Below are 71,347 nucleotides of genomic sequence, written 5' to 3'. Positions count from 1 at the left end.
AACCTTTTCAACCACAATAATTAATCGCAATACAACTGTATTTCACTGTAATGTTTGCACAATCGCACTTTAATTAATAAGAAGAATTAAAAAGAAGAAGAGAACTTTGAGTTCAGTGACAGACAAATAAAAATGCAGTGCGTTGGCTCCTCTGTCTGTATTTGTGAGCGTGGTTGTATTTTGAAACTTTGTTGTCTGACAACATTCCTGCACATAGGACGTGATCATTTTTACCTCAAGGCTGATGGAGCCAAGGAGAAAATACAGCTAGTAAAGCAAGACAAACATACAAAGAAGTGTCCACAAAAAGTTTCAAGAGTGAATTCTACTGCACAAAAAAAAACCTGAACGTTAAGCAATTTGATTGGTCAAAGTATTTTGGTTATTACTGTGAATTCTTTACATTGGTGGACAAAAGTCCTCGATCTTAAAATACAGTTTAGTAAAATGTATCGTATTGTGCTTTTCTGTGGATTGTGAAAGTCTGAAACACCTTCTCGTTGTAAGTAGGTCGAACTGCGATGGATGAGACGGATCACTTCTTTTTGATACTCGTCATGCACCTGTCACTCAGCTGCGTCTGTGGTTTCCTTAGGAATGTTCTGGTTCATGTTTTTATTTTTGCTATCTATAAATTATAGACCTGTCAATAGATAAAATAAACAAATTAATCTCACATTTTGAAATTCATTAATCTCGATTAGTAGAGAAAATCCACCCGAGAATGTCCTTAGAAACTCAGACATTCACATTTGTGATGAGAGGGAGAGAACAGTCACCCATGCAGGCTAGGTGTCCAAATAGAGGTCTCGGGGCAGCTGCCAGCGTATTACGGACACTATCTGTGCCTATGGTGGTTAGTTTGCCACTTGCGTTCCACTCGTTGGCGATGTGGCAGAATTCCACTGCGCAGGTCTCTGCAACTTCCAGTCATTGTCAATAAATTGTGCCGTGACACCAAGGCAACTTTTGTTTTATCGATGGTTACGTCGCTCAGCTTCTTAAAATGAAACCTTCCGCCCCAACAATCCCTCACCTCTCTCCATTCAGCTACTATTTCTGTCTCTCATATCTGACTGACTGCAGGCAAGTGACTGTTTCACGTGGATAATTCTGTCATGTCCGAGGTCAGTGCACACCAGAAGTAAACAAACTTTTTAACTGCGCTAAATTATTTTATCACGTTAAAATCGACTGTATTGATCACAAAGATTATCATGTTAATTTTGACAGGCCTAACAGGTTATATCTGATACAATCTACAATACAATCTGATCACTTTTAAACAAAACAACTTAGCTGTGTGTGTTGATGCATTTATCGCCAGTGCGACAGAGATATGAAACCTTCAGTCATGTTCTTGTGCTTTTCAGCACGTACTTAGTGAAGCACTGTCGTGTACAGAACGAGGGTCTGCTTCACTTTTAGAATTCCGCTTTCCCTCTTTTGTTTGTACTCTCTTGACCGAAACGAGCAGCCACCAACTGTTCTAGAACATGTTGTGCTGCAGGGAGCATGTGCAGTCTGTGTGGATTTAAATTGGAGGTGTATTCGAGTTCGATCTCCGCAGACAAGCAGACGTTAGAAGTTAGAAGTGACCCAGGTCTTACGGTATATACGCATCATATCTGTTTGAAAGGGGACATATAATGCAAAATCAACTTTTAATCATTTTAATACTTATATTTGGGACTCTGGAGGCCCTATTGGTCGGCAAAGTGTGAAAAAAGATGACTCACTCATGTTTTTATGGTCCGACTCGGTCTAAGTACAGCAGATAAAACACGCAATGTTGACTTCTGCACTCATTGCTACGTCACAATGAGACATTCCTGGAATTGTTGTCTTGTGGAGCTCCGCTTTGTCCCTAAAAAACACGAGAGTGCAGAAGAGGGCAATAGTATCCGGAAGAGCGGAAGTACGGGAAGTGTTCTATTCTTGGCTGCACAGTGCAGCACAGAGTTCTACACAAACTTCCAGCCTCAGAGGATTTACGTGTGCAGTGGATACATTTTATATTTGACGGCAATGTGGCTGGAGTCAGCAAATGAACGCTTTTCTAAATGCTAACTGCTGTTACCTGACGGAGCCTCAGTGACGCTGACGTAGTTTCCTGTGTCTCATTTGCATTTAAAGAGACAGGCACTCAAAACAGAGCGTTCTGAACAGGGCTGTTTTGGCAGGGTGACTGAACTGCTGTGGTTCATTAGGACACCAGGGAACTAGGTTAAAGGGATAGTTCGGAATTTTGAACATAAGACCTATTTTCCAACTCAGCCGGTGTGATGGAGACGTCTGGAGACGTTTTCAAGAAATTTCATTCAGTTCTTCTAGTTGCCGAGTTTGCTGATGCTATGGCTAGCGCAAGTCAATGATACATGTTAGCATGGCATTAAAAACACTCATACCGACTCCACAGTGCACCCGAGGCAAAAAGATTGTAACGGCAGACTATCGATGTACATATCTGTGTTGATAGAATATTTGAAACAAAACTAACGTCGCATCGCATGGATTTTTGAGGGACTACTTTCTCAGCAATATACTTCCGGCAGCGGAATCAGTCCGCCGCTGCCGGAACGTATGACGCGCTGCTGCTGCTGCTGAGACATAAATCCTTCAAATTGCAAGGTTGGTTTTATTTCAAACATTCTATTGTGACGGCCCAGGCCGGTCTAGGTGTTCTCCTTCTGTATTCTCCCTTCCCCCCCTGCAGTGGCTGATGGCGGGGCGGGGCCCTGATGGGAAACACCTGTGACCTGTGTCTATATTAGAGGGTTGCAGTCTGCTCGGTCTCTCTCTGCCTGCCGCCAGCGAAGCTCCGTCCGAGCCACCGTTTCCTTTTTTCGTTTGGTTTCTGTTTGGTCATGGTTATGTTGCACATTCTATTAGTTGTAAATAAATTATATCTTTAATTATCGTTCCTCCGTCCTCCCTTGGTCGTTTTTGTTGTGGTCTTGTGAGCCAGACCATAACAAATGGGGGCTCGTCCTATTGGTGTAAGTTGTTGCGTAATGTTGCTTCTGCGGAGATTGATGACTGATGTTTGCGAAGCGCTTTGTTTGATGTTCGCGCGTTGATTGCTGTGACGTCATTCTGGGGGTTCCGTGAGGGATTCCCCGTCGGAACGCTCGTAGGTGAGGATTGTACGAGAGGAATTGTTTTGGGCTAAGTATGTGGCTGTGATAGACGTGAGTGTGTTTGTGTAGGAGGATACAGGGAGAAGTTGCGTGTTGGCCTCGGTTTTCGCAATCAGTGTGGTGTCTCCCCGGCAGGATAAGCGCGTTTCCCCTTTGGGTTTCGTGGTGCCACTGTAGTGTGGGGTGAAAGTGGTTGGAGCGATTGTCTCGGGAGCACGTCCATAGTGCGGACGGGTTGCCAGCTTGCTGGTCGCTTGGTCACACTAGTGGTAGAGAGTGCGTAAGTACCCGCCATCAGTATCCCCTGAAGACTAGGGTTGAGTTTAGGTAGAAATGGATAGGCAGTTAGGGGGGGTTCATCCGCTGGGATTGAGGCCATAATCGTGTCTTCTTTTTCGTTTCCTTGGTGAGTTTGTCTTTGCACGTCTGTTATCATGGCAGGAGTAGAGGATTTTGTGAGGGCACCTTCAGAGGAATTTGTGGAGCAGTGCACAAAGGAGCAATTGCTGAAACTCGCTGAGGTTTATAAGATATATGTCTCTGATAAAAGGTTGAAAGACAATGTGAAGGCAATTGTGTTGGCGAATTTGTATGATCAGGGTGTGTTGGCGTGTGCGTCGGGGCCACCTGCGGAGGGAAAGGCTGCCGGTAGAGTCAGTGCACAGGTTGCAGATTCAAATTTAACGTTTGAGCAGCAGAAGGAGTTGCTTACGTTAAGGTTCCGGTTAGAGACAGAGAAGGAACTGGAATTGGAGCAGCTGAGGCAAAAGGCTGATTTGGAGAAGGCTGTGACCCTGGAAAAAGTAAAGCAGCAGGTTGAGTTGACTAAATTGGACTTGGAAACTCAGAGGTTGAATCTCATGAGCGACGGTAAATTTGTTGGGGGTCGAAGTGGTGACTCCGGTGATATTTTGAGTAGTTTAAGGTTAGTCCCGAAGTTTAATGAAAGAGACGTGGACACGTTTTTTGTCTTGTTTGAGCGTGTAGCCAATACGAGAGCTTGGAGCGACGCGGACAGGGTCGTGTTGTTACAGTGTGTGTTGACAGGGCGCGCACAGGAAGCATTTTCCTCGCTGCCGGCGTCTGACAGCGGTGACTACTCAAAGGTTAAAGCTGCGGTTTTGCAAAGTTATGAGCTCGTTCCGGAGGCGTATAGACAGCGGTTTCGGAGCTGGAGAAAAGGGGACAAGTCTCATTTGGAGTTCGCACGTGTGTTGGGAACGCATTTTCACCGCTGGTGTGCAGCTGCCGGTGTAACAGATTTTGGTGGGCTGGGTGACCTGATTGTGCTTGAGCAGTTTAAAAACTCAGTGTCTGAGAGGTTGGCAATATACATCAGTGAAAAGAAAGTGAGTACGGCGGCGGAGGCGGCCGCGCTTGCTGATGATTACTTGTTGACACATAAGAGAGGCAGAGGAGATTTCCCTGTCTGTGCTGATGGTCCAGTGGGGGGGGTGTCCTCCTGGGACAGGCCTCGAGCTGGGTTTTCACCGGCTAGGAGGAATGATCGGGGTCATAACAGTTGGCTGCCAGGTCGGGGCCGCGAGAATGAGGATTTTTGTCATTTCTGTCACGAAAAAGGACACTGGAAAAATGAGTGCCCTGTGCGTAAAACGCGCACTAAGTTTGGTGGCGGATTTGTGAAGCCAGCTGCCATGGCTGCGCCCGTTTCTGGTGCTGTGAGGCAGTGTGGAGATGTTCCGTCGTCAATTCAGTTGAATCCTGATTTGAAATCATTTTTGCCGTTTGTTTCAAAAGGTTACGTGTCTCTGGTGGGCAGCCAGGACAAAGTCCCGGTGATAATGTTGCGGGATACGGCGGCATTTGATTCGTTCATTGTGGGGTCTGCTCTGCCGTTTTCCGAGGAGTCGGATACGGGTTCTTTTGTTCCCATAAGAGGCATGGGGATGTCAGTTTTTCGTGTGCCATTACACAAACTGGTCCTACAGTCTGATCTGTTCAGTGGAGTAGTGAACATGGGTGTGCGTCCTGCTCTGCCTGTAGAAGGGATCCATGTCATTTTGGGGAACGATGTTGCAGGGGGCCGTGTCTGGCCGGATCAGCCGGCTCGTCCGCTGGTTGTCCCGGTACCGCTTGGTACTCGGGGGCCAGATGAAAACGAGAAGAGGTTCCCGGAGGTGTTTAAGGCATGCGCTGTGACCCGCGCAATGATGAGAGCTTGTCCGGACGCCGGTGGCGCGGATCAGGCTGACCAAAAACTCATTGTTGCTGAATCATTGTTGTCACGTGTGTCTAACTCTCCATTTTCTATATCTCGCAGTGAATTGGTGAAGGAACAGAAGGCCGACTCCACATTAGCAGAGCTGTTTGAGTCTGTGCGTCCTGTGGGTGAGGTAAAGGACCTGGCACAGGGTTATTTTGTGGAGAAAGGAGTGTTGCTGAGGAAGTGGGTGCCGCACGGAGAGGGTTTCATGGGGGAACCAGTGTATCAGGTTGTGGTACCGTCGAAATTCCGTGATGTGGTTCTCAGTGTTGCGCATGATGAGTCTGGTCATATGGGCGTAGCAAAAACTTATGACCGGATCTTGCGTCATTTTTTCTGGCCACGGGTTAAGAAAAGTGTTTCAGCATACATAAAAACGTGTCACACCTGTCAAATGACAGGGAAACCAAACCAGGTAATTAAAGTGGCTCCGTTGTGTCCCATTCCTGCAGTATGTGAACCTTTTGAACATCTGATAATTGATTGTGTTGGTCCTCTTCCCCCTTCTAAGTCTGGTTCAGTGTATTTGTTGACGGTGATGTGCCAAAGTACCAGGTACCCTGCTGCGTATCCGTTGCGCACGCTGTCAGCCAAGGCGGTGGTGCGTGCACTCAGCCAGTTCATCTCTATATTTGGTATTCCAAGGATCATTCAAAGTGACCAGGGGTCAAACTTTTCCTCACACCTGTTTGCTCAAGTGTTGAAACAGCTACACGTCACGCACAACCAGTCCTCAGCATATCACGCACAGAGCCAGGGAGCACTGGAGCGGTTCCATCAAACATTAAAATCTTTGTTGCGGGCTTATTGTGTGCAGTTGAATGCTGATTGGGAGGAAGGTTTGCCGTGGTTGTTGCTTACAGCAAGGGAGGTTACACAAGAGAGTACGGGGTTCAGTCCAAATGAGTTGGTTTTTGGTCACACGGTGAGAGGTCCACTGGCTGCGCTGAAGAGTGGCTGGGAGGAGGCAGAACCTCCGCAGAATCTCATTGATTATGTGAATGGGTTCAAACATCGTCTTTATGCCGCTACTGAATTGGCAAAAGAAAAATTGGCCTCAGCCCAAAAGAAAATGAAGCGCATTTATGACCGGCGAGCTGAGTGTCGCAATTTTTCTGAAGGTGACCAGGTTGTGGCGCTGTTGCCTTTGGTGACGTCACCGTTTCAAGCAAAGTTTATGGGTCCGTATACAGTGGTCAAGCAGCTGTCGGAACAGAACTACTTGATTTCCACGCCTGATCGTCGAAAAAAGAATCAACTTTGTCATGTAAATTTGTTGAAGCCGTACCATGTTCGGGAGAGTCCGTCGCAGGGTGAGTCAGCTGATGTTGTGCCAGATGTTGGTGCACATCCAGTTTGTGTTGGTAACACACTGAATGTTTCTGGTGACAGATTTTGTGAGGATGGTTTACCTCAGCTTGACTCTGCGGTGATGTCTGGTCGGTTGGAAAATTCCCAGATGTTGGCAAACTTGGATCTCGTTGTGGGGCATCTGTCGGAGGCACAGCGCACAGAGTTGGTTGGCCTCATTCAAAAATTTCCTTGTCTGTTTGGGGACACTCCGTCCTGCACCAGTGTGTTGGAGCACGATGTTGAGGTCGGTGAAGCCAAGCCGATAAAACAACGGTTTTATCGGGTAAGTGCAGAGAAGCGTGTGTTGATAGATGCAGAAATTGCTTACATGTTGTCAAATGGCATTGCGGAACCGTCGTCCTCCGCTTGGGCGTCACCGTGCGTACTTGTTCCAAAGCCGGATAATACGCAGCGGTTTTGCACAGATTATAGGAAAGTTAACAGTATAACCAAACCAGACTCCTATCCTTTGCCTCGGATGGACGATTGTGTAGATCAGGTGGGTTCTGCCAAGTTTATCAGCAAATTCGATCTCTTAAAAGGGTACTGGCAGGTCCCATTGTCCCAGAGAGCGCGGGAGATCTCTGCTTTTGTCACTCCGGCTGGGTTGTATTCTTACAAGGTCATGCCATTTGGTTTAAGAAACGCGCCTGCCACCTTCCAACGTTTGATGAATAAAGTCGTTGGTGATCTGGAAGGGTGTGCAGTGTATCTGGATGATGTTGTTGTTTTTTCTGATTCATGGTCTGTCCATATTGACCGTATCCAGAGGTTGTTTGTCCGTTTGTCCGAGGCGCAGCTTACTGTGAACTTGGCAAAGTGTGAATTTGCTCAGGCCACAGTGACTTACCTGGGTAAACAGGTTGGGCAGGGCCAGGTGCGCCCTCTGCTGGCGAAGGTTCAGGCTGTTGCTGGTTATCCTCCACCGCTGACAAAAAAGGAGTTGATGAGGTTTTTGGGTTTGGTTGGTTATTACAGATGTTTCTGTCGCAATTTTTCTACTGTTGTTGCGCCGTTGACTGACCTGTTGAAGGCAAAAGTTACGTTTACCTGGTCTCCTTTGTGTCAACAGGCGTTCGAGAATGTCAAGGCGATTTTGTGCGACTCTCCTGTTTTGGCTGCACCTCGGTTGGACAGTCCGTTTAAGTTGGAGGTTGATGCCAGTTTTGTCGGTGCTGGTGCAGTACTCTTACAGGAAGATGATGTTGCTGTTGACAAACCTGTGTGTTTTTTTTCCAGGAAGTTCAACAAACATCAACTGAACTACTCTGTGGTGGAGAAAGAGACCCTGGCTCTCATATGGGCCTTACAACAGTTTGAAGTGTATGTGGGCTCAGGTCCAGTGGTGATCTACACAGATCATAACCCTCTCACATTTTTGAACTCACTGCGGTGTGCAAATCAGAGGCTTATTCGTTGGTCGTTGTCTCTCCAGGCCTATACTTTAGATATAAGGCATATTAAAGGGAAGGACAACTTGGTGGCCGACGCTTTGTCTCGTGCTCCTGTTTGATTTTTTGCTTCTCTGTTGTGTATTCTCTCTCTCTCTTAAATTGCTTCCAGGTACCAGTTGCTGGGAGGGATGGGGGTCACGCAGGTGATGTTGGGAGTAGATGGTGTTTTCCTCACATGTTGAAAACTGGGTATTGGGTAATGTACTTTATATTATTGTTGTAATTGTCGTGGCTGGTTGGTCCACAGGGTTCCTGGTGGGACCCTGTTTTGATGGGGGGGGGTGTGACGGCCCAGGCCGGTCTAGGTGTTCTCCTTCTGTATTCTCCCTTCCCCCCCTGCAGTGGCTGATGGCGGGGCGGGGCCCTGATGGGAAACACCTGTGACCTGTGTCTATATTAGAGGGTTGCAGTCTGCTCGGTCTCTCTCTGCCTGCCGCCAGCGAAGCTCCGTCCGAGCCACCGTTTCCTTTTTTCGTTTGGTTTCTGTTTGGTCATGGTTATGTTGCACATTCTATTAGTTGTAAATAAATTATATCTTTAATTATCGTTCCTCCGTCCTCCCTTGGTCGTTTTTGTTGTGGTCTTGTGAGCCAGACCATAACACTATCAACACAGATATGTACATCGATAGTCTGTCCGCTGTTACAATAGATTTGCCTAGGGTGCACTGTTACAATGGATTTGCCTAGGGTGCACTGTGGAGTCGGTATGAATGTTTTTAATGCCATGCTAACTTGTATCATTGACTTGCACTAGCCATAGCATCAGCAAACTCGGCAACTAGAAGAACTGAATGAAATTTCTTGAAAACGTCTCCAGACGTCACCATCACACCGGCTGAGTTGGAAAATAGGTCTTATGTCCAAAATTCCGAACTATCACTTTAACTTGTAGAAATATGATATAATATGTCTGCTTTAATAAAAAATTGTTTTACATAGGTTGGCTCATCCCTACTTGTTGTGTCTTGTCCCTCTGCTCTGTCTCCTGTTTCAGGATGGAAGTTTATATAGACAGCCTCGACGTCCACGACGACCCTACCTGACAGAGAGCACAGGAAGTCTACCGTCCAGCCCCTACCGTCTCCCTGACGAAGAGGCCTACGAGACCACACAGGAGTACGCCTCATCAAGGGAACCCATACGGAGCAGGCGGCGCCCACGGCGCAACCGCCTCAACGGACACGTCTCGCAGAGGTCAGTGGGCCTACGGGACTACAGCTCACAGAGCTTCAGCCAGTCAGAAGAGGAAGAGGAGGAGGAGGAAGATGACGCTCAAGGGGAGAGCACACCTTTCCTTAGTATGCAGAACATGAATGTGGACCCACCTTTAACGGTCCCGGGTTACCGTTCATCAGCTGGTACGGACACACGGACTCACCGCGGGCTGAGTCGGCCAGGGACACGCAGCAACGGGCAGAGCCGCAGCTCTCAGTCGCAGCGCTACAAGGCCGACCACATGCCCCTTTAAGACTTAACCCCCTCCCCCAACACCCACTCATACACCCCTGCCACCCACCACCCTTCCACCTCACACGCCCTCCTCCCTCGTACACACAACCATTGGACTAGAGACCTGCACCTAGGAGAAATATTTTTATTTTGTATAACAGACAGATATTCTAAACAAATGAAATATTTATTTTCATTTCAGCAAAAATTGTCTACTAGCTAACAGCAAAGACTTTTTTTATAACGGGGGGAATATTTATATGTAAAGTTTTTTGATTTACAGCATTATGAGAGATGAAAAAATAAGAGAATTACGTGCCAATTTTTTCACAAGTTAGATAAATAGAATAATATTGTGGTGCCTTTTGCTGTATGCTGAAGTCGGAGGTCCCATTGAGTTTTTGTAGCCTTTCTTATAAAGACTCCTCGTTTTTATATAGAGAACAACAGTCTTTCTTCCTTTTGCTTTGTTTTTTTCTCTGATTTGGGATCTTCCTCCTTTTGAACTTTAATCTGATTATGTCATCATGCAATATTGATTCCTCCTGTGTAAAAGGTGTCTGTTTACATGAGTATGATCCATGCGACGCGCTCGTTTCACAGGGACATCTAGTCACTGACACAACCGGATGTGTAGGGTAGTTTTTCGCGGATGATTATTGGATGAATCTTTCCAGATGAACATACATCGGTCATTTATGTCCTTGTTCGCTGCCTGTCAGTCATTTGTTGTTCTGTTCTGTGGAAACAAGAGTGTTAGGAAGCTGGTGAGGGAAAGTGACACCAGATTCCTCTGTAGGTGTTCAGGGTGCTGCCATGACATTGTAGTGTTTGCTTTGTGTGTGTGTGTGTATGTGTGTCTGTGTGTGTGTGTGTGTGTGTGTGTGTGTGTGTGTGTGTGCACCTCATAAAGGCTCATTTAGTTGGCGTGACGGTTCACCTTGGAGAGTGTGGTCGTTTGTTTGACTGACATGCTCCTCCCACCAAACCTCACGCTGCCAGAAGCTCCATTGCACTGTAAGAACCTCCTTCATTGGCCAGGGAGCTGCCAATCCAAACCGAACTTAACCAATCCAGTTGTAATCCAGCCTGACTCTGGCCTCCTGTGGACTGCCCAGCCCGCCCGTTTCCTATGCCAGCAGCTTAGAGCCGCACTGTGTCTCAGGACTTCCCCATCACATCACAGCCAAAAGACTGAAAACAGAGAGAGCACGTCATCTCAGTTGCAGTTCAGTCCGCAGGCCAGATCCACATCCCCTCACTCTCCCCCCTGTCTGTCCGTCAGGTTTGTTGCTTTCACTCGTGGCCATGATGGAAGGAAGCATGGGTTAAAACTCTTGAAATTTAGAAGGGAAATTCAGTTGCTTTATTAAAAAGTAAAAAAAAGAAAAAAGGTTTTTACTTTAATAGTTTGTATGCATGTGTTAAAGTGGGCATGTGTGCACCTGTGTGTAGGTCACCATGATAATGAATGAAAACCTTGGAGACCACATCTGTTCCGCTCTGATTCTGGGGCATAGCTAGGAATTCTGGGGCCCCCCCGTGGAGGAGAATATCGCTCTGGGTTCCCCCTTGCTCCCCCCCCCCCCTCTCTTCTTTAAAAAAAAAAAAAACGAGATAATTTTTCTACTGGAAACTCTCTGGGCCTTCTTCAGCCGTGGGGCCCTTGAATTGCCACAATTTTTCACCCCACTGGCGATGCCACTGCTCTGATAGGGAAAATCTCTTGAGTGGCTTCGTGCAGGTTCACACCACTAGAGGGCGAGTTTCTGAGTCTGATTCTAATTCTTTATTTCACTCACAGCCAAATGGTGGCATATAATAATCCTGATTACTGCATCCTTGATTTGCATTCCTATACCTTTATTGATTGAACTTCTTCTTTTTCTTTTGCTTGGTCATATTGACTGAATAATCTGTTATTTGTCTGTCTTCGTCTGCCCCCTCCACCTCACGTCACTTGACCCCCCCCCCCACCCCCACCCCTACCCCCACCTTCATGTCTTTCTCACTTTGATATCAGTCTTCAGAAGCAACTAGCAGATGGATTTAGGCCTCATCTCCAGACGAGTACACTGAACAGCACACTAACAGCAGGCATGTCAGAAACTCTTCCACCTCAAACGTACATCAGGTTTAGAGACCCTTTTCAAGCTCGCTGAGGAGAATAATACTGTGTCAGATACAGTTTGTGTCCCTGTTCATTTCCAATGCGTAGAGTCCGTTTGGTTTGTTTGCTTTTGGTTTGTTTTCTGTTCTCACACAGACAATGCATGGATCACAGATATAGAAAGTATCTTAAAAATGTCAGAGCCCCTGCAGATTCAGGGGAATCATACTAGAAGTATATAAAAACATTATTTGGGTTCCTGACCCAAAGGTCTGGCTAGTTTTGTCTCTTACTATCACTGTAATCAATCTGGGATTTGCAATGTGGAAATACTGCAAGTGAGGGTAGTGTGCTTCTAGAGCTAGTTGAAATGTTAACACCCCCCCCCACCCTCTTTCTCTCTCTCTCTCTCTCTCCTCAACCTGCACTTCCTCTTTCTCTTTTCACACACACACACACACATAGACACACATACATTGTATACATGATGAATAATTTGCTGACACACATGCACACACACACAAACACACACACTCCCTTCATGTTTGTTTGTCAAGCTGTTTGCCTTTGTCTTTTTTTACCTACAAACCCTCTCTCCTCTCTCCTCTCACCTCTCCTCTTTCCTCACCCCCTGCATGTCCTAGTGGTACTGGTAGTTGGGTGCATGGAAAAAGCAGCAAGCAAATCGTTTTTCCACTCGGTGAAAAAAATAAAATAAAATAAAAAATGTGTCTTCATTTTAACATTCAGCAATAAATCCCCCTTTTCTTCATGTCCATCATTCTTGGAATATGCTAGAAGATTTTTTGCAAGTTTTATCAAAAACATACTACTTGTAAAAGAAGAAAAATCAAAAACCACCCCTTCATATGAAAAATAAAACCTTATTCCTACAACTGTGACACACTCCTGTCATCTTTGTAAAACGCGTTTTACCTCCCCCCCCTCTTTTTTTTTTTTTTTTTTAGATTTTGTCGTCACATGTGTTGGCTGCACTGCTAGACATAGATTCACACCTGACAAACGTAATGGTGAGATGTATAAGGATTCCACACCCTGCACGTTTTTTTATATGCATTTCATATGTTTGGGATTATGAGCTTTTGAATGGATGACTTGTGATGGATAAAAAAAACCCACCTGTCTGAATCAGCTTCTACACTCACTCTAAGTTTCACTCTATGTTTGGGATGAAGGTGACGTAATAAAGAAATACTGTGTATATGTAATAGCTTGGTAATGACAATTTTTATAGGCGGCCATCAAAGTAATACCTTCACATTAAAATGTTTGGTTATCAACATTATTAACACACGCACAGTATTTCACACATAAATTACGACCACCTTTTTATTTTTACACACAGTAGTTTTGAGGTTAAGGACACTTCGGCGTTGAAATGATATCTTAACATGAATTAATCTCACTCACACATGCAGTGGAATGCTGTGGCATTACCATCAAGATAACAAACAATGACTTAGTATTGGTCTCCGCCCCCCCTCATACCACTGTCATCCTTATGCGGTGGAGTAACAACATGCAATTCCTGTTTGTTCTCTTTCTCTCAGAGGGTGAGGTATCTGCTGTGTAAGTATCTTTCCTGTCCGTATTTTATGTGGTGCCGTGTCAGTCTCAACAGTCGCTTGATTTTAAGCTTTCAATTTTATTGTTTTCCTGCAGAGGGAAGAGAGAGAATCTTCTTTCACGGTGATGATGGAGCCCCTGGATTATTAACTCGGACCATCAGCGTTGGCTATTGAAACAGATGAGAAGTGAGCTCTCACTCAAAACAGGTAACAAAGACAAGTTTAAATCTAAGCCCTCGAAAAGATTCTCCCTAGAAATAATCCTAATACTAATTTGTGTCATACAACTTTTCAGCATTTAACTATAGAAAATGATCTGCATTTTTCGATGGACAGTTTGATATGTTATGTTTGATATACAGTACAGTACAGTTTCAGGCACCACCAGCTCTGTTGTTTTTTCTGTCTGTCAAATTCTGTGATCATGTGAATTTGGAATAAGGTGATGCGACTTAAAGCTGGTCTTGTATATTAGCGAGCTGTCAATGAGTTTAACTCATGCAACATGTGTACGAAATGCTCAAGCATGTCTTGAATAAACCTGAGACGTTTTTTACAGCAGATATTTCTTTAAATGAAATAGTAGGACAAACACAGGATTTACCAGTAACATTAATTAAGGTTCCACTCCAGTATTAACAGAGCTGTGTTATTGTATATGTAAGTGTAAGGGTAGATCACGTTAAATACTTGACACCTGTAGAGGATGTTTTTTTTAAACAACAAAAAACTGCATACATATTTTCTGGATGTGTTCCAGTAAAGTGAAATAGAAACAATTATCCTCTATTGTCGTTATAACAGCAGCTAAAACAACAACTCTAATTGTGGCCTAAGACTTCTGCACAGTACTGTATGGTGACCATTTTACGCAGATTTAAGATTTGTCCAAACTCACATGCTGCTTCTCTATTTGCAGTTGAATGGCGAGGTTCCACTGCCGCTGGCGGAGGGTGCTATTCTGCGTGTGCACGCTCTTCAGCAGTGTGATCATGCTCTTCCTCTCCGTTGGCGTCTTGTTGACTATGAGCATGAGGGACTTGACACAACCTCCTCTAGATAGAAAGCATTTTATTGCACCGGGAGCTTCGGGTAACGGCGGCTATGCCCAGGGGTCTAAAACTTTCTGGCAGAACAACCAGTATGGAGATGCCTTATGGAACAATCTCCAGCTGGTGGTTGACTACCGTTTTAACCCCATAATGAGCCTCAACAACAACAGCAGGGCATGTAACAAAAGCACATTTTATGAGTCAGTGCGGAGGCAAAGCTTTTCTAAAGTTAATGGTTCAGTAAACTCAGATGAGCTGCCAGAGATGCTGCAAGACTTTGTGAGCTCCATGCACAGGAGGGACTACTCAACCCTCATACGGCCAAATGGACTATGTGGAGCTGGGGCAACAGATGAGGAGGAGGCCCCTTTGCTTCTTCTGGCCATCAAGTCAACAGAGCTCAACTTCAAGAACAGACAAGCCATTCGAAAGACGTGGGGCCAGGCCGGCTGGGTGTCAGGGCAGAGCAGCAGAGGAGAAGAAGGAGGAGGATACGTGCGCAGGATCTTCCTGCTCGGCAGAGAAAACTATGAGGACTTGGGTGAAAATCCGTTAGATCTGTTGCAGAGAGAGAGTAAACTTTATGGCGACATTCTGCAGTGGGACTTTACGGACACGTTTTTCAACCTCACTTTGAAGGACGTGCTCTTCTGGAAGTGGTTCTCGCGTCACTGCAGCGAGACCCGCTTTGTCTTTAAAGGAGACGACGATGTCTTTGTCAACACAGTGAAAATGATGACTTATCTCCGGGACCAACTTAAGGAGCCACAAGCAGACAGAGAGATGGAAAACTTCATGGTTGGATATGTGATAGGTGGAGCATCGCCCAAACGAAACAACAGGTCCAAGTACTTCATCCCTGACAGTTTCTACAGAGGCCTCTATCCTGCATATGCAAGTGGGGGAGGGGTGATTTACTCAGGTGAGCTGACCAAACGTCTGCACACGATATCTGAAAGGGTTCACCTCTTCCCTATCGATGACACTTACGTAGGTATGTGTATGATTCGGCTGAACATCTTCCCGGTCCACCATCCTGCCTTCCTCATATTTGACTTTCCTGGAAAAGAGGAGGAGGAGGAATGCTCATACCACAAAATCCTGGTGGTGCACAAACGAAGTCCCAGTGAGATCATTGAAAGGTGGGCTCAGTTAAAGACACAGCCGCAGTGTTGGGACGCTCCTCTCAGGTAGCACACTCATCAGGAGCTTATTAGATTGTGGAAGGCTCTGGATGTGGTGAATATGAATTTTGATATTGACTTTTATACAAGCTTTGTGAGTATGTTTAATGTATAATGTGTAACCTACATATTGTAAAGTTGTTGAGCTGAGTATTGTAGAGTTGTCAGTCTTTTGTTGTGCAAAACAAAATAAAATCCAGTGAGATTATTATATAATAATCATATGCATGTTTTCATATGTTTTTTTGTTTTTTTTGCATCATTTAAAATCAGGAATCATTTAATTTTAGAATAAGCTCTTCAACAGGGTGTTCATGGGGTCTTAAAACTCAATTTTGGGAAAATGAAGGCCCTTAAAAAGTAATAAAAAGTATAAATTGTGATTTCATGAGGTATTCATTTTTGTCCATAGTTTGACTGCAAAAAGTTCAGTCCCCGTGTTTGTTAAAAACGACACAGGCGTGCTCACCCCTGAGCGAAATAATATCCGAAATTGCACGAAATACACTCCAAAATCGTCAGAAATGGGAAAATAGGTTTATTGCAAACTAACACTGTTTTGTGAGTTACAGATGTGTTAAGGTATGTGATAAGGTCTTAGAATATTTTGAGAAGGTCTTGAAAAAGTCTTAAAAAGGTAATGAAACTTCAGGATTCCTGCATATATCCTATTCAATGAAAAATGGAAACAGGTTCTCTTTTACCAACAGCAGAAAGCAGCCATGACCTGCGATGCCACAACATTAACCATTGTATTTAAAGAGTGGAGTCAGGGACAAGGTAATAAGTTCATGTAGAACTGGTTCCACTGCATCACCATAGGAACTAACTGAATTCTCTGGTTTAATTATATCACAGAGACACGTAGAGACAAACAAACATTTGCTCTCACACCTACGGTCAATGAGTGTCCAGTTCATCTAATCCCCCAAAATGTGCATGTTTTTGGACTGTGGGAGGAAACTGGAGAACCTGGAGTAAACACACACAAAGGGAGGATCTATGTGATATGATATGAATTTGTTTTTATTTTTGGTTATACATTATAAAGAATAAATGTGTGTGAACATCCTACATATTTACACAGCTCTGTTTCATGCAGTACACGTCACAGTCACAGTGTTTGTCCTGTCCTTTACAATCCACATCCCATCATATCAAAAAGAACGAAATAAATGACTAAATGATGGTTTGAAGCTCTTTAAAGAACGTAAACAGAACGTTATTATATAAATATTATTATCATTATCACTATCATTATCATTATCATTATCATTATCATTATCATCATCATCATTATTGTTGTTGTTATTAATAACACTATTATTAACATTATTATCAATATTATTATTAATGTTTTTATTATTATTATCCAAAGACACTTCCTTAACTGAATTCTTTATGTAAAGCACATGGAGTGAGTTTCTGTGAAAGGTTTGTAATGGCATAAATTAACGCAAACATGCGACAAACATAACGCAAAACTGGAAATACAGGTACTGAAATTATGGCCATGTACTCCTCTAAAGAAAACCTGACAGACAAGTGAGAAAAGCAGTTTTCTGGTATTTCACTGTGCATTTAAGCCAATCTCAGCTGACATAGTGTAATAGTCACATCCTGGACAGATCACCAGTCCATCACAGGGTCACATCCACTCTCACACTTACACCTATAAGGTCAATTTAGAGTGTCCAATTGACCTATTCTCCATATTGCATGTTTTATGGGACATGTGGTCCCTTCAGACGGCAGCCTTGGACTCTCACATACAGTATTGTGCCAAAGTTACAAGCTTTGACGTTGTCTTTTTACTTGTTATTTTGGCTTCTTTTTTTTTATGATCAGAAGTCCTTGATGTGGGCTTGTGTGGGCCTTTTCCCACAACGCCATTTGGAAAGCAATTCATTAAAACATTAAAATTACAAAATTACAAATAAAATAATTTACATTTTGTCTGGTTATAAAGGATAAGAAAGCATGCAAAGTGTATTATGTATGTCAATCATATATGTAAAACTGAAATTACAAAGATCTTTAGGAAAAAAAACATATTTTTCAATGACACTGTAACACTGTTAAACTCGGGCTGGACGATTATGGCAAAAATATTAGTCACAATTATTTTTGACTGATATTGAAATCATGATTAATAGACACGATCCTCATTGATTTCAAAACTTGAGTATTTATTGAACCACCAAAACTCAACTTTAAATAACACGCTTGCTGCAGCTGCACACTGGTGCATTCAAGGTGTTTTTCCAGCATAGGAATTTACATACACGCCGCGCCGTGCGGCACATTATCGTTTTCGTTCGATTATAATGTTTTTATGATCGTGAGAAGCCAAAATTGAAATCATGAATAAAATTCAATTAATCGTCCAGCCCTAGTTTAGACCCCCTCAAATTTTGCCTTTGAGGCTTTCAGGGGGTCTCGAGTGTTAATCAGGGGGGTCTAAACCCCCCAGACCCCCTGTATTTCACACAGTGATGATAATAATAATGATAATGATAATGATGGCTTACCTTAATGTGTGCGCGTTCTACTCAAGTAAAAGTACCACTATTTTGATAACATTTTAATGAAGTACAAGTAGAAGTACTGGTCTAAAAATGTACTCAAGTTAAAGTAATAAAGTATATTGTTTAAAAAAGTTACTGAGTTACTTTTTTAAAACAAGGTTCTTTCTTGTATCGTACAAAAAGGACAACGGGACACAAATCTCAAGTTAATTGTTTTTATAATTGAAGGCAAACCTTTACAAAATAAAATATGTAAACACATAATGTATCTGTCAACATGGGTCAAAGGTCACAAATGCTTCAAATTTCTCAGTCACTCAGGAACCTTCATTAACGTCAGTTCATCATTCACTGACAAAGTTTACGGTGCTTGAATTTATTTATTTTTCACATTCAGGCTAATGAATTTTTTTACTCAGTAACAGATGTGATTTAAAACGTAGTGAAGTATAGTACTACCAAAAAAAAAACATACTTAAGTAATAGTAAAATAAAAAAAAATAAAAAAAGACACACAAAAAACCCACTGCAGTAACGCCAGTAAATGTAATGCATTACTTTCCACCTCTGGCTGATATCATGTGATAATAATTACAGTATGTTTTTTTTTTATTAATCACAAAGAACAAGTGTGACAGAAACATAAAACAAATTGACACAGAATGTGTTCCTGTCACTCAAGTCCATGCCTTATAAGTGACTCTCCTAAACAATACATATCACAAAATATCAACAATGTGAAACAAAAATGAAGAAAACACTAAATGATTGACCTGTTCTTATCTTCTGAGGATGTGTGTGTACACTGCTGCCACTGAGTCAGTGCTATAAACAAGTAATAATAATAGTAATAATAATAATAATAATAGTAAAATCATAATAAGTGGCTGTAGAACTGCATGGTCACAGGAAGAAACTGTGTTAAATGCTAGGATTTACTAAAAAAAACAAGACATGATACAACACAGTATGAATATAAATATGAAAGAAAGGAAAAAGAGATCAAGGCTAACTGTTGAATTCTAGGTATCTATGCAATTGCATCTATGTGAGGGGTAGAGAGAGACGCACACATCAGGTCATACAGGAAATACAGGTAGTGAAATTCTCACCGTCTGCTCCTGTAAAGAAAACCTGACAGTCAAGTAAAAAAAAAAAAAAAGGAAAATCATTGTTCTAAGTATTTCACTTTGGCCAAAAATCTCCTCCTGCTTGAAGACTCGTATACATTTATACTCAAAAGGAAAACATGACAACTATCTCATAACATTGTTTACACACAATTGATGTTTAGAAAAATGACCAGGGAGAAGAAAAAAGAAAGAAAATCTGGTGACTTTACCCAGGGCCGTATCACATTCTTCAGATGAACATCGCCTGAGGATGCAGAGCAGGGATCTTATGCTTCTCCACTCATCTGCTCTGTGTTCTTTCCCCCACACTGAAATGCTCTGTTCCTTCAGACTGTGCAGCACGAGCGTCTGGCACATTGTGCTCAACTCAACTCACAAACACTGGTGTTTTTTTTTTTACAGGATAAAAGTCCTGGGCCAGACTCAACGCAGGTATGTTAAGATTATAAAGGACTTATGACTTTTTCTGTCATCTTTCCATCAGATTATTCAAAATCTTTTTAAGACCTGTCCTTGGTGAAGGTGATGGAAAACAGTCTCTCTCTCTCTCTCTGAGCTTCAGAGCAGCAGCGTCTCTTGCAGGCGACAGGATTTCCTTGCTCGAACGTCGGGAAATGACAGATGATTAACTTGATCAGTCGCTGTGAGATGATTGGATGAGAGTCATTGTTGGTGGATTGTACACTGATATGTGGCTTTGTTATGTTTGTAATTGATAAGGTGCAACACAGACTGACAACATTAAAACAGTGTTTTCATGTTTAATGGTGTACATACACGGTTATTTACATAGTTTATATAGTTCAAAAGTAAAAGGTTGATTTTCTTTTCTTTTTCTTTTACATTCTGTATTTTTGTTCAAAATGACATTCAACTCATGACTGTGTTTCAACATCCATATGAAAATGATGATCACTGGAACCTGTTTGGTCAAACTGGTTTAACATACCTCACAATAATCCTCCAAAATCCCTGACTTTGTCCAAATGTACGAATAAGAACTGACAGCTTTTTTTTTTTTACACCAAGTATTAATCTGATTAAGATTTTTTTGTTCTGTTTGCATTTCGTAAATTGATATATTTGTAAAAGTGTCAGGAAAAACGCATCAGAACACTTTTAAAACATTGACGTTAAAGCTACTGTTCGTATGATATGTAATTGTTTTTTGAGTTAAATTAAATTACGTTTTCAAAGTGGGATCATTCACTGCATCAGCGACAGAGTTTTGTTCTCCATATTGTCCAAATGTCTGACAGACTGATGGTTGTTTTGCAGTAATAATGTGTATGTGTGTATGTGTGTATGCAAATCTCATAGGAAAGCGCCCCCCCCCCCCCCCCCCCCCCCCTTCTCTCTGAACTGCTCTGTGATTGGTCGCATTTTCAGAGGAGGGTCAGATATCTATTTCTTTCTTCTCGCTGTAGGTGACTGGACATGTTTGAGTCCCTTAATTAACTTTATGATGAAAGATTATAATGCACTTTTATTATTATTATTGGTGTTATTATTATTATTATCACTGAGTGTAGGAGCCAATGTGGGGTTGGTTTGGGTGGTTGGTGCACGATTACTTGTTAAATTGTGATTTGTAAAGAGTTAATGTCAACAAAATATGCGTAGCTTTGTAGCCCCTTGTTGCTAATTTTGTCCTTCGGATAAAGGGTACCATGGGCACAAAGAGGCATTGATATGTATGTACTGAGAATATCTAGCAGGTTGGGGCTTCATGTGTCCGTTTTGGCTTACTAAGTTAGGTGTAATAAGGTAATTTTGTGTAATTTTTTGACTGTCAGGTCACGACGTGATATTGGATTACGTTGTCTTACTGTTTGAACCTATTGATCGTCATTCACAACCTGGAACATCAAAGGAATATTTCTATGCATTGGTGATCCATCAACTATAAGGGAATGTCCCACTCTGGCCACTTTCAAGAGCCACGTTAAAGCGTGGCTCAGAACTAACCAAACATGCAATCACCACTAAACATACTAATGAATTGTCCTGTTTTTTTTCTTTTTCTTGCTGTTTTGTATAGCTAGTTCTATTATGTATATATTTTGTTCTTTTTATTCCAACATCAACCTGCCTAATATGGGCAACAGATGGAAATTAGCCCCTGGGCTATAATCTGGCGCATTTACATGTACTTTTGTATATGTTCATTAATGTGCATTGTCCTGAAATAATAAATAATAAATAAAAAATCCTAGTCAGGCTTGGATACATGTGAACAGGAATGTAACTTGGATATACAGCACGTGGAAATAAATGCGCAAAAACCTTTCATTTGACTTTCTCTTGCCTTCGCGATTGATGAATCATCTTAACATTCATACTATCTTATCATAGCTGAAGACTTTCAGTGGCTTTGGAATTAAGTGTACTTTCGCCACTACACTGATGTTCTTATGAACTTATTGCGCAATATCACAGAAAAACAGAAAATATATCCCATCAGCATATAAGGTCGAGAAAACTGAACGATAATAATGTTTATCATGCTTTTTTCTTCCCACTGTTTTATTCTATAACTAAGCCTTGAAGACTCTGTACACAATAAGTCTGGTCTTTAAAAAAAACATTTAATATAGTTTGAAAGTCTTCTCATGTGTCCAAACTGACATGCTGTTTCTGTGTTTGCAGTTGAATGGCGAGGTTTAACCTTCACTGGAAAAAGGTGTGGGTGTGGGTGTGCACAGCCTGTGCTGTCGTGGCCCTGCTCCTCCTCGGTCTTGCTAGATTGATGTGCCAACGCGCAAGTGAGCCAGAGCCATATTTGGCCGTAGATGATTATGAAGACCCAAGTGCGACAGAAAGTGCGCCTGTAGTTGAATTTCAACTTTGGAAAAAAAGAAAATTTGCCAGAGTACCAAAGACTTTTTGGCAGAACCACCTCTATGGAGATGCCTTTTGGAACAAACACCAAGCGGTCGTCGACTACCATTTTAACCCCATACTAAGCCACCATGACAGAGGCAGCGAACTTGATAACAGCCCCTTTTATGAATCCTTACTGAGGCAAAGTTTCTCTGAAGTTTCTGGTTTTGTTGGTGAAATGGAGCTGCCAGAGATGTTGCAAGACTTTGTGAGCACCATGCACAGGAGGGACTACTCAGCCATCATACACCCAAATGGACTATGTGGAGCTGGGGCAACAGATGAGAAGGAGGCCCCTTTGCTTCTTTTCGCCATCAAGTCAACAGAGGTTAACTTTAAGAACAGACAAGCCATTAGAGAGACTTGGGGCAAGGAAGGCTGGGTGTCAGGGCAGAGCAGCAAAGCAAAAGGAAGTGGAGGATACGTCCGCAGGATCTTCCTGATGGCCGGTCAAAGTAAGTCTTCAGAGTTATTGGCAGAGAGTAAACGTTATGGAGACATTCTGCTGTGGGACTTTAAGGACACGTTTTTTAACCTCTCTTTGAAGGACGTGCTCTTGTGGAAGTGGTTCTCGCGTTACTGCCGCAAAACCCACTTTGTCTTTAAAGGAGACGACGATGTCTTTGTCAACACAGTGAAAATGATAACTTATCTCCGGGACCAACTTAAGAGGCCACAAGCAGAAATGAGGATGCAAACCTTTATGGTTGGATATGTGATCGGGGGAACATCACCCATAAGAGATGAGTCATCCAAATACCACATCCCTTACCATTTCTACAAAGGAGTCTATCCTGCATATCCATGTGGGGGAGGGTTTCTTTTCTCAGGCGTATTGGCAAAACGTCTGTACCAAGTTTCTAAAAGGGTTCACCTCTTCCCTATCGATGACGCGTACATAGGCATGTGTATGATTCGGCTGAACACCTTCCCATTGCACCACCCTGCCTTCCTCATATATGACTTTCCTGGAAAGGATGAAGAAGCGAAGTGTTCATACCAAACAATGCTGATGATCCACAAACGAAGCCCCAGTCAGATGAGCGATATTTGGGCTCACTTAAGAAAGACAGAGGAGGAATGTTGGGAGACTCCCCTGAGGCATGTGTATATCCCACAACATTTGTAAATTTGTAAACAAAAGGAAATGATTCTGGTGCCAAATGTTGTTTAGTAGACAAAGTTTTCCGTAGAGAGCAAAATGGAGAGGATGTTGTAAGCTGTGATGTCTGTATTTATCGTTTGTTCACATACAGTATGTGTTTATGTCCTGGGGTTATGTTTGAGTGTAGGCCATGGGCTAATTCGTTTTGGAATGGTCTGGATATGATGAATATGAATTTTTCAATGTTAAACTTTGACTTACTGGTTTCAGCCAGGTGATGAACCAGACCATATACACCATAACTGATGGTTGTTAAAGTGATGGTTCTATACTGTAATGTGTCAATTATTACTTATTGTAGAGTTTATTATTCCATTCATTCTTATTTAGTTATTTAGTCTCACTTTTTCCTACTTAGTAAATCAGAGAAACAATGTGATTTTATTTATTATCCACATCCAAATGCAAACAAAACCAGATGAGCACATGGGATATTGTAGTCGACGGTAAATCATCCTAAAATAACTTCTTACTTTGTGTGTGTGTGTGTGTTCTTTTAACACCGATGCCTTTTGTTTTTACCTCTAAAAACATTAAAGTCTTGTCTTTTGACAAGTCTTTTATTGTGTCATTAGTTTTTGAATGAAAATGAGACACCTTTCACAATTCTGGGCTCCCTGGAGGTTTTTCTGTTCACTTGAAACAGATTGGAAACAGACTTGAAACAAACATATTTACATATTATGCTCACCAATGATCTGTTTAAATTGGTACTGAAAAATTAGGATTTTGACATGATCATAGCTTAGGTCTGGCATAGGTTGCCAGATTTGACAAATTACATAAATACAATGCTGCACTGATTGAACCAGCAGGTCTGCAACAGGCAGATTGAAAGTTGAAGTGTGTCTGCTTGAGAGAAGGAGCAGAGGATTATCACATACCGGTTAAATATCCACCAACGCTAACTCTGGCTCATTTTACCTTCCTACTTCCTCTCCCTCTATATTCTATCACATCTCCACTGCAGACCCACATTTTTTCATTTAAAGGGTCACCGAGGCTTCTTAGCTCCAGTAACATACATTACGTCAAACACACCAGACATAAACACAGTTTGCACCACAAATTCCATTTATTTTGTAAATGTACTGGCTGCACCACTGTCGTCAGGGATCAATGTAACCGCTGATAACCTGTATTGGTCATTGCAGCAACCAAGTCCTGCACTGTGGTGCTACTGGCTGCTGATTGTTTGGTAGGTGTTTTTTTTACGTGCACTTGGGTATAAATCATGACCAGATTCTTCCTTTAATCACCTTTAAGCATGGGTGCTGGAATGGTAAAATGCAACAGTTTTGACGTATGTGTGTGTGTGTGTATATATGTAAAGCAATTAAATGGAAGGTATAGCTCTTCTATATTCTATCTATATTTGGCTCAGTAGTTTAACTACTTTAATCTTGGTGAACTGATGTGAAAGCATGAATGCCACCTGCTATGTGCCATAACAGCATGATATATGCCAAGGCCAGCTCACGCAAATGCATTGTGGGCATATTTGCCAGGTTCACATTTAGTAGATGACGGTATTGACAGGGTTTTAGCAAAAACACATGAACATTTAAAACATGCTAAAGTTCCTGTACAACTGGTTCCACTGGTCGCAAGAATTTAACTTTTTGGAAAATTCACTGCCTTATGTCGATTACCTGTCCAGGCTGCCCCCGTCCAAGGTTATTATAGTTAAAGATGACTGAATTAAAATTGAACTAAAATTAATGTAAAATCCCAATCTATTATAACCTTGCTGCAGCCTCCTCATCGGCATTAGAGCTGATTAATAGATAGGGATTCATGGCACCAACGCTTGTATTACTGCTGCACAGGTACACATTTCATGAGATAAAGACAAAGACATTTTAGACAAAATGTTGAATTCTTTATACAAAAGACATGGATTGGATCTTTGTGAAAAAAGCAGTAATAGTACAACCAAGACAAAGATTGGTCAATACAGGATGTAAAGGGACTGAAATTCTCATTGCAACTTCTTCAAGTAAATACCTGAAAAGCAAGTGAGAATATTTGCCAGTATCTTTACTTGAAGTATTGGCGGAAGTGTTTTCACAACACTCACTTTAGGTACACCACAGTCTAAACAGAGCGAGGTGTTTTTCAGCATGTAACATTACTGTAAATGCTTTTTTTCTCCAGTGGATAGCTGTAGGGGGTATGCTCTGTGTCCAGGGTGTACCACACCTTTCACCCAGAGTCGACTGGGATTGGTTCCAGCCCTTAAAAAGATAATGAATGGCTATGGAATGGATGAACAGACTGATTTGCTGCACTGTGGCTGTTTGAGGTCCAAACTGATAAGAGCCACTTTTCTTCAAACACACACTTTGTGTCTTTTCTCTTACATATTCCGCTAAACTACTGGGTTTACAGAGACTGCTTAGTAAAAGAGAAACTAAAAGAGCAGCAGTTCTCTGGACCAAAATGCCTTGCTGATGCCAGAGGTCAGAGGAGAATGGCCACACTGGTTTGAGGTTTGATTTGAAACCAGCTCTCCGAACATACAGCACATCAAACCTTAAAGCAGATGGGCTTCTGCAATCAAGTATAACACTACAGTTTTTGTTGATGTTAGTTGCAGCCCTAATGATATTAAATGTACAGCCAGGGTTTTAAAATGCTGTGGCAAAGCTAATGGCTCCACTGGAGGTTATTAAAGAAATGAAAGGGATGGAATTTAAGTTGAAAGTAATCCTTCAGAATTTCTATCAATCTACGTGTACATCTGATTTATTACTATTATTTGGATAACAATTGTACTTGCAAGACATATTCTGTCCATAGGTTAAAGCTGAATTAAAGGATACAGCCGTGAGCATCTCCAGGCTGCAGACAACTGCAGAGGGAGCTGCTGCATGAGGACCACTGCTTCCGTTCATCAGCAGCATCGGTCAGTGGATGCAGTAGCTCAGCAGAGGTCACTGTTGCATCATTTTAACAGCTCTCCCTCCCAACTGTCCCGTGTCACCAAGCAAATAACCATTTTTTCCTGTCCTTCCCTATTTGTCTTCCACCTCTTCCTCACTGTCCTCCTCCTCACTCTCACTGTACTGGTAGTTACAGCGGTTGGTGTTGACAAAAAGGTCACTCTCATCATCCTCCGAGTCGCTAAGCTCTTCTTCGTTGTCTTTCGCTTCCGTCACCAGCTGTTTGTTTGTCTTGTTCTGCTCTGATGACTCCTCAATAAACCCCTCTGGCCTGGAGAAAACACACAGAACATTACACAACGCACACACTCATAGTAACGCAACAAAATATGATACTTTGTGTTGTGCGTCACATGGCCCTGTCCCTGCGTCTACACCCATTTTCACCGAGTGATGCAGATCAGGGTGTACTGTTCTAAATTGCACTGTGGCAAGCTGAGCTGCACTCGGTGGAAACAAGGGTTTTGAGTGTGCCGTCACTCACCAGAGCTGTTGTTCTTGCAGGTACTGAATGTGATCTTTGTAGAGAATGAAACTGATCTCTGCCTTCACCTTTCCTCCTTCCTCAATAGGATCCACAATCACATAGTCACCTTGAGGATCGGAATGAAGATGCAATTTAATTGTGAAGCAAAGAACAAAAAGTCAAATGTCACATCCTTCATTTATGGAAAGTATCAAAGCCTGGACTGAAATGGGTTTGCAGCAGTGTTTATATAGGCAATACAGGATTCCTGTTTTACTGAGAGACTTACTTGGAAGTAGGAAGTAACTTAACTAACTAAATAAAAGTATGACACAGTATGAGTGAATAATAGTATGACAGATTCATATTAGATATTATTTGTATAAAATAAAAATGCTCATTTATTAGTGAGCTAGTACTTCGGTCACATTATAGTAATAAAAACACACCAACTGCTATATTAACAAAACAGCATTTTTAATATGAAATAGTATTTTTGACTTTCATTGTATTCTTCATGCTGACATGCGTTTCTCTTGGGTTTGTTGATATTATTTCACTCCTCTATTGTCATTTGCATCTTTGCTGTTGTCTACTCTAAATGACAATCAATGTGGCTACCTGACCCTTGCAGCTTGTATTAACCACATTATATAAATATGCAGACTTTAAAACCACAGTGAGCACAAGAAATGAACCATACATCCTGCTCCATCACTTACCTCTCTTAATCCAGATGTTTTTACGGAACTTGGTGGGCATGCTCAACAGGAAGGTCTCACCTTGATGTGTGACGGCTTCATGGAGGTTGTTGCCACGGCTACCAGTGACCTACAAGAGCAAAGGCAGAAGATGGGGTTAATACAGCATCAGATGATAGTCTGGTGAATTAAAATTGAGGATCGACAGTCCTTTAAATCACCTTCACGATCTGCTGGTTTTCTGTGGGTGTGACAAAGTCTCCCAGAACCTCCTGTACAACGTGTTTGCGCTTGGTTGCCTGTGACATTGTAAACAGCGAACTGGAGACTCTTTCGCCAGCTGTTTCGACAAAATGCACATATGAATACAACATTGGATGGTTAATTTTTAAACTTGTATAAAAGGCCTTAACTTTCTCAGTTACCCGTTCATCATATGACAAAGTTTGGGGCAAAGCCATTCTAGTATGACCAGAGACAGAGAACATGCACTACGACAATACATAACCAGTTTTTGAGTAAAGTGCATATAAAGTACTCATTTATTTTAGAGCAACGGACAAACTGGAACATGAAGCGACGATGAGCAGATGACAGCACTTCACCGTTCTCTGCTTATTACCAACAATCATGACCACTAACATAGAGTTAGCCGAACAAGCTAACAGCAGCTATCTGAACACGCATCCTCCACGTTAACAGGCTCCGTAAGTACCTTGAACGAACGAAAGAAGCGATGATACGAGTCTTCAAAGCACAGCGTGAGTCGGAGACGCTTGATAACAGCTGGGGAAATCAGTATATCCACTCAACACGGTGAAATGTGTTATCACTAACTCTGTGTGTCACATGCTTGTGTGTTTTCTGACAACATTAAGTGTTACACTTCCGGTATCAACAGGAAACATCCTTTCGAAATGAACACAGCGCGGTCACGTGGCGTTTCGGTAGCGGCGCTACTGTCAGGGAATGAAACCTTTAGGAATATTTTTTTCCCCTCAAATATTGCGACATAGGTTTTAGTTATTTATTCGTTGCTCATTTGCAATTATTTTTATTTTTTTCATATTTTATTATCGTAAATGAGCTGCTTTGAGGAGACTTGCATGCGGCACTTATCATCACTGTCATTACTTTTAACACGTTATTCTCCCTAATAATATGGTCATGTTAAAGTAATGAATTACATTTACTCATGAGTAGGTTTTTTGAAGTACTGTAGCCTACTTTGCTGCGTTTTAAGTCAACGCCGACTCAGTAAACGTGGCTATATTTTTGTGCTGTGTAATGCTACATTTAAAGAAACAAACAAACACCGTCAGAGCCATTTTATGTTTCTTTTTTGGTGTAATACCCGGATGCCACACTAGGTGGCACTCTGTACTGTGGAGTGCAGGAAAGTGTTAATAGCAGGTCTGCAGGTGTGCTGCTGACTGTGGAAGTACACATTTTTTGACCGTCGTCGTGTTGTGGCAAACACGTGTGGGCCTCTGTTTTGATTTTGCCCTCCAGTTACATAGTTAATGCAGGTGTCTGCACAGTTCGGCCGAGGTCGTTTATTTGTTAAGAACGCAAAACCGTGAATAAATGTTTGGTGACACACAACATTACGTGCTTCATTCATTCATTGGACCCGGAAGTCGACGCGTCAACTGGGGGTACCGGTGCAGCAGCCTCTCAGTGGCTTAGGTTCGTTTTTGTTGTTTTATTTTGAACAAGAACAAGTTACTACACGCACCATAAGGCTAAATGAAATGTTTTGGCACAACGTTTCTATTCACAGACTTCGAGAATAAAGTATTATTCTTTTACATTTGTTCTCGTAAATTGAAGAGATAAAGTTGTACATTTACGAGAATAAAGTCGTAATATTATACATATAAAATGTTTTAGAAGAGGAGAGTTGTTAAAATGAAGGCAGAGGAGGATTTTGTTTTACTTTAGAATAGGTTTCACAAACAAACACACATCAGCATCACATTGTCATAAGCAGGACTTATATTCGAAGAATATCGAAGAAAATGCATATTTAGATGAAGGATGGACGGACAGAAGTTGCCTTGCTTTGCTTTACAATAATATTTGTTCAAGTGGTAACATCCTAGATCCTCATGGTATCATCCTAGATCCTCAGTTCAGGTAATAATAAAAAAAATCTCCCTCCCAAACAAATGGGAGAAACCTCAAAAAGAGTGAGATGATCCTTCTCGCAGGACAAACGTACATTTAATAAATGTTGTTCGTACAGAGCAAATCAAAAAAGAAACCACGCACATGAATAGAACTCTTCATTTTTATTCAATCTTCATTTCTCATCGTCTTTTAAAAACTTTTAAAACCCCTCTCCAATACTTCACAATATAAGCACAAACAATAACATCATAACATCCAAGCAGACTAACAACACAGTAGTCAAGCAATAACTAGTTTTTTTTAGTGCAAGCCACACACCTTATTAAACATGGGCCCCTTCACTGTAAGGAAAGATGAGATACAAATGAACACGGTCTGAAACACAGCAATCACAGTGACCTGCAGGTCTTAACGGAATTAAATGCACAAAAGCTTATTTTACTTAAAATCACATTTCATGTTTCTCAGCCAAGCTAGCTTTAATTGAGGTGGTTTGTTTTTAGTGGAAGTTGTGAAGTTGGAACATAAGTCTGGTTTAACGGAAAACTAGTTACAGCAGATCTTTACAGACTCTTTAAAGTGACTCGTAATCGACTTATTCCATTGATGTGACACAGAAATCCAGTCATCAAATCAGATTCTTCAGTCAGATTTATGTCACATTAATGTGTTCCTAGATCAGATATATACAATATCTGATATGAGGCCAAGGGACACAAATGTTTGAATCAGTGCAGCGGTTTGCTTTCAGTGTTGTGATGCTGTCGACAAGCACTTGGCAACACAACAATAGAGGAAAGTAGTGACAGCAGTCGGTGGATAGAGGTATAAATCTGAGATTTAGCTAACATTTGGGACAATGAAGTAATCCAAGCCACACTGAAGGGAACCTTTGGAAATTAAGCAGTGTTCGTCATATCCAAAACACTTGCTATGAATACAGTATGAACCTCCAAATCTGATCTGAAGTGAATTGGAATTGAACAATGTGACTGGTAATGTGAATCTAGCCTACATGTAAGTTCGTATGAATGTTGTGAGAATATGTGGTTAGTGGTTTAATTGACCACAGCAGAGGAGCACATCTTGTTGATCCCACATGCATTGGACCCTCTGTATAGGTTGTAGTAACCCTGAGAGAGAGAGAGAGAGAGATAATTTTAATCACACACATAACTTCATGTGGGCAGCAATCAAGTGACGTAGCACATTCATTTATGCTTTGTTTATTTTCCTACTATGCAATGTACGTAAATGCTACAAAACAATAATTTCCATCTGTGGCCTTATCACATGATGGAAGAAAACTGAATATTTAAATGTATTGCTGCAGTGGTACTAAATTCTACTCACTGTAACCATATCAAATACAAGACCAAGACCCCCCCCCCCCCCCCCCCGCCACCCCACCCACCCATCTTTAAGGACAATGGCAGTATTCGGTAAAAAGCCCCTTTTGTTACCTGCTCTCCATAATCCTCCCCCCAGCTGTTTTTGATGGCCCAGAATGGGGTGCCTTTACCTGAAAACACAGAAACATCCAAACAATGCACATTACTTTATTCACAAAATTATCAAATGGTTTGGTCTCTTGAGTCATAGCAGTAAGGTGTGTGTAAATGAGGAAAAGGGTGAAGAAAATTCAACTCACGTTCTCCATATCCCACCATCAGCACAGCGTGGTCAATCATCCAGGGGTTGCAGAAGATTTTTAAGGGGTGAGACACACCCTTCCTGTAGAACTAGACATTGACGAGACAGTTAAAAACATGGTTATACATTGAAATGCAAGAGTAAATATGATGAATTGTGAAATTGTGAAATTCCTTATAAAATTATTTATTTGTCCCCTTTCCATTAAATTGACACAATGTAGGATTTCCACCTATATATAATGTCTCCAAGATTATTTTGTACTTTCCTTTGATGACTGCAACGTCTGTCATGTGACCCAGACAGGGACAGACAGACAGATGTTCTTTGAATTAGTAAGAGCTAGTAATGACTCGACTGCTTACCTGCATTGCAAAGGCATTGAGTGCAACAGAGATTGGTCCATTCTCAGCGAGCCAAGCAGCGATTTCTATGTCAAACAAAAATAAAGACCAGACCCTTTTAATGTCAAACTGACAAACACATGGCAAACTAATGAAAACCTGAAAATCAACAATGATCCATCTTTTATAGTTCTTAAAAAATATTTTAGGTGTCTTAAAGGGCGTTTATCTATCAGTGTTCAGTGCCATCTCTTTTTCCATTTAACGGGTCTTTTAATCATTTAAGTCAGTGGTCTTGCTCTTCAGTTACACCTCTGAAACTCCCATATTCTGGACCCTGGTCACTGAGGTCCTCACAACTCCTGTCATTTCCATTTTCTAGCTTGGAAACAAAAGGAGACAGAGCTTTCATTGTTGCCCCCAAGCTCTGGAACAGTCTCCCATCCCACATCACTGACCATGCTGAATTGCAAGGGTTAGACTTACCTTTGTATGATTCAGCCTCCTGTTGCTGTGAACATGCTTTTATTTAATCTAATTATTTTTGATATACAGAAATAACATAAAAACACTAAAAGATGACAACTGTAAAAAAAAAAAGTATATATATATATAACCTAGATTTCTGTGATGTCTGGAACTTGTTTACAGATTTCTTAATTAGGCATGTAAAGGGTTGTAAAATAATTGCAGTATCTTTAAAGCATATTTTATATTCTGGTAATGTTCCTTAGTTGTTTGTACCGGTTTAGTGATGTGCTGCTACCAAGTTAACAAGTAAAACACAGACATGGGCTTTGTGTGTGTTGACAGGTCTCCAGTAGATTTGACATCAGGCAGTATTTGACATCTTGTCTTACTTTTTTGCTGCAAAGCAGTTTGGGTCAATGAATACTGTTTTAAAGTGTACTATAAATAAAGGTGAATTGACTTGAATTGACATTCCCTCTGTATTTTTGCAGTCCACTTACCCTTCTCATCTTTGGACAGCTCTAAAGAACTGTTGATATAAGCAGCCACTTTCTTTGTAGCGAAGTTGCAGCTCTGCTTGTGCCCAGTGTAGGAGTAGTCTGTCTCTTGCTCTAGACCGCCTTAAAAACATGCAAGATAAAGTTCAACAATGGGTTAAAAGCTGGCACACAACTACACTTTTAACATGACATGACATGAGGGGTGGAGTTGAACTTGTGACCATGATGTCTTCTGAACACTGAAGTACCAGTCTTAACCACTGAGCTACTCCACCCATAAAACATATCTACCCTATTATGTCAACATGAATAACTCTTTTGATGTTTGCTATGAGTCAAAAAGGAGGTACAATTTTCATTAAATTGGAAGCAAAATGTCTCTCTGTTCTCCACACATTTCATTCATACCCAGCTTCTCAATGGCTTCATAAGCATTTGATGGGAGCCCTCCTTTGCACGCCTGGTCCAAACCATCACAGTCAACCAGCTCTGCAAGACAAAGATCAATACACCAATCAAATCATGGCTTTTATGTGTAAGAATAACCTGTTGTGGAGGCAGTTCAAATGTGCATTTTATGCTGCTTTTCCACTACATGTCGACGAACCTTACTGAATAATTTTATTATTGCTGTTAGTTTGCACAAGTCTATATTACCTTGTTCAGACAGTGACAGTAGTGATCCATTTTTTAAGAACCACTGGCCTTCAATGTTGCCTGTGACAGAAAATGCCCAGCAGGATCCACACATACCCTGCAGGAAACACACACACACACCTCAATATGCAGTAAGACGGTTCAATGCTATTAGCAAGCTATTTAGAGTGACTGCCCTAGAATTAACACTGTATGCTGGCACCTGGTTCTTAACAGGACTGACAGCTCCATGATCACGCCAATCCCAACTGGCAGGGGCAGGACTTTGGACAGGAGCGGCTGGTTTCATTGGCCGATGGAGAGTCCACTGGCTCAATAGTGGGTTCAGGTATGTAGAGCGAAACTCTTCCTCTGGAGAAAAAAAACAGAAAGAGAACAGTGACACTTCAGACAAAATAATGCAAACACACAAAAAGCAGAAGATTCATTTCTTAACATGAAACTTTTGCAATATGAACATGTGCACAAACAAAAATGACAGAAACACGGACATGTACCAGTTAAGTCGCTGAACTTGGTGACTCCATACTCAGCTGAGCCTTGATCCAAAGACTGGAGCTTCTCAGCAGTCTTCAGGTTTTCATGGAAGATGCGCAAACGACGGTCTGCCTCTGTTTAGGTTTAAAGGTCAAATAAACACATTTAAAAAGTTTTGTTTTTGTCAGTGCATGTTATTTAGATGCTTATAACCAACTTGTATGTGTATGTATGTTTTCAAACAGGTTTGACGAAATAGGCTGTGAGAGCATCAAGAGTTCAGGGTGTGTGTAGACAGAATGTGACACTATACATAACACCTGCTGTGCTTGGTATGTTCATGGTTTATGCGTCTGTCACTTACCTTCCTGGCTGCTGTAATCCTTGTTGTATTTGACCAAAAACTCTTTAAACTGCCCCAATAGTGCCACAGACTCCTGGAAGATGAAGTGCAGACAAAACATGTGCAGTCAATACAAAAACATCAATTTCAAAGTTCACATAGATATTGTTGAACTTGACAACCAACACAAAGTCAGACAGAAACGTGTTGTTGTCATGTCTGTTATTGATGTCACAATGACACAACTTTTACCTCCAGAGGCTGACTGCTGGATTGATCCTCCACCTTATTGGTCTCTTCTATTTGAGGTTCAACTGAAAAGACAGGCAGGACAAACATGTATGAAGTCTGTATATGAAGTATATGACAGTGAAATACAATAAAGTTGCAGTTTGGAGAGAAACAGTGATGTTAAAAAAAGAGAGCAGCCTAAAATAAAGCAAGGAAAACTAAAAGCAACATGTAAAGGTTGATTTTTACCTCATCATGTAATATTTGACATATCTATTGTAGCCTACTGACTTAACTGACCTTTAGTCTGGCATTTCTGTTTCAGCAGAGTCAAAGTGTCCTGCCAGGGAATGTCCCATACTTCAAACACACACAGTTCCGTCTGACATAAACAAACAAAAAAAAACCAAGATTGAATAACTGGGATAATAACTATTACACACTGTCAACCAAACAAACAACATGAATCAGGGTGAGTTACTAATAACCTTTGTGTGTATTTACATTCATCAGATTTCAACATTTCTACTTATTTGTTTATTAGATATTCTTTCAATTGAGAATGTTTCAGAAATAAACACAATAATATGTGTCAGCTGAGTGTGTGCATTTATGTGGCATGAGACACAATGCTTAGGGTTACTTCAAGCCAAGCCCAAGTCACAAGATCAGCTAAAAACAGAACAACACTGCTGCAATAACAAATGTGTACACAGCTAGGTTCACTGTGGCGTTTAGGAAACTCAGAGAATATTTAGTCAATTAAAACAACAACAATGGTCCTACAGTGCTTAATCTGTGTGGCTTCATAATTTCTTTCATGCTCTCTCTCTCACACATGTAAACAAAACCTACCTTGAGTTTCTGTGACTCGGGATAAAAGTCACATGTCTTGAGTTTGGAGGATTTCTTACACTGAGTGTTGCTCACTTCCACTGTTATTGTGTAGCGGATTCCCTTAACCAGCTGGAAAATAGATCAATGACACATAAATTAATATAATTACTGTGCCCTTTTCACAGCAGCCTTTTTGATCGGTCTCAGCAGGAAAAACACAGTTGTAAATATGCAAGTGAATGATGGCTGAGTTCCATTTTGTTTCCAAGTGAAATGAACACTGGCTTCTTATCCGTTGGTTTCCTGTTAAACATGTCAATATATGTCCCATAAAGTATATATTCAAACATGACTGTGTAATAATCCTGTGCCACTGCATCCTTTCACATTTACCTTCTATCGTGACATGTGTTTAGTGTATTGTATAGACATGTTTTCAATGTTTTTTTTCCAATCATTTCATATTCACATTTATCTTATTTAACGCTAATTCAGTTCCATTGAATTGTTTTTGTATATTATATATATATTTATATATATATGATTGTGTTTTAGAGAAACAATGTGTTGTATGTGGATACTTTTATTGCTCCATACTGAGATTGTAGCAGGGAGCATGAGACGAAATGGCACAAATCTAAACCTGCTTTAAGTATTTATGAATATGTTTTACTGGTTTTTACTTTTGCTAAAAGCAGTTATGTACAAGTTATATAAACTACATAAGAGGACGTGACAAAACAAACACACACTTTCACATACTCTGCATAAATGTCTCTACTTCAGGGAAGAATTACAAGGAGGTCATTCTGTAAGATTAGAAAGTGCCGAAACACTTAAACACAAGTGAAAATTTCACTCACTAATTTGTTTTCGCGTGCAGAGAACGCAGTGACCAATTTCTGCCTTTATTTTGAAGGTCACCCGCATCGTTTCCGGTCTGTTAATCCGACGTAACAGCAATGTTGTTTTCGAAAACAATTCTGGCTATATAGCGAAATAAATCATGATATAACCTTTATTCTATCACAAACATATGACATTATACAAAAAGATAACTACACAATGTGAATAAAGTCACCAAATGATAAACCCTTCATAATTGTACCTGTTTAGTTGCGGATATGAACCGGCTGACTTTGCGGAGGTGCATGGCGTTTGAGCCTCGGTTGTAACGATCCTCAGCGAACTCCAGAGCCTTCTCCAGGCCCAGGTCGGACTCATGCAGGCGGATAGCAGAACCAGGTGGCCCGAACAGAGGCCGGTCCAGATCTTCACCGAGCCCGAGCACCGAGCCCAGCACGGCGGCCAGGGCCAGCCACAGGATTACCGGACAACCACCGACCACCATGTTGGCCGCGACGTGTTTTGGAAGAGAAAAGGGACAGATATCCAGTGCTCAGTTAAAATAACGATGTTTTTACCGAGAAGAAGAGTCGACGATGAGTCAACACTAGCAGCGGCTGATCACGGTGTTGTTGTCAAACAAAAATGGGACAAGGCTTTGGGGGAGGAGCCAGAACACTGAGCTTATTATTATTGACAGAGGAGGCGTGTTCAAGACACATACACTGACATTAGTGCACGGCATATATTATTATCACTTAATAACAACATTGCAACAGTAATTACACAACAGTAAAATGGCACAATAATATACGATTCTTGCATGGTGCGATTAAAAAAAACAGTGACAAACACTTACGTACGACGGAGTATTAGGACTAAACTGAAAAATCATTTGAGAATAAAAATGTAAAAAGTCAAATGAGAAAAATTATTATGAGAGTAAAGTCTTAATATTACGAGTAAAAACGTCATAATATTACGAGTAAAAAGTCAACATTTTATGAGAGTATTATGAGAATGAAGTCGTAATATCACAAGAAAAAAATCGTTGTACTATTACGGGAACAAAGTCATGATATAACGATAATATGGTGATGATTTTATGAGGAAAAAAACGTCACAATATGTAAATAACGTCGTAATAACGTCGTAATATTAAAAAGTTGTAATGTTATATTATTTAATTAGAACCTTATTTAATTCAAAATATTGTTCTAATTATTATTATTATTATTCATAATACTACTACTACTAACAATAATAATATAAAAGCTACCAGTCATTTCCTCCTCCACAAGAGATGATTTCCTCTGATGATTGAAGTCTGATTCTTTCCTCAAAACAGACTCAGTTTCTTTCTCAGTCCTGATGCCAATAATAATGTGGTGCTGAAGTGCCCAAAGATTATTTCTCTATTTGTGAAGCCCAACCAAAATAGAACTTCTTTTCATACTTTCTTCGATCTTTTTTTTAAGAACTACATCATTTTAAATGCCCCCTAAATATATGTATCCTATCTGCAAACCAATAAAGTGATATCAGTGTGTTTGATGAGTTTAAATCAGATTTTTACAATCATATTTCCTATTATAGTTATGATAATAATTTCCATCACATCCTGCTGACATAACTGAGTCTTAAAGATGATTGCATCCACATGATCTAATTTACTGTCTAAAAATATGTTTAGATCATCTTTTAAATATACACACACAATACTTTTTCCCCTAATTTAGTCAAGCACTAGTTGATGCCCTCAATCAATATTGAACCACATAATTATTAACTGAGCCACAACCAATTATTCAACAAAAAGCTTTTTGTTTTTTTCCAAAAATAGAATTAGATTTATTTCATATAAATATGAAACAAAAGCAGACATGTACAGCAGGTTAAGGCGTCAATGTTAGACATGAGGAGGTCATTGTGGGATACCTTCTCCTTGTCCTTTTTCTTCTTTTCCCATAGTTGTCCCGTGTGGACCAGCCAGGATACAAATGCTCATGGCGACGACTGAGTTTGTCAGATTCATTGAAATACTGAAGTTTTTCCTGCTCAGATAGACACATCCATCTCCTCCCAAGCTCAGTATTAATGACTGCACTGTCCCTGATGTTAAGCTCAGCTGAAACCTTTTCCCGTTGCTCCTGTCTGAACAGCATAAATGCATTGGGTGGCTTCTTTATGTATGGTTGCCTGGTGTCATCCTGCTGCTGCAATAATTTTCTTTTCCCCAATGTGGTGGAGTTCAGACGAGGAGTAGCAGGAAAGAATCCAGTATTGAAGGCCTCCGGTGGAAGAGTGTAAATGACCTCACGATTAACCAATCCAATAGGAACCAAGTTCTTCTCCATCATGTGGAACATCATTGGGGTCTGTCCCTGATGTGGCTGGCTGCGCTGATGACCTGAAAAGGCTTGAGTCTGGAGGTGAACTGATGGGTCTGCAAGGACAGTTGGAGGATGTGGATACTGGAGAGTCTGGGGTTCACATTGTGACTCTTTGCAGGCAAGAAGGGGGTCACTCAGGGATGTCTCTCGTAGCAGAGGCTTAACAATCTGCTGCAGAGGCCGAGGTCTGTTGAGGACACATTCCTTCTCACTGATGGGTAACTGGATGCCCGTCTCCACCAGAAGCTCCTCCAACATCATCTGGAGTGAGTCTGGGCCATTTGGATCAAACTCCTCGTCGCTGTCAGGTATCCAGTGGACTGTCTCTTTTAGCTGTGCCTCCCCCTTCACCTTGAGAGGGTGTGGGGGGATAGTGTTACAATCCACGACAGGGACAGCGACGGGGTCTTCTGTCTCATACAGCAGCATATCCATCATCAGCTGAAGAGGGTCTGCTCCTTTGTGCATGGCTTTCTCCAGCTGCTGCAGTTCGGCAATGAAGTCCATGTTCCACTCGTTATCTCTTGTCTAAACGATGCTGCCTTCACTTTCTGCTGTTGGTGCTGCTTTCCTTTTTGTATGAGCGAAGACCGAGGACGAGCCAGCCTACCTGTAATTGATATAGTCTCCCGACGTTCCATTGAAGTGTCTTTGTTACGCATTGAGTGACTTTGATGTACGCACGTCTCTGTTGGCCGTCACCATAGAACACAGGCGACCGTTACCGACAGACCTCACTCATGCTAACCAACTTTACTGTACTTGTAGTTGCTTTTCTGCGGGTTCATGAGGTCACATGAAAGTATAAAACCATGTACACGGTAAGAACGACAACTCAGTTGGAGTCAAATTTGTGTATTTTTTGTTTTTTTGGCAAACAGCACTATTAAAGTTAAGTATGCTAGCATGCTAATGGGCGACATGGTCCGCCCGAACCTTTCACTCATAAAACTAACGTTTACTTGATTTTTACTACACTTATATATATCAATAATCTCGCTGAACGTGGATTAAGATTTTGTAATCCTCCATTTATACCTACCTTGTTGGAGTTGGAGTGGTGAAAAGTATACAATATAGACCTGGTACCATCATGTCCAGCCCATTCAGCCCCATCTTCACTCACTCATCTCTCCTACTACAGCGCACTACAGCGCACTCTAGCGGCATTAACTGTTTACATCATCTTAAAAAGAAGGTAAAGGATGCAATTACAGTTTTTCTCAGTCGCTTTGGTGCTTTTCTCAGATCAGAATGAAAATTATCATAACTATATTATCAACCTCCGCGACATTTAATCATTTGTGCACATCACAGTAGCAATTTCTCCTTGAAAATGCTTGTGGACATATATCAGTTGCTTTCATACAATTCTCTGCTGTTTAATTACATTATCATTTGCTTCTGTCATGTCAGTCAAAATGAACTATACTTATGGATGCTGAATAGGCGTTCCCAATAAAACGAATAGTCTTCATTTCATTGCTTGAGTCATTACATACAAAACTTTTGAACTAGTTATCAAATTCTGTCAAGCAAATTTTATAAATTTCTTTCATTTTTTCCTGGGAATGAACAATTGCTCTCAGGTGAAATTCAGATTTCACTCACGAGGAGATGTGTGAAGTATTAGTTGTCACTAATGACAAGCCACTTGTTCACAGTCACTCCGGGATGAAGTGGACAAAACAGGGGAAGAGTGAGAAGAGACCAAACACATAGGCAGATTCCTAATTAAATTAGAGCTACAGTTGCGGACCACGTTGTCAATCACAGCATCTATTTATGGGAGCTCAGCTCCCATTGGCGTAATTCAAAACCAGATTCGTATCAATAATATTTATCATGATAGATGTTTTGTTATGTATACTGCCAGTATGAGGAATGTCCTGACTGAATGTAAAATATACAAGTTAAATTTTCATTACATTGTCAATAAACAATCACCTGAACACTAAAGGATTTTAATTTGGTGATTAAAGGTCAAAGGTTAAGGTCACTGTTACCTTTTAAAACAAATTTTAATAATGTTATTGCGGCAGCAGGATGCAGGATGACACCATTTGATATTTGGATAAAACCATCAGATGAGCTGTCCTAAAAATGTTATTTGAACTCAAGAATGTACTGGAATAGATCATAGGCCAAGGTTCACAGTGATTTTTTTTTAAACCCTTTGATGTCTCGCCATGAGCATGTTTTCTTGTTAACACATACTAGATTACATTATATTTAAGTTTTTGCGTATACCTCTAAATTATGATGAAATAAATATTTTTCAAGCACAAAACCCCCAACACGAAAGGTGTTCTCACATATTTTGTATTTATAAACTATGGATGAACAAACGTGCGGGGTATGGAATAAAACCACTAGGTGGCAACAAATACCGCTCTTTTCCTCAAATTTCCTTCTAGAGGCTTTTATTTTGAAAGTACACATGTGTCATATGGTTGCATTCGTGGAGTTATTTCTGTGGCGCTTTTATTCTAAAGGATTTGGCCGGAAGTGCTATTGTTGTTACTGATGAATCAGAGGCGCTAGCGCTGTTAGCACCGCGTCCTAACATTTGCTAAGCTAACAACATATACCTGTTGGTAAAGCTGCCAAAGAACACATTTAGGTCGGCGGAACATCAACGTTAGCTTTCAGTTTACCCACCGAATGACAACGGTGTCGTGGTGAACGTTATGCCTAACTTGTTTTTGGGTATAAGGTTGTATTGTTCTTAGCGTTAGCCTTTGAGCAAAGGTCTGACTGGCAGACATGGAGACTCGGGGGATTGAAGACATGTTCGACTTTCGTCGGTAAGTCAGCGAACGGTAGTTATCTTATTTGAGCTTCATCGATAGCCTCGGGCCAATGCTAACGACATATGAGGTATAATAATTATATAATATTGTCAATGACATTTATCGTCTGGTAGCTAACTATTGAAGGCTTCAGGCTAATTGCTAAAGTAGATATGAAATTACACAGCTAGCCATCTTATCTAACTGTGTACTCGAGACGTTCACGTTTGCAACGTTGTACAATGCCTGTTATATGTTTCAGATTCTGCTGCCATTAACTGAAAATGTACTTCAGTTAGTCTACCTTAGATTAGCCTGAGCTATTTCAGTTAAAATCAAGCGTACAACATTGTTTCCAAACAGCTGAATAAGACCCAACAACTGGGATTACATGTTTGTATCCATCTTTATGTGGATTGTAGCGAATGACTTTATTTCCTTATATTTGGAAAATAAAGTGTAATTCCCTTTCACTCAAAATATATTTAGCCTATTTTCCCCACATAGGTATTACATAACGCCTGTTAAGTTTGCGGTAGTAATGGCCATGGCGTTTGAAAATAGGTCTTCTGAACCATATTGCTTAACCAACCACATTAAAACACATAACACACTAAAGCAAAGTTGTGCACTGAAACTCACACCTGACTCTACAGGAAATGCAAAACATCTCACCCCCAAACTTGTGTAAAATTATCACTCAAATTTCAGTGTCCAACTGTAAAGTAGTTAATCAGTAAGCATTTGTTTCTCTTATGTGACACTGATGAATATATATATATATATATTTTTAGTAGGCAATATAATATGGCTACATTACTAGTCATATATAGAAGATAATGTTGATCTGCGTTTGTTCAGTGATTACATTCAGTGACCTAAAGTAATAGTCCATGTATGGCATGTAGTGAGATTTTTTTTGAACTCATTCTCAATGTGTTGGTTAGATTCATGTAACCATGTCAAGGTCAAATTAAAGTGTATTTTTTTCACAGTGCCTGTGTCTTACCTACTAAATTAAATGTTTCTACATTTTGTGTACAGGCTCCCCAAAGATGCAGTTGTTCTCCTGTTGCTGCTGATTTACTTTCCAGTTGGCATATGTCTGATGTTAATACGGACTTTTATCGGCATACATGTGTTCTTGGTCAGCTGTGCACTTCCAGAAAGTTTTGTTAGAAGGCAAGTAGTTCAATAATAATTTTTTTCCTGCAAACACACTTTACCCTCAACAGGAGTAATAATATCAATTCATGTCATGCATGTGTCATCTATAGTAATTACTAATAATGAATTGTTTTTGACTTACCATGTTTCCTTTACACAATGATTTCCTGTGATACCTTGCTCTCAGTCATTTTTGGTTAAAATACCCATGCCAATTTAACAGTAGATGAATATTAATGCATAGTCTAAATACACATTCAATGTTTTAAGTTTATCCCTGCAGACCAAGAATGAGTATTACATGTTTGTTTACATCCAATTTCCTTTGTGTGCTTTTAGATTTATTGTGAGAGTTATGTGCTCAGTCCTGGGAATGCATGTAAGACACAGAAATCCGCGCTCCAGAGACAAAAACACCAAACTGTACATTTGCAATCACGTGACAGACTTTGACCACAACATAATCAACCTCCTGACTCCCTGCAATACTGTGAGTGTTTGATTTTTATCTGCTTAATTGTTGTACAATATGATATTAATATTTTGTCCATGAAGACATCTTAATAATTTCTGCACTAGTTACCTATATGTTGAAATGTGCAGTGTTCAATTGAAAGCTGTGTATGCTACTTTACTGCTAGACCAAGTCTAACCATATTACATAACTGTGCCAACTTTTGTAGCTTATTTTTGTGTAAATATCTGGTGCACATGCAAACCCTTTTAGATAATCTTCCTGACAGTTTTTCCTTTAAGCTCGTGAATGCTCACTGTGACACTTTGAGGTTGGAAGAACAGCATGTTCTGTGACAGTAATTGCACATGAAAATGCAAGCAAGTAAAGAAGACTGTGCTTGCAGTGGTGCTTGAAAGCAAGTTGAACTCTTACCTGCTCACTGTCTGGGGCATTATGCCATGGCATGTTTTGTCTGTTACTGTGTATTTTCTTGTGTGCAGCACATTCCTGCACATTGTTAAATATGGTAAATGCAGTGTTTGGTCAGCTTGCTCTGTCTCTGTCTTATAACTAGCCACAACTAGAGGGCTCCACAGGCTTTGTGTGCTGGGCCAGAGGCTTCATGGAAATCCATTCAACATCTGGCCAAGGAGCAATAGGAGAGTCCCTTCAGAGATACTGTTCCACTGAAGGCACCACACCTTTGCTTCTGTTTCCTGAAGAGGATACCACAAATGGTCGTGCTGGCCTCCTCAAGTTCAGGTTAGCATTTGTGTAGCAGGGTAAATTACTCACTGAAACAACTCATATTTGATTCAGCTCCTGTGTCAGGTTTTCCATTGCCTATTAGTGAAGCACAGCTGTACCCTTTGAGATCCATCAGCATGTTCCTTTTTGGAAGCTCTGATTAAATCAAGCCAACCACAAAGTTATCATCCATTTTCCACTGCACTTTGAAAAAGAGATTAAAAGGATTTTTTTTGTGTATGGAGACATTAGTGCAAGGAAATGAAAACAAGAGCAGTGCTGATTCATTTTTATTAACCTTTCTCTAAGTCTTCAGCAAATTTGTGTGTGTAGTGTATTTTATTTCATAAAATGATCAGGAGTATTGAATTTTAACTTGTAAAGTGCTTAAACAGTTTCTTCAAGTTTTTTTTTTTTTTTTTACTCCACTTTAATAGTAACTGTTGTGTTGATGTGGAAAACACACCAACAGGTCACTGGTTGTTTACTTCATTTATCTGTCTTTCTCTGAATGTTTTATATAACTATATACAACATACTTGTATGTTTTTCCTCTCAGTTCTTGGCCTTTCTCGCTGACTGATTCCATTCAGCCCGTGGCCTTACGAGTATCTCGCCCACTGATTGCTTTGGTAATTTCATTTTATTGACTCTGACAGAACCTGATGATAGATGAGGATATTACCATATTATCAATAATATATTGTGCTAATAGCAAGAACTCTCTGAAGCTCTATTAGTGTGTTTGGTATGGACTCATAGAATGAACATAGTGTAAGCATTTTGAGATGCAAAATGACAATGTACAAAGGAGGTGAGGAAATCAATAGTGGAGAATAATGCATTTTTATGCTTAATTCATAAGTTGTAGAAGATCATTACAAAACAAGTGAAATTGTCTGCAAAGTGTATTAATGTGGCCTTAAAAAACTCTATATCCAGCCAACTCAGTACCATGAGTAAATCTTGGTGCAGCAGAGTCTGAATATGAATAAACATTTTTATATAGGTGCAGTGTAGTTTGGGTCACCCTGACACTGCACCACAGCTGTTATTGTCTTTTTCAGTTTGACGTAGTTGGTTTTAAGTGAGTGTCAGCTATGTTGCACTGTAATAAAATACAAATTGACATTATTGTATTTGTCTGTCCGCAGAGCACACCAGTGTCCAGTTGGCTGACGGAGCTCTTGTGGACGTTTTTTGCTCCATGTACAGTGTATCATGTAAGGTACTAAATACTTTGTATCATTATTTTTTTAACAGCAATTGCTTTTTAAAATTAAATAGTGATATTCTACAGTGGCTCATGTTGCAAAATTCAGTTTATTGTAAGCTGGGGTAATTTTTTTTGGCCAGAATTGCTTATTAATATACTGCATGTATACTGAGTCTTAATTGTTTAAAAAAAATTAATTGAGTTTTATACAGCTTATTGATGATTTTCAGAATTTCCACTCTGTCATTCATGTCAAAAATGACTTCATACATTGCATTTTTTTTGTTTGTCATTTTTGTTCCAGTTGGCTCCCACCAGTTTCCAGACAAGATGGAGAGTCAGCACAGGAGTTTGCCAACAAAGTCCAGGAGGTAAAAGCAATGTTGAGCCCCATTTCTACCAGTTTGGTTCAGTTCAGTATGTCACACAGTTATTTTTGTTCCTTTGAGTAGGGAGTCAAAACAGTCAATCCATTTAGTCAGTTTTTGGCACCCTTTTGTTGGGATAGGAAGCACAGAGGTCAGGCTCCTACCGGGTGTAGCCATGTCACTGCACTCTGATGACTGGTCGACTAAGAATCATCACTTACATGTTACAGAAGAGAAAAGCGGTGGTGGTTTTCCTTGTAGCCTGCAGCCTTACCTCAGTCATGTTTTCTTCTAGTGATAAAAAGTGACCTGCCAAGAATAAAAAAAACATGGAATGATGGATGTCCTCTATAATAGTTTGTTCACTGTGTTGCATTCATCTTTGTGGAATTTATTTGTGAGCTACACTGTGTCTCACTGGTATGATATGCTATTTATGTATCTGGCCCTCAAACCCTGCAGTGGAGACACAAGTCTGTTCAGGGTGGACTGTTTTAAACCACACAAAGTGCACTTAACTGTTTAGTTGAGTAGGGGGTTAGGTTTATAGAGGTGAAACAAAAGTGTAAAAAAAATGTCATGCAGTAATTCAGGGCGTGATTGGTGTAGTGGTTAGCAAGACCCGGTCGGTTCTACGGCTTCGTCCCACAGTCCAAAAATCGCCCTATGTCAGCTGAGATTGACGCAGCCTCCGCGACCCTCATGTGGAGGATAAAGTGGTAGAAAATGGATGGATGGATTCAGTTCATGGTTTTCCCTGACCATAGCAACTAAGCTATGCTACTGGTTCCCTAAAAACACAGCATTGGATTTCTAATTTCCTCCATCACACTGGCCATTTGACATTTGCCTCCTCTTCCACTTTTTGCTGAAGTTAAATGTGACTCATGTTTCTAATGTTGCACTTCTTTTTCAGCTACTAGCAGGTGAGCTTGGCTTGGTTTCCACCAAAATCACAAAGGCTGATAAAGTGGAGCACATCAAAAGAAAAAGACATACTGTACCTCAAACATCTACAAGTAAGTGTAAACACACTATATACACTCCATTTTGTACATTTAAGCATTCAGCTGATTTGTGTTTATTTTTGAGAGAAATCAGCTATTTTTTTTTTTTACCCCCTTTCTTATTTAAGGTGTCAGACCGGGTTCTGTTGGGCTTGGTTTCATGGCCCAAAGTTTGGGCACAGATGATAGGATTACTAAGATGGCCCAACAAGTAAAGGATGTGCTGCCTCATGTCCCTCTGAATGTCATCACAAAGGACTTGGGTAAGATACAGATCCAATCATGTGGTCATTTATTGGTATAAAGGTAAACATATTTGTACAACTTCCTTTGGTACAGCAAGTTATGTTCTATTCATGTTCACCTTCAACTTAACAGAACAATTGCATGTATTGTCACACTACTGCCACTAAGCTATCATACCCGCATCTCTGCTGCCCATTCTCGAACTTTACATTTACAATTTTACAGTTTCTTATAGTTGTCTCTTGTTTTTTGTACAGTGAAAACCAATTGTGTTGACACAACCATAACAAATTTGCTGGAGAATAAGGAGGAAACTCCAGTGGAAGCATCTGCGACATCATCTACATTTGGACCCTCTAATAATAGCTCTTACTCCTCTGGTTCTGCACCCACAATAAAGGTTTGATTCTATATGCTGTTATATTTAACAATAAAAAGCAACACTTATTATATAAAAACATGCGGGGAGTTTGTTTCTTTGAATATTTTTTTCTCTTCTGCAGACTGCCGCCAAATCTTTTGGGAGATCACCAGGTGACAGACATTTGTCTCTCCAAGAGAGGAAAGAAGCACTGTATAATTTTGCAAGAAGGTGAGTTTTTTTTTCTTGCCATGAGCAAAGCAACCTTTATAAAAAATATTGTATTTTTTGGAGGATGAACTGCTGTCCGTAGTATAATTACATTTTTGATTAGTCTCTTCGCATTTGCTTTAATGAAATATTTCTGGACTCATTGAAAATGCACCATTTCTGTCAAGCTCATGTTAATGAGACACCTCAGAGAACAGCAAAAGGTGATTCATTATGCACAACATCTTGCAGTTGTGCAGGAATGAACAGTTATGCAATATTCATATGGTGTGAGATTTACTTTGGATTTACTGCTATGGTTGTGTCTGTCAATTAGAACTAATAATACACAGTGTTAAAGCTCTAAAATTTTTTTGCTAATTTAAACTGTGTAGGTGATTGGTGCTTTGTGGAACTTCTATTGTCCCCCTGTGTATATCTGAGTAAAGTCTGCATCTCTAGTTTTCTCCCCCCGCTTATGATTGTGAGGTGTTACTGAACATACAGGTTTAATATTGAGCAGTAGAATCTACTTCTGAAAATGAATGTGTACTTCTTGGTGTTTTCAGCTATGGTGTTGCTGTATGAAGCCGTTTGCTGTGTGCTTCTGCTCGCTTACTATCATCAGAAAATGTTAAAAACATACATTTTTAACACATCTGTTACATGTTTTTTGACAGAAAACTGTTGCCTTACATTTATTTCACCTGTATTCTGCGTTTTTGAAAAATAATATTTTCCCCTTTCCCTATCAATATTTGGGAAGTTTCTATTTGCAGAGATTAAACTCTACTGATAACCCCCTTTTTAAAATGTAGCATTTATTAGTTTTACAGTTGATATTAGATTGACCATATGGCTCTTTATTTTAATTAGGTCCAGAAGGCCACTATAGTTTTTGAAACCTCAATGAGTCCAGAAGCAATCAAAAAGATTGTAGTTTATAGATAATGAAAAAGTTAACATTCAACATTTTTACCAGTGTTACATTGTTCAAAGCTTCTATATTTATGAAGTGAAATAAACAGTGGTTAATGTTTTTTTTTTTCCTCCTTAGACGCTACATTGAAAAACATGGATTGGATCAAGAACAAACCACAGATCACTGAACACTCTTCGGGTCAAGCCATCATTGACAACCTGTCAGAAGAAGCGTATACAACATAAATAGCTGTCTAATTTAAATGGTGGTTTTATATTCGGTTAACAGGTTCTGTTACAAAACAGATTTTGTTAATTGCAAGTAATGGAAAGTATTCAGATCATGTATGAGTTGATGCAATGGTTATTATGCATGTCTTTAATTCTTCATTCTGGCTGACACATAATTTTGATAACAATTTGTATTATGATTCACCGACTGTGAATCATGTATTTATTTTTATAATGTCCAGAGTCATTGATGAAAATAAAGCTCAGCTTGACCTTGCCTTCGAACATTTTTTTTGTAACATAGAACGTTGAAGTCACTGTTGCTTCATTTAGACTGGAATTTGATTCAGATATAATTTAATATGATCTAGAAGACAATTTAACAAATCATTCCATAACATGAAGAAGCCAGAAGATACAGATCAAGTGTCCTTCAGCAACAATCTAACCCCCAGTGTCTCCAATGACACTAGTGAAAGTATTTATGTACTTCTGAGTATCTTCAGTTACTGGAAAAATAGGTAAATATAAGGTTACACAAAGTTTTATCTCGGTGTGATGTTATAATCGCTCGAATGTGTAACTGACAGCTGAAAATAACCACTGGAACAGTAAGAATATGTCTACTAGTGTTTTTGTACACTTAATGTAGTTTATTGTGAATTAGTCACTTTTGTATTTATTAAGAGTTGTGCCAAAAAAAACTGAACACATCTGTAGGGAGAAATCATGTTTATAAATGAGTCCCTGAGTCAAGAGAACCTGCTACAGGAGCATAACAACTAAAGAGCAAAGTACGTTTCCTCTCACCGGATATGACGCCATTGTTCTACTTCTCTCTTGAAATACGGGCACGATTAAGCTAGCAGGTTAGCCATGTCCGGAGTCGAAGTAAGTCCGAATGAAACTGTGGAGGTGAAAGAAGACAATGAGTTTGATGCTGAGGCTGAAGACCAACTCGAGGATGATTACATCCTTGACCCGACCCGATATATGTTTTACAGGTAGTGTCTGGCTGTCATTTTCATTTAATGTTTGGGTGGTTAGCATTGTGGCTACTTTCTCCGTAACTAACAAGTCAGCAAATTAAGTACATTACTGGACTCAACAGTGACGGATAAACAAACGTGTAATGTAAACAGTGTCTGCTAACTGTTTACATTTGTTTGCTTCTGCTATTTTGTCTGCGCTCCTGCCACAAGTGCACATACTCAGTTGTGGCACCGGCTACTTTACTGGGCACACCTATTCAACTGCCTGTTAACTCAAATAACACTGAAATATTTGATCAGCCAATCACATGGCAGCAACTCCGTGCTATTGTGAATGCAGACAGGGTCCTGCTGGAACTGACCTCTAGAATGTTGAGGAAAGGTGATTTTAGTGAAATTTGAACCTAGAATGATTGTCAGTGGCAGATGGGCTGGTCTGAATGAAAGGAAACTACTGATCAACTGGGATTTTCACACTCCAACATTTGTATCTTTCACAGAGAATGGTCTGTAAAAGAGGCAATATGCAGTGCATAGTAGTTCTCTGGGCAAAAATGCCTTTTTGATGCCAGAGGTCAGAGGATAATCACCAGACTGGTACAATATGATGAGCACTTGTTACAAGCAAGATCTGCAGAAGACTATTTCTGAACACACAAGTCATTCTTTGAAGCAGATGGTTCTACAGCAGCAGAGGAAGAGGTCAGGTGTCACACCTGTCAGCCAAGAACAGGAAACTGAGGTTAAACTTCATGCAGACTCACCTAGTTTTGACAATAGAAGGTTGAAACATTTGGGTTGGTCTGATGAGCCTCAAGTTCTACTACAAAATCTGGGTGGTCGTGTCAAAATGAGTCATAAACAATACCCTGTGTTGATGGTTCAGATTGGCTGATAAATCTGCAACTGTGTGATGCTGTCAAGTCTGAATATGGACTCAAATCTGAATTATTTTTAATTCAGATACATTGTTGATTGAATCTATACCACAAATGATTATAGCAGTTTTCAAGGCAAAAAGGTGTCCAACCCAGTACCAGCTAGGTGTATCCACTCAAGTGACCAGTAAGTATAAAGCTGGCTTGGCTTTATTTCACGGATCAACACTCTCAGTTGTGGGGGGTTGGAGACAATCCCAGCTGACATGGGGCAAACGTCGGGGTACACTCTGGACAGATGTTTAATTTGAAAGAGTACATACAAAATTAATGTTTTTCATTATTGTTTTATATTTTTATAAATTTACAATAATGCTGTGTTCAAACAAATTAGTTGTGGTCTTGATTTAAAATGCAGTGTCCCCTATGACCAAGCAAGACCATCAAAACGTGGTTTGACTAATGAACCTGGGTCTTTAGGCCATGTGTAGCTTCATACTGGAGGTGTCGTCGTATAATAGTGGCTAATGAATGATCCCCTGTCTTTTTGTGTTTCAGAGACAGAAAGGAGTGGGCTGACCTAGAGCCTGTTCCCCAGGATGATGGACCAAATCCTGTCGTGAAGATCGCCTACTCTGAAAAGTGTAAGACTGTTGGGCTTGTTAGTAAGAGACAGTCATGCAGAGTCCTCAGTGTTTACCTTGGAATGTTTTCCTTAAGCAGTGGTGCCGTTGTTGTGCCCATGAGGATGTGATGCTGGCCCATATTCATGCAAGTCACAGTAGCATCAAACTAAATGGCCTTAGAATCATTAGCATTATGTACTACCTTGATGTAGGAGCCAATATTGTGTTGATGTAGTTCAGATTTAGTTTAAATGAAAGGTATGTGGTATCAAGGACCTTTTGATGTTATTAGATAAAGGGCATCTTTGATACCTTTGATAGCTATGATAGATGGATAGGTGATATATGCTTGAAAATATTTAGTGACCACGCATTCCTGGCTTGCAATGTGTGTGATAGTTTTTTTTTTTTACCGGTTTGTTACTGTTAAAGCTATAAATCTAAATCTACAACTTGTAACATCAAAGGAATATTTTCATGTGTTGTTGAGAGAGGCTTGAATATATTAATGGAAATAACCTGTATGGTTCTCCCTGTGTGTGCGGGGAGTGTATCCGGGTTGGCCAATTTCTTCCCACAGCAGATTTGGGGATTAGGTAAATTGGACACTCTAAATTGATCATAGGTGTGAGAGTGGATGGTTGTTTCTCTATATGTGACCCTGTGATGGACTGGCGATCTGTCCAGGGTGTACCCGCCTTTTGCCATATGTCAGCTGAGATTGACACAGCGACTCCGCAACCTTAATGTGGAGGATAAAGAGGTAGAAGATGGATGGATAGCAAGTGGAAAATAAATATGCAGATGTCGCATGACTCTTCCATGCCTTGGTGATTGAGGAATAGAAACCGTACATATGAGTCAAGCCCTTTTAAACCTGCAGACAGCTAATAACTTTAAATGACTTTGAGATTTAGTTTAAGTTCACCACTACACTTGATGTCATAATATATTGTTATGTACTTTGAATTTACAGGCAATAATGGCAAGTAGCTAATTCACTTCCTATTGGTGTAGCTAATCTGTAATCTAAACTTTAGCCTTTCATGGAGCAATGTTTGCTGCGCAACCCTCTAAACTTTACCAGCACATAAAGAAACAACATATGACTTGATCTTATGAAGCTGTACTGTACATTTACTACCATAGTGACAACAAGTTAGTGCAAACATCTACCTCTGCTCTCCTCACCATGTTCGCTTTTCTGCCTCTCGCTTGTCCTGCACTGCAGTGTTTTCTGAAGGAGATATATTAATAACTTTTAAACAAGGAGAGGGTTTGTGATGATTTGATGCAGTAATCTATTACTCCAAACAATTAGACTGCAAACAATCAAGATAGTGTTGGGTGTTGTGCTTATTGAAAATCATTAGTAGGTCCTCCATATTAATGATTGTATGAAATGTTAGTGGTGGAGCTCACAATCGAAGTGGTGAGGCATCACAGCTGAATGATTAAAGAGGAAAATCTTGTACTTATCAATGATGGGTGCAGTGAACAACAAACACCTGCACATCGATTATATTTTGCTAGCATGTGTTTTTTTTTGTTTTTAACTTCCTACAGAAATAATAACAGTGAGCACATTATCTGAACAACTTTAATTTACACATGATCAGCAGCAGTCATAACTTTTCTGGTGAATTTCAGACTTTTGTAATTGATTCACATACATTTCTTCTAACAGTCTCGGATGTTTACGACTATTTCCGTGCCCTGCTGAAGAATGATGAGAAAAGTGAACGGGCGTTCGCCTTGACAGCAGATGCCATCGACCTAAATGCTGCAAATTACACAGTATGGTGAGCATGGTGCATGAGTTTGATAACATGTGAACAAATGTACAGATTTTATGGTTTAGAATATTTACTTTCCAAATGATACTTGAACATAATTTTAGATAGGAAGTAGACATCTCACAATTTGAAATTTAGGCACTACATTTGCATATTATTTACCTTCTGAGTAGCAGTAACATTGTTTATGTTTAAAAATGAGTTTGTCCTCGTTTGTCCTTGTTTGTGCAGGCACTACCGCCGAGTTCTGCTGCAAGCCTTATCAAAGGACCTGAGGGAGGAGATGAGGTACATCACTGCCATCATTGAAGAGCAACCCAAAAACTATCAAGTCTGGTGAGTGCTGGCAGGTCACATGCTTATCAATCTGCTGTTATTATCAATGAACTGTGCTTTAGGTTTGATGACATGAAATATAATTAAAGTCAAAATAAGGATTTTCCCAACTCATCTTCCAGGCATCACAGACGTATGGTGGTGGAGTGGTTGAGTGACCCCTCGGAGGAACTGGAGTTCATCGCAGATATTCTCAGCCAAGATGCAAAGAACTACCACGCATGGCAGCACCGACAGTGGGTCATCCAGGTAGGTGTTGAGGCACATTTTGGCTCCTGGAACTGAGGATGGTGATCTGGTGTTCTGCCCATAGTGAGCCACTATGCCAGACTGAGTCCTTTACTTAATCATTTTTGTAGTTTTATTCAAGGCCTTTTGTAGACGGTGTTTTTCTTAATAATTACAGGGCCACCATTAAAATCACTACATGATTTCATAAACAAGTTTGTTGCCAAAACTTCTTTTATTACATTTTCAGGAGTTCAAACTGTGGGATAATGAGCTGGAATTTGTGGAGAATCTTTTGGAGGAAGATGTGAGGAATAACTCTGCCTGGAACCAGAGGCATTTTGTAATTTCTCACACCACAGGTTTCTCTGACTCCATCGTAGTGGAGAGAGAAATTCAGTAAGTATTTTCCCTCTAAATATACATTTAGACACAATTATTTGTTGGATTTGTAATTTGAGATTTGAAGATGTTTGGAAAAAAAGGTAGTTTGAAGAGTTTAATTATAGGATCTGACTACATGCTTCGAGGACAATACTACTTTTTTGAGTGGCAAGCATGTGTTCTTATATTTGACTAATGCAGTGTTTTTCTTTTATTCTATCTTCTAAGGTATTGTCTGAACCAAATCAAGAAGGCTCCCCACAATGAAAGTGCATGGAACTATTTAAAAGGGTAAGGTGGAAAATGCATAATATATATATATATATATTCATCATGTTCAGGGTTGTTCAGGCAACATTCTTTTCTTATTTTCCAGTACAACCACTGACCTTTTAATGTCCATTTCTTATTGAGACTACAGGGGAAAACTGAGTTGAGACTTGCTCATTAAAAATGGAGAAGCTCACTGACAGTATCTCCATTTTTTCCCTCAAGGATGCTGCAAGACAGAGGTCTGTCATCTCTGCCAGGCCTGCTGGTGAGAGTCCAGGAGCTGAAAGACACACACTGTTCACCTTACCTTCTAGCCTTTCTATTTGATTGCTATGAGGATGTCTTGGAGAGCAGTAATGTGGAGGAAGAAGAACGAAAAGAAACTTTAAGAAAAGCCCTAGAAGTAAGTGCCAAGGCTAATAAAAGGAGTCTCAAAAATTCTCAACCTTTTTTTCTAATATTAATATTATTTAATGTCGTTTTTGTAACCCTCCCTGTGTTTTTACCTCCCTGGAAGATTTGTCAACTTCTTGCGCAGGAGAAAGACACCATCCGTAAAGAGTACTGGCTGTTTTTGGGACGTTCGTTAAACAACAAATATGGGGGCAGTGATAACTCCGAGGAGACCAGGGCAGATGACCCTGAACCTTCAGCCCCAGCATCTGTGCAGCAGGAGATGAGTTAGATCTCCAGAGGACTTGCACCTTTTCCACATTATGTCCCGCTTTGTCAGTGCTGTTGGCAGATCTGCACCAGTCCATACAGTTTGATATCGCTGTGCTAGAAGTGTTAGACACTTAGATATCTATAGCCTTAAAGGCTTCTGCTTATTGACATTTAAATACATAGATTGCTTGAACTAAACAACATTTGTGTTTGGTTTTTTTTATTATTATTTTGTCTGATCCTCAATAAGAACTGAATAAATGATGACTCATCAGGCAGCTTCATAACACCTGGAAGTTTTTGGGTTGTGTGGACATTTTAGTCAGAGAATTCATGCATGTGTTTTTAATTGGAGGAAAAAAGCTTAATGAACCAGAGACTGAGAGTGGTTTGTGAAAACTAACAAACCATTGCTAATAAAGCAGATGACTGATGAAATGCAGTGGTTTGCTGCTGCATTCTGACTGATGACTCAAAAGAACATCTTGGTTTTTCTTTTTTCTTTCCAAATCAGTATAATTTGATCGAGACGATCTGCTGTCTTTCTGTCAGTTAATTTGGTCCTTTGAGCTGCACTGCCAGGGGAAAATTGATCTTACCAGCCCCTGTTCACACAGCATATGTACTGATGCTCTCAGACTCGTGTCCTGGACTCCCTTGGAGCTAGAAAATGGATTTACTCCACTAGATGCAGCTGTTTCTACTTCTGCAGACATACAAGTAGAGCGCAATCTGGCCCCTCCAGCTTTGAACTGCCAGCAGTTTATAATTACTGCTTGTCTGGGTGCTTGATATTAGTGCAGCAATGCTTGCTTTTCTCTGCTTTTCCTCATTAGTGTGGAGGACACAGTGATCGGCAACTTCCACGTCATGAGCAGAAATGATATCACTGAGCATGAGGGCCAAGTGACAAATCATGCAAAAGTAGTTTGATTCACTATTCAGCTGCAAAATATGTATCCCTTTTATAAAACAGTCACCGTTAGAAGTTAAAATAGGAAAACATGCCCACATGACACTTCCCACACTGCTAAGTGATTACTCGGGCTACTACACTGATTCAACTAACAGACAGTCTGCACCATCACCTCAGGTGTTGTTTGGAGGACACTGCTCCCTAGTGGTTAAACAGAAAGATTTCCAGTATATGTGTAATTAAATTACTAGTTTAACCAAACAGAAGTCCAAGTAAACCACCCATGAGTCTGCAGGCAATGGAAGTTATTAAATACAGGTGGCAAAACCAAGATGGAGGCCAGAAATGTTTTCATGAAGGCATATGGAGCTGTGGGCTACTTTACAGGATGCATGTACACACAGTGTGGAGACAACAGGAGACCAGTGTGTCAGTGCAGAGGCCTGGACTTCATCCAATGTGATTCTGAGGGATCGGTCTCTTGTACATTGGAAAAGGCAGACAGTCATGCACAGGATTATCATACAAAACCCATATCACAAAAGCCAGCATACAGTTTAAGCAGTTAATGACTCTTTGTACGGACACATGTTCAGCAGATTACAAAGAAAACATCACATTTACAAAGAGTGGAAAGAGAAGAAGATAGAGAAGAGGAGCGTTTAAAAAGTGATTAACATTTTTCATCATCACTATTATCTTCTTCATCTTGTCTAGGGTGTGATTCCAATTCCTTTCCTTTTGGCCATGGACTGCCCGTCAGGGAAGGACAAGCTGTTGATGAAGGGCGGATGAGGATAATATTTATGTTAGCAGTAATGCTATATAATATATAATAATAGTTGTAGTATTTCAAATGTGGGATACCTGAAAATAACAACCAAGAGAGAGAAGAGGAAGAGCACAAAATGGGGGGATGGAGCGAAAACAAAGTTATTGTAACCAAATGTGAGTTCTGAGAAGGGAGGGAGAGGGCTCGCTGTATAATGGCTGTTGGTTCAGAGTTCACTCGGAACCAGCCCTATCTATACGTTTTATTGAAGAGAAAAGTTTAAGTTGAACTTTAAATGTAGGGAGAGTCAGTGTCTGCCTTCCGGATCAAAGTTACATCTACTACAATGCAGTTAAACTGAAGGCATATTAGTTGAATACTGAATATTTCAGAGACAGTGATTTGGTCAGGAGAGTGTTTGAATACCAAAAGAGACAGAAAAGAAATCAAACAAAACAGTGATGTTATCTGACAGCATGTCAAATGCACTTATATTAATGTTTGAATTATTCTAATCTACAGCTGTGTCAGGAAACGGTGCAGGCTCCTGAAACCATACTGTTTATTAGGAATACCAAGTTAAAACGACTGCAGTGTAATACTGTAGCAGCGCTGGTGTGAATACTCCTTCCATGAATGTTATAAAGTTCAGTTTTATTGAAACTGTTCTAAAGAGGTGCTGAGTCAACTGACATTTTGGAGGCTGTACTGTGTGCTGCTGTTGAAGAGGATTCAGAGTGATGGTGCTGAAGGTGCAGTGAATTTACCTAGGGTGTTAATCAAGTTTCTGCATCATCTGTTTCTGGATCAACCAGCCAGTGCCTGAAGGATGACCTCGAACTGACTTTTTATAACATAGCAATGTCAAATTTATTATTAAATGGACTGACTTCTTAGTGCAAACTGTTATCAGTATGATAACCTCCTGTATTTCATGTCAATTTTCAGTTTGCTTGAAACTGCTCGTTATTATTGTACTGCTCAATGAAAAGTCAGTGTTTCTGTTCTCTTCATTTGGAAGATGAAGCTCCTGTGGACTGGTGACCTGTCCAAGGTGTGACCCCGCCTTTCGCCCTATGTCAGCCGAGATTGGCACCAGCGGCCCCGACCCTCATGTGGAGGATAAAGTGGTAGAAGGCAGATGGATGTATACTGGAAAGTAGAGAAATGGAGCTTTGCGCCCATATACTTCATCATTAGCCTCGGGACTTCAGCTGAAAGACCGTCCAATCACAGATAAGATTCACCAGCGCGTCACACATTTGTAACGTCAGCTTCTCTTTACTGTATTCCTAAATGGTTGAGTAACTGTCAGATATTTAAAGTCTTGGAAAAAGGTACAGAAGAACTGACTCGAACATTGTTTGACAATTCTACAGCCATAAAATCTAAATAAATCCAGGCAGCCTCATTATCATGATGGTCATAAGAGCTTTAAAGAGTTAAATGAGGGCGTGTTTGTGTGTACTGTATACAGAACCAGGACACAGGTGGATGGGGGCCAAAAGTAGAAATGGTTCTTTGTGTTAACCTGTCAGCAGTTATCTCACTTTACTTGCGCAATGTTGCTGCTGCCTCCATCTGCCTTGATGTAAAACAAATCACTTCCTGTGTGCAGTGTGAGCATGTCGCTGGGCCACATGAAATCCAAACACTGCTATGATGTGAAATAAAGAGAGAGTCGTATGAAGCCGACAAGCGCAATCTGGTTTGTGTGAACTCATTTGACAGTTTGAATGTAATGTAATTTGTTTGAATTTAAAAAGTTAAGAGCTATAATTTGAATGTTTTTGTTGCTGTTTTGTTCATGTGTTTCTGCTGTTTTGTGTCATGTTCATAAAATAGATAAAAGCTGGAAAATATTAATTTAAAGGACTCATTATAGCCTATTTCTCCAAGTTAACCTAGTTCCCTGGTGTCCTAATGAACATGTCTGTGACATGCTTTGGTAAAAATACCATAAAGATGAAGCATCACAGCAGTTCAATCACCCTGCCAAAACAGTCATGTTCAGAACGCTCTGTTTAGTAGTATCTCTTTAGGTCCACCTTAAATGTCCACCTTAAAAAAAGGTAAAACGAAACTTAAGGGACAGGAAATGACATCAGCCACAGAGGCTACTGGAAGCTAACATCAGTAAGTATTTGGAAAAACAAAAACATGTATCCACTGGACAGATAAATCCTCTGAGGCTGGACGTTTGTGTAGGACTCTGTGCTGCACTGTGGAGCCAAGAATAGAATTTTTCGCGGACTTCCGGTTTTCGGATACCGTTGCCCTCGCCAGCACTCTCGCGTGTTTTACGGACAAAGCAGAGCTCTGTGAGACAACAATTCCAGGAAGTTAGCATCTTGTGACGTCCCAATGAGCGCGGAAGTCAACATCGTGTGTTTTATCTCCTTAGACTGAGGAGGACCACAAAAACATGAGTGAGTCTTTTTTCACACTTTGGCGACTGATTGGACCTCCAGAGTCCCAAAATAAGGATTTAAATGATTAAAACGTTGATTTTGCACAATATGGGACCTTTACTGTTACTTTGCTGCATTTTTTTTCTCTTAAACCTTTAAATAATTTAATATCTGCAGACACTAAGAAACATAGACAATCATTTTCTGACCAACACATGAATATCTGTCCAATTCTCTCCCCTTTTAGCTCTGCTTTGATGCTCTGTTGAGTGGTTTGGGTGCTGCTGGATTACTTGATAGTCGCTCAGTGCAAGCAACACTTTTCACATTACACAGCCATTTGATCCATTGTTGATGTAAAAATATTGACAGGTGCAGCTTTAAATAGCCCTATATTCTCCTCCCAGTGCACCCCCTTGACCACATGGCTTCTTTCCTCATTTTCCTGTCCTCCACTCTTGCACTGACCAGACAGGTCTCCCGCCTCTCTATTGATTCCATACAGTTCTGAGTCAATTCCTCTTTGGAATAAAAGTTCCAGGCAACGACAGTGCAAACTGCTTAAGATCCATTAATATTTATAGGCCAACACAGGATTTTTTACAGGCTGACCTGCCAACTGCTGCTGTAACTGCTGCTGTAAAACTGCAACTGAGATGCTGAAACAGTTCCTGACTCTGGTACAGCTGATGCAATGGGTCATTCACACACACACACACACACACACACACACACACACACACACACACACACACACACACACACACACACACACACACACACACACACACACACACACACACACACACACACACACACACACACACACACACACACACAGTGGTGACTTGGGTTTATTGAATGGTGTATATCATTTTTGTCTACATACTGCAAAGAATATCCTCCATGATGAAATTAAATGCAGGAGTCTACAGCCTTTCACTTTGTCCTGCCTTGTATTTTAAACCCATGGTGTGTTCTTTTGGGAATGACTTTCCTTTTCATTAGCATGTGACCGTGACTGTGAGACTGTCGGTGTTATGGAAGTGAGCAGTGATGTGCCCTGATGAAAGATGTATGCGGTTAACCTCTGCTCCGTCTAATTTTACTGACAACTGAGTCCAATAGGCTGAACGAAATTGACAAGAGTTTCTGTGAACCTGTCACTGCTTCTGCTGGGCATTAACTGAAGCCTGAGCTGACCACAGTTATAGTTACAGTCTCAAAAATCCCTTTTCACTGGGCTGATCAATCAGTCACGGACATTATACAATACTCTAACAGTCAGCTGGGCTATTTCCTGCTGGAGCCTGGTCTGTGCGGCTCAGAGTATAGGGACTGATGGATTTAGTCTCGCTCACTGTTGCTGCTGATGTTGTTGTCATCCTCAGCACTGTTAGTGGATCCACAGGGAAACCCACTGCCAGCAGAATTGCTAATCAATCAACCAATCAGCATATCATCAAGCCATCATTCAAAGCACTTTGCTCTTATCTGTAAACCAATGCAAAGTAATAAAGACCAAATTAGACTCTCTCTCTCAGACACACACACACACACACACACACACACACACACACACACACACACACACACACACACACACACACACACACACACACACACACACACACACACACACACACACACACACACACACACACACACACACACACACACACACACACACAAGCACATCTTGGTGCAGCTATCCTTTTAGCTGCTCAAGGTCGATTTTAAGTTACTATTGTTTGTGTACAAGTGTCTTAATGGACTTGCTGCTCCACGTTACCTCACTGACCTACTTCAGCTTTACACTCCTTCACAGTCAGCTGATCAGTTGCTCTTTGTCGTCCCCAAAACAAGGCTGAAGTTCAGGGGCCTCACCACTTCTGGTGTTTATTAAGAACTCATCTCTTTGCTTTGGCATTTGACTCAGTGTGAGTTTGTGCTGTGTATGTTTGTGCCTCTCATCTGTTATGTGTGTGTTGTGCTCTGTTTGTGTTTTATGTTTTTTTTTTTTTTATGTTTGCTTTATTAATACAATGCAGCACTTTGGTCAACACTGTTGTTTTTAAATGTGTTTTATAAATCGACTGGTTTGGATTGGACTCGATGCTGACTTCATTTGGAGTCATTTGGACAGTCTAAACTGCGATAACTGAGCGTTATCCCTAACCTTAACCATAACCATAACCACAACCACTTAACACATAACCCTAACCTTATCCTTAACCTCCCAAAAATTCAGATCTTCAACCTAAACCTAAAGTCAGTTTCTCAGAATTGTGGTTCTGCCTCATTAGGACCAGGCTTTGGTCTCCATGAGGACTACTGGTCCTGGCAAGGTCCTAAGGAGGTAACACATCAAGTACACACACACACACGCACGTGCACACACACACACACACTGGCAGTTGCACTGGTACAGTCAATGATGTGGCTCAGTGTGATAAATGAATGAACCAGGGCTTTTCTCTGGTGTATTTCTCTCACCTGCCCCCATCAGACAATTGGATCATTAAGTCAAAAAGTCTCGTGCTTGTCCTCTGAAAGTTTTCACATCCCGAGTTAATGAAATGGAAACAAATCACACCAAAGAACCTACAACAATTTGCCAGCAGCAGGTCACAGCATGGGATAATTTACATCTTCTTGAACCTCTTTCAGATGATTGTCTCTGAAGTTGGGAAACAATTTAGTCCTTTTCTCTAATATTTTCATTAGAAAGATCTACTCCTGTGATCTGTATTTAAAGGTCCTGTGTATGAGAATTGGTGAAATCTAATGGAAGCGCTTAATGGCAGCTTCCATAAAGCAAGGCTTTTGCCTCAAGTAAAAAGACTGTTTTTTTATGTTTCTCAGTTAAATCTTACAAATTGTTACAAAATGTTACAAAATGGACCTGTAAGTACAGTGTCTCCACAGCAGCACCATCTTAATGGACTGGTACTAACTTTTTGTACAGGACAGGTATTCAAGGCTCCCACAGGACGAACTCTAATAACTTTGGTGATGGTTTGATATGATTTGCTTGCTCTTCATCATCATCAGGTAAAAAAATTCACCTACTCTACAGACACATGAGCAGAGGATTTGGTTCCACTGTAATAATAATGGTTCCCAGAGGAGAAACCCTAATCACTCTGACTTACTTGACAACTCGTCATGTATTTTGGATGCACATTCATGCTTCCCCTCATGCGGAGTTTTAACAACTTTGGTGATCAATTAACTTTTTCTGTTGAGATATAATCTCTGCTATGTCTCTTAGGCACATTTCAAACCCACATCCACTTTTTTACAAGGACCATATTAGATCAGAACCCAGAAGTAAATTAAGATCCATTAACTTAGAATTCCTCCTTCAGAATATAATCTTGTAATGCTCTCCTGATTCTGTTTTCACTGCTCAAATCTCAAAGCAATTTAGTTTTGAGCATTGTTGTAAAAATAAATGAACAAATCAGTAGTTATTGCATGTAAGCATCAACACAACAGGTATTAAATCTGTGCTAAAATAAAGTCAGTATGAACACCAGTGGCGTTTTTAAGATGTTGAGCAGACCAGTCAGCTTCAAACTGAGCCTGGACTGGACATTTCAGCACCACGGACAGCTCACAGCCTGTGTCCAGCCTGAGCAGGGCTGAAGCACTGCTCTATTATTAATGACTGAGTTCAGCATTTCTAGAAAGATCCACCTGATAGACTGCAACCATCATGACAAGATTATGGGAGGATGATACGTCTATCATATCATAGTGTGTACGCAGCCTGTATATAAAACATCCAGGCATGAGGTGATAGAGTGATTGTGTTGTAAATATTTTAATAAGCCTATACTTACAGTTACAGTAGGCAGGATATTTTTTAAACAGTACATTATAAAATAACCTTTCACCACATTGTAAATCAAGTGATCTAAGATGTGTCTGCACCTCATATAGCCAGCCTATTCAAATGGAAGCCCCCAGGCTGCATGTGGACCAGAAATTATCTAGACAAACAAGTTTCACTGTACCCCACATATTCCTACATAACTGCCTACAGTAGCACTGACCATGTGTGGGTTATATGTGAAAAATATTTATCTTAAATCAGAGAATCTAATGCTGTTGCCAATATTGTGCACCTTTTTGATTTTATGCACTTTGTCTTGCACCTGGTGTTACATATGACAAACTAATTCATTTAAAATTTTAAAGAGAAACAACTGTGACGGCTACTACAGTGCACGTTCAAGTCATAGTTTAGTATGACGTACAGAAAAATCTAAGAAATTGTCACTTTAGTCTGTCATCCAAAAAGTAAAAAAAAGAAACATTTTGTATGTCGTCCAAAAAGTAAAAAAAAAAAATTGTAAAACCAAAAAGTCCAAAAAGTAAAACATTCAAAGTTTAGTATGTTGTCCAAGAAGTACATTTTGGACCAAATGTTTGGTCCAAAATTTGACAAAAACGTCATACTATACTATGTCGTCCAAAATTTAAATTTTTTTTAGAAAAATGTTTTGGTCCAAAATTTGACAAAAACGTCATACTATACTATGTCGTCCAAAATTTAAATTTTTTTTAGAAAAATGTTTTGGTCCAAAATTTGACGAAATGTCATACCGTAATATGTCATCCAAAATTTGACAAATGTTTTGAAAATAAAACTTTTTTGTCCAAATTTTTCACATCAAAAATGTGACAATTTTTTGGGAAAAAATGTCTTGGTCCAAAATTTGACAAAAACATCAAACTATACTATGTTGTCCAAAATTTGACAATTTTTATGAAATTTATTTTGGTACCAAAATGTCATACTATACTATGTCGTCCAAAATTTGACAAAAACATCATACTTTACTATGTTGTCCAAAATAAGACAATTTTTTTGAAAACAATTTTTTGGTCCAAAATGTGACAAAAACGTCAAACTAAACTATGTCGTCCAAAATATGACTAATGTTTTGAAAAAAACCCCATCTGGTCCAAAATGTGACTATAACGTTAATCTTATACTATGTCGTCCAGAATTGGACTTTAAAAAACCCCCAAACATTTGGTCCAAAATTTGACAAAAATGTCATACTATACTATGTCGTCCAAAAATTGACAAAAAACATCATACTATACTATGTCGTTGTTACGTGCCAAGGTGCTGAGTGAGGCATCCTGTCTCTTGGTGTGCTTTGTGGGTCCGCCCATGTCTGCTTTTTCAACAGGTGCCTCAACTCAGCAATCAAGTGGAAGGCCATAAAGCTGAGGAAATTGCTGGATGACTCTCTCTCTCTCTACCCATGGTGTCACCCTGTGAGCCTGTGAGCCACTGAGCGTGTGTGTGTGTTCTCTGTGCTGCTTGGAAAGCTGTGTTGCTGTCTCAGCGTGTTTTAACCATTCAACTTGGCCCAACAGCTACTTTTGGAGCAGCTCGATCTAAGTTTATATTGTTTGTTTATTGTAAATAAATTGTTTATATGCGATTACGTTTTCGTTTCGTCTCAGCTTGTCTCCTTTTAAAATATCCCGATATCTTATTTTGTACCTTGTTACCCCTTCCCCATATCCTCTAGACTTAACGGGGACGTAACAATTGTGGGCTCGTCCGGGATACTTTTAATTTTAAAGGAAGATTTGAGCTTACATTTACATTTACATTTAGGGCATTTGGCAGACGCTTTTGTCCAAAGCGACTTACAATAAGTACTTTTGTCACATTTGAGCTCGTGTTTTTTTTTTCTCCCATCTCTTGTTGTTGGCAGTATTGATGTTAGGGTGTCTCCTTCTGGCTGTCCCACTTCAATGTGATCGAATAGCTTCCTCAGATAGTTATATATTTTTTTTCGGAGTAATCCTGGGCGGAGACTTGTCCTCTGTTGGGGGTAGGCCTTCAGGGCTGGATTCAGTATTCAGCCACTGATGCCTAAAAGTTCTTTAGAGTCTTTAAGGCCGCCTTTAAAGTCGCCTTGAGCCCGGTACGCTCCAGAAGATAGAGAGGAGTAGATTGTAGTTAGGTAGGCACTGTGGAAGTTGTTCAGAGGTTGGGCAGGGAAGTTAAAAGGGGGACATTCTGCATTGATGCTGTGGTACCTGTAGTTTGCTAACTGGTTGAATGGTGGGCTAGTAATTAGCTGTGTGTATTAACAATAGCAATTAACTTGTGGTTTTTGCTATTGGTTTGGTATGTTGTATTGTGATCATGGTGACTTTTGATTTAAACACTTTCGTTGAAAATCCTACATTTGGTCAGTTTGATAAATGTAAAAAGAATAATTTAAAGGACATTGCGGAACATTTTCAGGTAGCTGTACAGGGTTCACTTTCCAAGGCTGAACTGAAAGCTGTTATATTGGACAGCCTGTTAACACATGGGGTTTTGAGCTTGACGGCATCTGTGGTTGAACCTAGCTTAGCGGCAGGGATTTCGGTGGGTAGACCACCTAGCCCTTTGGAAACAGAGGCACACGAGCCATGGCAAGTTGGTGGTACACCTGTTAAACAGGGTAGAGCAGAGATAAAACCTGTCACACTGCCACAGTTTGAGCCATTTTCCATGGAGTCGAATCCCAGTTCTCGTCTAGATGCCCGGTTAAAGCTACGTTTGGCTCGTCTCCAGATGGAGAAGGAGAAGCGGGAATTTGAGCGTCAGTTTAAAAAAGAAATTGAATTAAAAAAGTTAGAGGCTGATACTGCAATTAAACTGCGTCAATTGGAGTTACAGGTAGGACCAGTTCCAGAGGTTAGAAGAACACCAAGAGACAGGATGCCTCACTCAGCACCTTGGCACGTAACAGTCGTCCAAAATTTGACAAAAGCGTCATACCATACTATGTCGTCCAAAATTTGACAAAAACCTCATACTATACTACGTTGTCCAAAATTTGACTATTACTTTGAAACATTTATTTTGGTTCAAAATTTGACAAAAACGTCACACTATACGATGTTTTTCAAAATTTTACCATTCATTTTGAAAAATTGAGTTTCATCCAAAATTTGACAAAAACGTCATACTATACTATGTCGTCCAAAATTTGACAAAAACGTCATACTATACTATGTCGTCCAAAATTTGACAAAAACGTCATACTATACTATGTGGTGTCCAAAATTTGACAAAAACATCATACTATACTATATCATCCAAAATTTGACAAAAACATCGTCCAAAATGTGACAATTTTTTGAAACAATTATTTTGGTCCAAAATTTGACAAAAACATCATACTATACTATGTCGTCCAAAATTTGACAAAAACGGCATACTATACTATAACGTCCAGAATTTGACTTTAAAAAACCCCAAAAAACTTTTGGTGCAAAAGTTGACAAAAAGCGTCATACTTTACTATGTCGTCTAAAATTTGACACAACGTCATACTATACTATGTTGTCCAAATTTGACAAAAACTTCATACTATACTATGTTGTCCAAATTAAACAAAAACATCATACTATACTATGTTGTCCAAAATTTGACAAAAACGTCATACTATACTATGTCGTCCGTAATGTGACAAAAACGTCATACAATACTATGTCGTAACGTCATACTATACTGTGTCGTCCAGAATTTGACTTTTTTTCTAAAAAAAACTTTTGGTCCAAAATTTGACAAAAACATCATACTATACTATGTTGTCCAAAATTTGACAAAAACATCATACTATACTATGTTGTCCAAATTTGACAAAAACTTCATACTATACTATGTTGTCCAAATTAAACAAAAACATCATACTATACTATGTTGTCCAAAATTTGACAAAAACGTCATACTATACTATGTCGTCCAAAATTTGACAAAAACGTCATACTATACTATGTCGTCCAAAATTTGACACTTTTTATGAAATTTATTTTGGTCCAAAATTTAACAAGAATCTCATACTATACTATGTCGTCCAGAATTTGACTTGAAAAAAAAGCCCAAAAAACTTTAGGTCCAAAATTTGACAAAAACGTCATACTATACTATGTAGTCCAGAATTTGACTTTTTTTGAAAAAATGTTTTCGTCCGTAATGTGACAAAAACGTCATACTATACTATGTTGTCCAAAATTTGAAAAAAACATCATACTATACTATGTTGTCCAAATTTGACAAAAACGTCATACTATACTATGTTGTCCAAATTTGACAAAAACGTCATACTATACTATGTTGTCCAAAATTTGACAAAAACGTCATACTATACTATGTCGTCCAAAATTTGACAATTTTTATGGAATTTATTTTGGTCCAAAATTTAACAAGAATCTCATACTATACTATGTCGTCCAGAATTTGACTTGAAAAAAACCCCAAAAAACTTTTGGTCCAAAATTTGACAAAAACGTCATACTATACTATGCCGTCCAGAATTTGACTTTTTTTGAAAAAATGTTTTCGTCCGTAATGTGACAAAAAAGTCATACTATACTGTGTCTTCCAGAATTTGACTTTTTTTTGAAAAAAAACTTTTGGTCCAAAATTTGACAAAAACGCCATACTATACTATATTTCCAAAGTTTGATAAAAAAGTCATACTATACTATGTCGTCCAAAATGTGATAATTTTTTTGAAACATTTATTTTGGTCCAAAATTTGACAAAAAAGTCAAACTGAAGTATGTAGTCCAAAATGATAAATAAAAACTGAACGTCTCAATGTGTTATGTAACCCTGATGGTTCAATGGGTAAGTCACTGGCCTCTTAACCCAGGGATTGTAAGTTCAATTCCCATCTTGGGAACCCCAGCCATAATTCAGTAGGTTGTCAGGAACTGCACAAAAAAGTCATACACAGTATAGTATGTTGTCCAAAATTTGAAAAAATGTTTTGGTCCAAAATTTGACAAAAACTTCATACTATACTATGTCCAAAATTTGACAAAAATGCCATACTATACTATGTCGTCCAAAATTTGACAATTTTTATGAAATTTATTTTGGTCAAAAATTTGACAAGAATGTCATACTATACTATGTTGTCCAAAATTTGACAAAAACATCATACTATACTATGTTGTCCAAAATTTGACAAAAACATCATACTATACTATGTCGTCCAAAATTTGACAAAAACATCAAACTATACTATGTCGTCCAAAATTTGACAAAAACGTCAAACTATATACTATGTTGTCCAAAATTTGACAAAAACGTCATACTATACTATGTCCAAAATTTGACAAAAATGCCATACTATACTATGTCGTCCAAAATTTGACAATTTTTATGAAATTTATTTTGGTCAAAAATTTGACAAGAATGTCATACTATACTATGTTGTCCAAAATTTGACAAAAACATCATACTATACTATGTCGTCCAAAATTTGACAAAAACATCATACTATACTATGTCGTCCAAAATTTGACAAAAACATCAAACTATACTATGTCGTCCAAAATTTGACAAAAACGTCAAACTATATACTATGTTGTCCAAAATTTGACAAAAACGTCATACTATACTATGTTGTCCAAAATTTGACAATTTTTTTGAAACGTTTGCTTCGGTCCAAAATTTGACAAAAACGTCACACCATACGATGTGGTCCAAAATTTTACCATTTCTTTTGAAAAATTTAGTTTGGTCCAAAATTTGACAAGAATGTCATACTATACTAGGTCGTCCAAAATTTTACAATTTTTATGAAATTTATTTTGGTCCAAAATTTGACAAGAATGTCATACTATACTATATCGTCCAAAATTTGACAAAAACGTCATACTATACTATGTTGTCCAAAATTTGACAAAAACATCATACTATACTATGTTGTCCAAAATTTGACAATTTTTATGAAATTTATTTTGGTCAAAAATTTGACAAGAATGTCATACTATACTATATCGTCCAAAATTTGACAAAAACGTCATACTATACTATGTTGTCCAAAATTTGACAAAAACATCATACTATACTATATCGTCCAAAATTTGACAAAAACTTCATACTATACTATGTCGTCCAAAATTTGACAAAAACGCCATACTATACTATGTCGTCCAAAATTTTACAATTTTTATGAAATTTATTTTGGTCCAAAATTTGACAAGAAAGTCATACTATACTATATCGTCCAAAATTTTACAAAAACGTCATACTATACTATGTTGTCCAAAATTTGACAAAAACATCATACTATACTATGTTGTCCAAATTTGACAAAAACGTCATACTATGTTGTCCAAAATTTGACAAAAACATCATACTATACGATGTTGTCCAAAATTTGACAAAACATCATACTACACTATATTGTCCAAATTTGACAAAAACGTCATACTATACTATGTTGTAACGTTATACTATACTATGTCGTCCAAAATTTGACAAAAACGTCATACTATACTATGTTGTCCAAATTTGACAAAAACATCATACAATACTATGTTGTCCAAAATTTGACAAAAACGTCATACTATACTATGTCGTCCAAAATTTGACAAAAAACATCATACTATACTATGTTGTCCAAAATTTGACAAAAACGTCATACTATACTATGTCATCCAAAATTTGACAAAAACGTCATACTATACTATGTTGTCCAAAATTTGACAAAAACATCATACTATACTATGTTGTCCAAATTTGACAAAAACGTCGTACTATGTTGTCCAAAATTTGACAAAAACGTCATACTACACTATGTTGTCCAAATTTGACAAAAACGTCATACTATACTATGTTGTAACGTTATACTATACTATGTTGTCCAAAATTTGACAAACACGTCATACTATACTATGTCGTCCAAAATTTGACAAAAACATCATACTATACTATGTCGTCCAAAATTTGACAAAAACGTCATACTATACTATGTTGTCCAAAATTTGACAAAAACGTCATACTATACTATGTTGTCCAAAATTTGACAATTTTTTTTAAACGTTTGTTTTGGTCCAAAATTTGACAAAAACGTCACACCATACTATGTGGTCCAAAATGTTACCATTTCTTTTGAAAAATTTAGTTTCTTCCAACATTTGACAAAAACGTCATACTATACTATGTCGTCCAAAATTTGACAAAAATGTCATACTATACTATGTCGTCCAAAATTTGACAAAAACGTCATACTATACTATGTCGTCCAAAATTTGACAAAAAACATCATACTATACTATGTTGTCCAAAATTTGACAAAAACGTCATACTATACTATGTCATCCAAAATTTGACAAAAACGTCATACTATACTATGTTGTCCAAAATTTGACAAAAACATCATACTATACTATGTTGTCCAAATTTGACAAAAACGTCGTACTATGTTGTCCAAAATTTGACAAAAACGTCATACTACACTATGTTGTCCAAATTTGACAAAAACGTCATACTATACTATGTTGTAACGTTATACTATACTATGTTGTCCAAAATTTGACAAAAACGTCATACTATACTATGTCGTCCAAAATTTGACAAAAACATCATACTATACTATGTCGTCCAAAATTTGACAAAAACGTCATACTATACTATGTTGTCCAAAATTTGACAAAAACGTCATACTATACTATGTTGTCCAAAATTTGACAATTTTTTTTAAACGTTTGTTTTGGTCCAAAATTTGACAAAAACGTCACACCATACTATGTGGTCCAAAATGTTACCATTTCTTTTGAAAAATTTAGTTTCTTCCAACATTTGACAAAAACGTCATACTATACTATGTCGTCCAAAATTTGACAAAAATGTCATACTATACTATGTCGTCCAAAATTTGACAAAAACGTCGTACTATACTATGTCGTCCAAAATTTGACAAAAATGTCGTACTATACTATGTCGTCCAAAATTTGATAATTTTTTTGAAACATTTATTTTGGTCCAAAATTTGACAAAAACATCATACTATACTATGTTGTCCAAAATTTGACAAAAACGTCATTCTATACTATGTCGTCCAAAATTTGACAAAAACTTCATGCTATACTATGTCGTCCAAAATTTGACAAAAACGCCATACTATACTATGTCGTCCAAAATTTGACAAAAACACCATACTACACTATGTCGTCCAAAATTTGACAATTTTCATGAAATTTATTTTGGTCCAAAATTTGACAAGAATGTCATACTATACTATATCGTCCAAAATTTGACAAAAACGTAATACTATACTATGTTGTCCAAAATGTGACAAAAACATCATACTATACTATGTTGTCCAAATTTGACAAAAACGTCATACTATGTTGTCCAAAATGTGACAAAAACATCATACTATACTATGTTGTCCAAATTTGACAAAAACGTCATACTATGTTGTCCAAAATTTGACAAAAACATCATACTATACTATGTTGTACAAAATTTGACAAAAACATCATACTATACTATGTTGTCCAAATTTGACAAAAACGTCATACTATACTATGTCGTAACGTTATACTATACTATGTTGTCCAAAATTTGACAAAAACGTCATACTATACTATGTCGTCCAAAATTTGACAAAAACGTCATACTATACTATATCGTCCAAAATTTGACAAAAACTTCATACTATACTATGTCGTCCAAAATTTGACAAAAACGCCATACTATACTATGTTGTCCAAAATTTGACAAAAACATCATACTATACTGTCGTCCAAAATTTGACAAAAACATCAAACTATACTATGTTGTCCAAAATTTGACAAAAACATCATACTATACTATGTTGTCCAAATTTGACAAAAACGTCATACTATACTATGTTGTCCAAATTTGACAAAAACATCATACTATACTATGTTGTCCAAAATTTGACAAAAACGTCATACTATACTATGTCGTCCAAAATTTGACAAAAACATCATACTATACTATGTCGTCCAAAATTTGACAAAAACGTCATACTATACTATGTCATCCAAAATTTGACAAAAACGTCATACTATACTATGTTGTCCAAAATTTGACAAAGATGTCATACTATACTATGTCGTCCAAAATTTGACAAAAACGTCATACTATACTATGTCGTCCAAAATTTGACAAAAACGTCATACTATACTATGTCGTCCAAAATTTGACAAAAACATCATACTATACTATGTTGTCCAAAATTTGACAAAAACATCAGACTATACTATGTCGTCCAAAATTTG

The 71,347-nt window shown here is 39.3% G+C and overlaps 7 protein-coding genes across 7 annotated transcripts in view; 5 read left to right on the top strand and 2 right to left on the bottom strand.

The window, feature by feature from the left end:
* The window catches only part of nrg2b (neuregulin 2b), a gene marked incomplete at both ends in the record, with an annotated part of 58,390 nt that extends 48,749 nt beyond the window's left edge, over positions 1-9,641 (top strand). The window contains one exon of the mRNA XM_083891783.1: positions 9,168-9,641. Coding sequence (XP_083747909.1) covers positions 9,168-9,641 — 474 coding nt within the window. The remainder of the gene's footprint in view (positions 1-9,167) is intronic.
* Positions 9,642-14,244: 4,603 nt separating this feature from the next.
* LOC310928290 (N-acetyllactosaminide beta-1,3-N-acetylglucosaminyltransferase 2-like) lies at positions 14,245-15,567 on the top strand (the record flags this gene model as incomplete). The annotated part of the gene is made up of 1 exon (XM_083890812.1): positions 14,245-15,567. One exon carries the CDS (start codon positions 14,245-14,247, stop codon positions 15,565-15,567), a length of 1,323 nt encoding a protein of 440 aa, XP_083746938.1.
* A 6,304-nt stretch (positions 15,568-21,871) lies between these two features.
* On the top strand, positions 21,872-25,516 carry LOC310928289 (N-acetyllactosaminide beta-1,3-N-acetylglucosaminyltransferase 2-like; the record flags this gene model as incomplete). The annotated part of the gene is made up of 3 exons (XM_083890811.1): positions 21,872-23,135; positions 24,421-24,464; positions 25,424-25,516. 3 exons carry the CDS (start codon positions 21,872-21,874, stop codon positions 25,514-25,516), a joined length of 1,401 nt encoding a protein of 466 aa, XP_083746937.1.
* eif1ad (eukaryotic translation initiation factor 1A domain containing) lies at positions 25,222-28,208 on the bottom strand. The gene is made up of 5 exons (XM_083891210.1): positions 28,094-28,208; positions 27,600-27,718; positions 27,400-27,508; positions 26,696-26,804; positions 25,222-26,482 (listed from the first exon to the last, which is right to left on the bottom strand). The coding sequence occupies exons 2-5, from the start codon at positions 27,684-27,686 to the stop codon at positions 26,284-26,286; spliced, it is 504 nt and encodes a 167-aa protein (XP_083747336.1). The 5' UTR covers positions 27,687-27,718; positions 28,094-28,208; the 3' UTR covers positions 25,222-26,283.
* A 1,445-nt stretch (positions 28,209-29,653) lies between these two features.
* ctsf (cathepsin F) lies at positions 29,654-36,509 on the bottom strand. Its single transcript, XM_083890651.1, has 14 exons — positions 36,133-36,509; positions 35,043-35,153; positions 34,488-34,569; positions 34,209-34,270; positions 33,978-34,050; positions 33,634-33,747; positions 33,339-33,487; positions 33,137-33,233; positions 32,888-32,968; positions 32,480-32,599; positions 31,530-31,594; positions 31,163-31,253; positions 30,975-31,033; positions 29,654-30,644 (listed from the first exon to the last, which is right to left on the bottom strand). The coding sequence occupies exons 1-14, from the start codon at positions 36,373-36,375 to the stop codon at positions 30,570-30,572; spliced, it is 1,422 nt and encodes a 473-aa protein (XP_083746777.1). The 5' UTR covers positions 36,376-36,509; the 3' UTR covers positions 29,654-30,569.
* Positions 36,510-40,801: 4,292 nt separating this feature from the next.
* Positions 40,802-48,263, top strand: aup1 (AUP1 lipid droplet regulating VLDL assembly factor). Its single transcript, XM_083891533.1, has 12 exons — positions 40,802-41,070; positions 42,100-42,237; positions 42,562-42,712; positions 43,254-43,441; positions 43,986-44,058; positions 44,581-44,654; positions 44,947-45,013; positions 45,927-46,029; positions 46,146-46,280; positions 46,521-46,663; positions 46,767-46,855; positions 47,892-48,263. The coding sequence occupies exons 1-12, from the start codon at positions 41,030-41,032 to the stop codon at positions 47,941-47,943; spliced, it is 1,254 nt and encodes a 417-aa protein (XP_083747659.1). The 5' UTR covers positions 40,802-41,029; the 3' UTR covers positions 47,944-48,263.
* A 584-nt stretch (positions 48,264-48,847) lies between these two features.
* Positions 48,848-54,538, top strand: fnta (farnesyltransferase, CAAX box, subunit alpha). Its single transcript, XM_083891803.1, has 9 exons — positions 48,848-48,990; positions 50,415-50,500; positions 52,170-52,284; positions 52,510-52,614; positions 52,737-52,863; positions 53,093-53,241; positions 53,455-53,517; positions 53,722-53,902; positions 54,017-54,538. The coding sequence occupies exons 1-9, from the start codon at positions 48,863-48,865 to the stop codon at positions 54,182-54,184; spliced, it is 1,122 nt and encodes a 373-aa protein (XP_083747929.1). The 5' UTR covers positions 48,848-48,862; the 3' UTR covers positions 54,185-54,538.
* The last annotated feature ends 16,809 nt before the right edge of the window (positions 54,539-71,347 follow it).

Source organism: Microchirus variegatus (assembly GCF_963457635.1).
Source record: "Microchirus variegatus genome assembly, chromosome: 6".
Lineage (NCBI taxonomy): Eukaryota > Metazoa > Chordata > Actinopteri > Pleuronectiformes > Soleidae > Microchirus > Microchirus variegatus.
This window is presented reverse-complemented; position numbering and strand designations above follow the sequence as displayed.

What these genes read in the sequence shown, in the direction of transcription:
- aup1 (XM_083891533.1), top strand. Translation starts at nt 41,030, where the DNA reads ATGGAGACTCGGGGGATTGAAGACATGTTCGACTTTCGTCG. An exon ending in TTGCCAACAAAGTCCAGGAG is followed by an intron (nt 45,014 to 45,926) that starts GTAAAAGCAATG and finishes CTTCTTTTTCAG; the next exon opens with CTACTAGCAGGTGAGCTTGG. An exon ending in TGTACCTCAAACATCTACAA is followed by an intron (nt 46,030 to 46,145) that starts GTAAGTGTAAAC and finishes TTCTTATTTAAG; the next exon opens with GTGTCAGACCGGGTTCTGTT.
- eif1ad (XM_083891210.1), bottom strand. Translation starts at nt 27,686, where the DNA reads ATGTCACAGGCAACCAAGCGCAAACACGTTGTACAGGAGGTTCTGGGA. An exon ending in AAAACCAGCAGATCGTGAAG is followed by an intron (nt 27,509 to 27,599) that starts GTGATTTAAAGG and finishes TTGCTCTTGTAG; the next exon opens with GTCACTGGTAGCCGTGGCAA. An exon ending in CTGCAAGAACAACAGCTCTG is followed by an intron (nt 26,483 to 26,695) that starts GTGAGTGACGGC and finishes TGTTTTCTCCAG; the next exon opens with GCCAGAGGGGTTTATTGAGG.
- fnta (XM_083891803.1), top strand. Translation starts at nt 48,863, where the DNA reads ATGTCCGGAGTCGAAGTAAGTCCGAATGAAACTGTGGAGGTGAAAGAA. An exon ending in ACCCGATATATGTTTTACAG is followed by an intron (nt 48,991 to 50,414) that starts GTAGTGTCTGGC and finishes TTTGTGTTTCAG; the next exon opens with AGACAGAAAGGAGTGGGCTG. An exon ending in GTAGTGGAGAGAGAAATTCA is followed by an intron (nt 53,242 to 53,454) that starts GTAAGTATTTTC and finishes CTATCTTCTAAG; the next exon opens with GTATTGTCTGAACCAAATCA.
- ctsf (XM_083890651.1), bottom strand. Translation starts at nt 36,375, where the DNA reads ATGGTGGTCGGTGGTTGTCCGGTAATCCTGTGGCTGGCCCTGGCCGCC. An exon ending in TCATATCCGCAACTAAACAG is followed by an intron (nt 35,154 to 36,132) that starts GTACAATTATGA and finishes TCTATTTTCCAG; the next exon opens with CTGGTTAAGGGAATCCGCTA. An exon ending in GGATTACAGCAGCCAGGAAG is followed by an intron (nt 33,748 to 33,977) that starts GTAAGTGACAGA and finishes AAACCTAAACAG; the next exon opens with AGGCAGACCGTCGTTTGCGC.